Source organism: Pseudophryne corroboree, chromosome 1, assembly GCF_028390025.1.
Source record: "Pseudophryne corroboree isolate aPseCor3 chromosome 1, aPseCor3.hap2, whole genome shotgun sequence".
NCBI lineage: Eukaryota > Metazoa > Chordata > Amphibia > Anura > Myobatrachidae > Pseudophryne > Pseudophryne corroboree.
This window is the reverse complement of record NC_086444.1, coordinates 603222158-603294246: the sequence shown is the minus strand read 5'-3', so window position 1 is coordinate 603294246 and position 72089 is coordinate 603222158.

Sequence of the window (72089 nt, the reverse complement as noted above, 5' to 3'; positions counted from 1 at the left end):
TCGTTCTTGTACGTGCGCTACCTGCAATTACGGATTTATGAATTGTTTTTATATAGACTTTTGTATGTTGGTACCTGCATCTGTGGCAGGATTTTGTTTATTAAAATTGTTGTTGCTTGTTTTATAACTTGCTCTCTTGAAAATTATTGGAATGAGCAAAAATTCCTAATACTTGAGCTGCTGTAAAAATTATTGGTTTATTTTTAAAAAACAGTACACACTATGTTGCTTTTATTTTTTCTCCACATGTCCTGCCTCTAAGAGTCATCAGCCTGAAATTATTCGAAGCTAAGTTGTTACTTATTGTTATAACTTATTACACCTGACTGCACATACTTTTTCACCAACACTATTAGGCGCTTTTATATACTTCATTTTTTATCTTTATCCACACACTGTACTATAGCTGCCACTCATTCCATTGATGAGGTGTGTTGTATAAAAGGTTTCTAAAAAGAAAATCCTTCCTACCTTCGTGTTCTATTAGTTTTACCCAGGCGCTTTCCTTCATTATTCCTATATATATATATATATATATATATATATATATATATATGTGTGTGTGTGTATGTGTATATATATATATATATATATATATATATACATACATATATATATATATACACACACACACACACATATATATTTATATATCCACACATATACACTCTATATAAAGTTACACTGAGTGTACCTCACTCAGGCAGTTAAGCTGCTAGTGCTCCAGCTCGCCTCCACAACAAACTGCGCTGACTGCGCCTAACGGTAACGGCCCCCCGGCCTTATGTCTCTGCTACTCGCCGCCAGAGCTACTGCCGCTACTCAAGCCTCGGCCTCCTCAGACCCGCCGCGCCCAGCCAGCCCTCAGCCGCGGGAGCGTGATGACGTCATGATCACGCTCCCAGCAGGCTGAGAAGGGGAGGCGCTGATACGGAGGCGCCCAGCGGCTGCAGCGGGACCTGGGGAGCGCAATACAGTCCAGTGAGCGGCGCGGCGCGGCGGAGTGGGTACGGAGTACCCGCGGCAAAATTCTTAAGGGTACGCCGTACCCGCCCGCTTGCAGGGCTGCAGAATAGCGAACGAAAGATTCTTAGCAGTTTCTGAGTAGCTCCAGACCTACTCACAGATTGCGATCAGCTCAGGCCGTTTCGTTCCTGGTTTGACATCACACACACGCCCAGCGTTCGGCCAGCCACTCCCCCGTTTCTCCAGACACTCCTGCGTTTTTCCCTGACACGCCTGCGTTTTTCCCTGACACGCCTGCGTTTTTCCGCACACTCCCAGAAAACGGGCAGTTTCCGCCCAGAAACACCCACTTCCTGTCAATCACTTCAACGATGAAATTTTTTCGTTCGGACTTGAGTAAATTTACTAAGTTTTGTGCTAAAATACTTACTGCATGCGCACTGCGAACCATGCAAATGCGCATTTTTGCCTTAATCGCTCCGTTGCGAAAATCGGCAACGAGCGAACAACTCGGAATGACCCCCATTGTTTGTAGCAGGCGAGATCTGACACAGTGGCTCTAAAAGAAGCCTTCAGTTGCTGAGTCAGATTTCCACAGCTGGGGAGAAATAGACAACCAAGGTGATGAGGAATGGACCTATTTTTTATTTTATTTTTTTTTACAAATTCTGGGATCCTGATAAATAAAATATAAAAAAATCGGGTACTTGAATCTGCCCCATTTAGTACTGTTATCTGAATGTGAGTGTGATTAATGAAGTTTGTTTCTGTTCTGGAAAACTTGCACCATACCTCCCAGAAGTCACAATTTTGGGAAGACTGTCACTGTCAAAAGTACACTGTTGAGCTTACTGGAATGAGGTTTGTGTGTGTCACGGGTAAGGCTTACTTCATATAGCAAAACAAACGAGAAAGAGCAAGAAATTTAGCATCATATAGTTTAAAATAAATTCAATACAAACCGATATGGGCCTCATTCCAAGTTGATCGCTCGCTGCCGTTTTTTGCAGCGCAGCAATCAGGTTACTACTGCGCATGCGTATGCACCGCAATGCGCACGTGCGTCGTACGGGTACAAACAGCATTGTTGCTGTGCAGTTTGGGTCCTTCCGACCTGATCGCTAGCTGCAGTTTGTTGCAGCGCAGTGATCGGGTCGGAACTGTGTATGTGCCGGCGGCGCAGTGGCGCCGGCGCATGGCAGTCGTCATTGCCTAGCGATCGCCTCTGAGACAGAGGCGGTTGCTGGGCGGGAGGGGGCTGAATGGCAGCGTTAAGCCGCAGTTTAGGGGGCGCGGTCCGGCCAACGCAGGTGTGGCCGGACCATTGGAGGGGCGGGCTGTGGCGGCTGCGTGATGTCTCACGCAGCCGCTGCGACCAGCGGCAGCGAAGAACAACTCCCGGCCAGGCGCAGGAGCTGCGCTGGCCGGGAGTTACTCCAGAAATACAAAAGCATCGCCGCTGTGCAATGCTTTTGTATTTGTGCGGGGGAAGGGGGGGGGGGGGGGCGGCACTGACATGCGGAGCGGACTAGCCATGTGCTGGGCGTCCCCTCGCATGTCAGGGAAGATGATCGTAGCTGTGCTAAATTTGGCACAGCTACGATCAACTCGGTATGACCCCCAATGCTTCTAGCGACGAATCCATTCGCACAACCGATCGCAAGGAGAATGACAGAAAGAAGGCGTTTATGGGCGTCAACTGACCGTTTCTGGGAGTGGTAGGGAAAACGCAGGCGTGTCCAGGCATTTGCAGGGCGGGTGTCTGACGTCTATTCCGGGACCGGACAGGCTGAAGTGATCGCAAGGGCTGAGTAAGTCCAGAGCTACTCAGAAACTGCAAAAAACTTTTTCGTCCCGCTCTCCTGCACAAGCGTTTGCTCACTTGCAAAGCGAAAATACACTCCCCCATAGGCGGCGACTATCTGATCGCTGCTCTGCAAAAAATAGCTAGCGAGCGATCAACTCGGAATGAGGGCCATGGTGACATGTGAGGCCATGCAAGGCTATAATATCAAACAAACTGGGTCAGTCACAACCACAATTTCCCTTTTCAAATACATTCAACTGAGTTACATGCACACCACAGGCAAAAACAAACATACACATCAACAAATTCAGAGAAAATTATACAAATCAGCAAACAGGAGGAATAAACACATCACATGCACATTTTATATGTATTAATATTTATTTACATTTATAGTACCAGTATATTCCATTGCACTTTATTGTACACTTGTGTATGTCTGTGGTTGTGAGCACACACAGGTGTTTTCTCTTTTAGTTTCAAGTATTACATCAAAATCCATACATATATCAAAGTACTCAGTGCGACTTTAGTAAATGGGTTGGTTTTGGGTAAATGGGTTGCGAGGTATCACTCTCTGTTTGTGCCAGGCATCATGTCCAGGAGCCATGTCACTGCAAATAAACCTACATCCTTCAGACTGCCTTGTGGGCATGATGCCAGGCACGGTATGGGACCACGGGTGACCTGTACAAGGAAAAAGAGTCATGTACTGCATCAAAAACGGGATGGAGCCACGGGAAGTCCGCAAAATGTAAACAACGGAAAGTAGCAGGGGCTGGACTTGGAAACCCCAGAGAAGACCTAGAGGAAGGAAAAAATAGGATTTTAATTACCTACCGGTAAATCCTTTTCACGTTGTCCGTAGAGGATACTGGGAATGCATTTAGTACCATGGGGTATAGACGGGTCCACTAGGAGCTTTGGGCACTTTAAGGCACTTTTGATAGTGTGCACTGGCTCCTCCCTCTATGCCCCTCCTACCAGACTCAGTCTAGGAAACTGCCCGAGGAGACGGACATACATTTTTTCGCAGCGATCAGGTCGGAACTGTGCATGCGCCGGTGCCGCAGTGCACTGGCGCATGCCAGCCATCGTTGCCTAGCGATCACCTCTGAGGCAGAGGCAGTCGCTGGGCGGGAGGGGGCTGGACGGCGGCGTTAAGCTGCCGTATAGGGGGTGCGGTCTGGCCAACGCAGGCGTGGCCGGACCATTGGTGGGCGGGTCGCGGCGGCTGCGTGACATCACACGCAGCCGCTGCGGGCCGGGGAGCGATGAGTAGCTCCCGGCCAGCACGCTAAAGCTGCACTGGTCGGGAGCTACTCTTGACGTGCAAAGGCATCACCGCTCTGCGATGCCTTTGCACTTCTGCGCGGGGGGGAGCGGCACTGACATGCGGGGTGGACTAGTCCTTGGCTGGGCGTCCCCCCGCATGTCAGTGTGAATGATCGTAGCTGTGCTAAATTTAGCACAGCTACGATCAACTCGGAATGACCCCCTTTATTGGGAGCATAGAGGACGAACAGCGAGTCAGATTTTCTGTGACGAGCTGTTCTCTTTACATACACCTTCAAAGCCCTCACAACATCCAAAGACTTTGAAGTAGCAGAGGTGTCTGTCACAGCCGGAACCACAATAGGTTGGTTGATGTGAAAAGCGGACAGCACCTTAGGAAGAAATTGCTGATGAGTTCTGAGTTCATCTCTGTCCTCATGGAAAATTAAGTAGGGACTCTTGTGAGACAACGCCCCTAGCATACGTCTTGCTGAGGCCAAGGCCAGCAGTGTGACGGTCTTCCTGTAATGGTTCAAACCAGTCCGATTGGAGGAACTGCAGCACCAAATTGAGATCCCAAGGTGCCGTGGGAGGCACAAAGGGAAGCTGGATGTGCAGAACACCTTTCAAGAACGTTTTGACCTCAGGGAGAGAAGCCAATTGTTTCTGAAAGAAAATAGACAAAGCCAAAATCTGGACTTTAATAGAGCCTAGGCGTAGGCCCACATCCGCTCCTGACTGCAGAAAAAGCAGGAAAATGTCCCAGATGAAATTCCACCTCGGAATATTGTCTGATCTTACACCAAGAGACATACTTCTTCGTTATACGGTGGCAATGTTTAGACGTTACCTCAGCCTGGCTTGGATCATAGTTGGGATGACCTTGTTAGGAATCCCTCCCCTGGCTAGAAACAGCCGTTCAACTTCCATGTCGTTAAACGTAGCCGCGGTAAGTCTTGATAGACGAACGGGCCTTGTTGGAGGAAATCCTCGCGAACGGGCCCTGTTGCAGAAGATCCTCTATCAGCATCTCGAGAAGATCCGCATACCAGGCCCTTTGAGGCCAGTCTGGAGCAATGAGGATTGCTTGATTCTTTTCCCTTTTATTCTTTTTAGAATTCTTGGGACCAGAGGAAGTGGAGGAAACACGTACACCATTTGGTAGACCCATGGAGTTGTCAGGGCGTCTACCGCTATTGCTTGTGGGTCTCTCGACCTGGAACAATACCGCTTGAGCTTCTTGTTGAGTCGAGTGGCCATCATGTCGATCTGTGAATATTCCCACCGACGTGTCAACCACCAGAACACCTCCGGGTGGAGGCCCCACTCCCCCGGGTGCAGGTCATGTCTGCTAAGGAAGTCTGCTTCCCAGTTGTCTACTCCCGAAATGAAGACCACCGACAACACCACAGCGTGTTTTTCCGGCAGGGTCCACAGGTTATCCACAGGATAACAATGGGATATGATGGAGCGACAGTGGATTGGCACCAAACGATCACAAGCTTTCAGTCCTCCCAGGATGCAACGGACTCGTCCATATATCCCCGCCCACTGGCTCAGTCAAATCAGTTTTTTGTTTGGTGCGGCAGGAGCTGGACCATGGTCATAGGGCTGCAGATTCTTGGCAGCCCTAAGCTTTCTTATTTTATTTTTATAGTCTTACTAACATTTCTGAGTGATCTTTCCTAACAGCGTCTTATACGCATATTGGAAAGAGTTGCTCCAACAACTCTCTGCCGGGTTGCAACAACGCTTACCCACGGTACAAGTGCTGTCTCGACGGGTGTCTGTGTCGGATGTAACTAGCAGGTCCAGCAGACGTTACCAGGCTGTGGCCGGAGCACAGGGAGAAGATAAGGCATCGGTTCCACTTAGTAGGGGAATACGGACACAGCCGCACTGTTTTGGGTGGAGACTACCAAACAGTAGCTGGCGCGCCACCACCATGGGTGCTCCAGCACTTGGCCTTAGGGATCACAAGGCACCAGGTTTAGTATGAGGCTGCAATCCCTAAGGTTGATGTCAGCGGTGGGGAGTCAGACGCTCTCCTGGTCGCCCCTCCCCCCAGTTCATGACCAGTTTCCGCCAGTCTCCCACCATGAACTGAATACCTCACTTCCATCTCAGACGCTACCATGAGGGGTCTCGGCCGCAGCATAGGCAGCTGTGTCTGTATACACTAAAGCTACTGCAAGGAGGTCGGGTCGCAGTACAGGCATCCGGATGCCGGTGCGTCTGAATGCACAGTGCGTCTGTGTTCACTAAATGTTCCCGAAGCGACAGTGTACACTAGTAGCGTCTGGATCCACTCAGCGTTCGCTAAGGTATTGATCGATCTTGGAAGTGGGGTGAGTCTCCCTGTATCCCACTCTACTGAGTACGGGTTATACAGCACAAAATTTCTCTACTTTTGTTAGTATGAATAGTTAACTTTAGTGCCTATTGCATATGAGTCTGTGTACATTACTGTGGTTTTCTTCGAAATGCGTCTGAATACGTTAAACAACTGTATAGAACAGAGTTCAGTAATATGTACTCCTACATACTTTGAAATATGTTTGTAGTTGATAATTTGCTCATATGACTAATAATATAACATGTGACTGACTGCTAGTGTGATTGCTGACTTTATATATGTTTGTCAGTGGTTTTCTTCTGAGCCTCAATGCTGGTGCATGGGTTGGGGTCACATTGATATCACTTTAAATATAGTAAAGTGATTACAGTCACAAATTGTGTAGTACACTGTGAAAACTGATTATTTATCATGTCTAAGAGCGGCAAAGGTGACAAGGTTACATTTACAGTAACACCAACACTCATAACATGTTTGTCATGTGAAGTGGGAATACCTTCTCAGGATCTGGCACATGATGGGTTATGTACAAATTGTTTTTCATTTCAGCAGGTTGCAAGGCAGATCACTGTTCAACGGCAGGTAGATCCACCTTGGGCTACGTTTGCACAGAGCCTGTCCAGTATAGCTGAATGGATTGTCCCTACAGCTTTAATCTTGGGAGTAGGTTACACTATTAACCCATACATGCAGCTCCCTTCTTATGGTATAGCCCCTACAGCTTCTACAAGTAAACAAGCTGATAAACCAAGGGTAAATATATCATCAAATTCACAGGCTACACAAGATGATACATCAGATGATGATAACTCTATGTACTCTGCTTCAGCATATGAAGAACAGGTAGAAGGTATCAGCTCAGACGATATAGCTGAATTAATTGGAGCTATGAAGGCTATTCTGTCCTTAGAGAATTCGTCAGAGCCGGTGTTAAAAACTAAAGCACCTGTGTTTAAACATCCTAAAACAGTTAGGGTAGAATTTCCAGAAAAAGATCAGCTGACGGAAATCATGGCTTGGGTTACATCCAACAAAAAATAAAGAATTCCAAAAAAATGGGATTCCTATTACCGTTTTCCAACTGGGGGCTGTTTAACTAGAGAAGTGCCTCCTAAGGCTTTAGAATGTAAGCTCTCACGAGCAGGGCCCTCTTACCTCATGTGCTTATCCTTTCTTACTTTAATAATCTTCAACTGCACCAAATCCATCAGTCTTCTGCCACCTGATACTTATTCCAGTGTCATCTTCTGATGTAACTATGTTTATTTACCCTGTGCTTGTCCTATACTGTCATCAACTGTAAATTGCTGTTTTCCTGTTTGATTATTTATGTACTCTGTAATTGGGCGCTGCAGAACCCTTGTGGCCCCATATAAATAAAGGATAATAATAATAATAATAATAATAATAATAATAAGGTAGATACGCACGGCATTCGATTAGTGCGAAAATCTATATTACCTTTACCATCAACATCATTAAATGATATCACAGACAGAAGAGTGGATGGGTTTTTGAAAACCATATATTCTCTGTCAGGGGCAGTCATAAGGCCAGCTATGGCTTCAGATTGGATGTCAAAGGCAGTAGCTGAATGTGCTGAAGTACTGGAAAACGGGCTTTCAGCACCTACTAGGGAGCAGGAATCCCATATAGCTCGCATGAAGCAGGCTGCGGTATTCTTAGAAGAAGCGGCAATAGATATGGGTACTATTGCTTCTAAAGCATCAGCCTTAACGGTAGCTGCTTGCAGAGCAATTTGGCTACGTACATGGAAAGCTGATTCAGAATCTAAGAAGGTTCTGGAATCTTTGCCTTTTGTTGGGAATATTCTGTTTGGTAAAGAATTGACAGATATTCTGGAATCAAAAGCAGAATCCAAGAAAGTCAGGTTGCCTACCAATTATAACCCCGGGCCTAGAGGTGCGGGGTTTCGGCCTTTTCGGTGGCAAGGAAAAACAAAAGGTGAAAGTGATTCTAAGCATCCTCAATACAATAAGCTTGGTAAAACAAAAAGCAATGGGCCACCAGAGGGCCAGCTTCCAAACCAGAAAATAGGCCATCAGCCAGATGGTACGGGCCTCCGCCTGGGGGACCTCAAGGTAGGGGGCCGACTTCTTCAGTTTGCACACATATGGCAGCAGTCGACAACAGATGCTTGGGTGCAAGAAGCGGTATCTCTGAGTTATGTTTTCCCTTTCAAGAAGCAGCCTCCTCGAAGGTTCTTCTGCACCAGTCCTTCTCGTATAGAGGTGAAGGCCAGAGCCCTGCAAGAATCAGTTCAGAAATTGCTTCAGTCAGCAGTAATTGTTCCAGTACCCCCTGCACAGCGGGGACAGGGTTTTTACTCCAACCTGTTTTTGGTTCAGAAGCCAAATGGGTCATTCCGGCCAATTCTCAATCTCAAAATGTTAAACAAATACATTTGGGTACCTCGGTTCCACATGGAGACGTTACGCTCCATAGTTTTGGCCATGGAACCAAAGGATTACATGGTATCTCTGGATATACAGGATGCTTACCTGCATGTTCCTATAGCATTGTCTCATCAGTGTTACCTCAGGTTCGCTATCCTCCAGCAACATTTTCAGTTCCAGGCATTACCCTTTGGGTTAGCCACAGCCCCCAGAGTATTTACCAAGATTATGGTGGTTATGGCAGCTTATCTCCGCAAGCAGGGGATAAGAATATTTCCATACCTTGACGATCTTTTAATGCTGGCACAATCCCAGGAATTGCTCTTGTGCCATCTCCAACAGACAATAACTTGTCTACAGAAGCACGGATGACTCATAAACTGGGCAAAATCATCTCTGATTCCGTCACAACGGATGATCCACTTGGGGGCTGTATTGGATTCAAGTCTGCAGAAAATATTTTTACCTCAGAAAAAGATATCCAAGGTGCAGTTAATGGTTCAGGAGTTGTTACACAGTCAAGAATTATCAATTCACACAGCAATGCGATTGATAGGTTTGATGGTGTCAACATTCGACATGGTGGAGTATGCACAATTCCATTCAAGATCTCTGCAGCGTCTGATTCTGGCCAGATGGAATGGAGTACATCAAACGATAAACAGACAATAATACTTCCAGTAAAGGTAAAAAAGTAATTAGCCTGGTGGCTACAGACATCCCATCTAGACAAGAGGAGACCCTTTTGGATATCAGATTGGGAGATCCTGACAACAGATGCCAGTCTTCAGGGCTGGTGAGCAGTGTCCGAAAAATTATGGTTCCAGGGACAGTGGACCACAGAAGAAAGTTGCCTACCAATAAACCTGTTGGAACTTCGTGACATATACAGGGCACTGAATCAGGCAAAGGACAACCAGTCCAGATCCGATCGGACAATGCAACAACAGTAGCATACCTGAACCATCAGGGAGGAACTCGCAGCCAAAAAGCAATGAAGGAGGTAAGTGTTATGCACACCAGTGCCAGCAGGAATATACTGGTGTCTGAACGGAGAGGGATGCAAAACAAATGAACTCACAGACAGACTGGGGAATATGACATTACATACACAGAAGGTGATAGGGTAACAAAATAAACACAAAGTGAACAGAGAAGCCCAAAGGCTAAGAAACTGGGTGTCTCCCTAGTATTAGGAATGCTCAGATGGAAAGAAGCGAGATGTTGTGATTTAATACGTAGAGAACCCGAAATGCTGTTGCTAAGGGCAACAGCAAAACCCTAAAGGGTTACCAACGAGTGTGGCAGTAAACTCCTTGGTCAGAGATGGAATAATAGACACAAGGAGAGTCTCCACAATCCTAGTCCTCACTTGCAGTGCACTGGTTCAGCTTACTGCCACTAAACTGACACCTGAACACCTTGCACAGTGAGAAAGGATTTTGGCAGGCAAGTCTGAGAATACAGCCGCAAACTTGCTAGGTTCACAGAGTAGCAATAGAACCTGGTTTCCTGGATTGGAGCAAAACTCCGCGAGAGCGCATCAGCCTTGATGTTTTTTGACCCAGGGCGATATGTTATCAAAAAATTAAAGCGAGCAAAAAACAAAGCCCATCGTGCCTGCCTGGCATTGAGGCGCTTCGCTGACTCTAAATATGCCAAATTCTTATGGTCGGTGAGAATTGAGACCACAAACTTAGCCCCCTCAAGCCAGTGTCTCCACTCCTCGAGTGCATCCTTAATAGCCAACAATTCCCGGTTACCCACGTCATAATTCATCTCGGCAGGCGAAAATTTACGGGAAAAGTAAGTACAGGGATGAAGGCGATTATCAGACACCCCCATCTGAGAGAGCACTGCCCCAATACCCATCTCAGAGGCATCCACCTCCACCACAAAAGGACGCTCTGGATCTGGGTGTCGCAGCACCTTGGCCGAGACAAATGCCCTTTTGAGACGGGCAAAAGCCGCTTTGGCCTCACAAGACCAGTGAGCAACATCCGCCCCTTTCTTAGTGAGTGCCACCAAGGGCGCCACTATAGACGAAAATCCAGCGATAAATCGTCTATAAAAATTCGCAAAGCCCAGAAAACGCTGAAGCGCCTTCAAACTAGTGGGCTGCACCCAATCCAGGACTGCCTGTACCTTGGAACCCTCCATTTGGAAACCTTCTGGGGAGATAATATATCCTAGAAATGCGATTTGCTGAACTTCAAATTCGCACTTCTCCAGCTTCGCCCCAAGCCGGTGGTCTCTGAGTTTCTGGAGGACTAAGCGTACATGCTTCCGATGTTCCTCCAGGGAATGGGAGAAGATTAGGATGTCATCTAAGTATACAACTAAGAATCTATCCAAATATTCCCTGAGCACATCGTTCATGAAGTCCTGGAAGACTGCCGGGGCATTACAGAGCCCAAAAGGCATCACCAAATATTCATAATGCCCTGAGTGGGTATTAAAGGCAGTCTTCCATTCATCCCCCTCTCTTATTCGGATTAGATTGTAAGCACCGCGTAGGTCAATCTTAGAAAAAATGGTGGCAGTACGAAGCTGGTCAAACAAGACCGAAATGAGAGGCAGTGGGTATGAGTTTTTAATCGTGATACGGTTCAATTCCCTGAAGTCGATGCAGGGTCGCAACGAACCGTCCTTTTTACCCACGAAGAAGAACCCCGACCCAACTGGAGACTGTGAAGGTCTGATAAATCCCTTAGCCAAGTTCTCCTGAATGTACTCTGCCATAGCCTGAGTCTCAGGACGTGACAGGGAGTACAACCTGCTCTTGGGAAGCTTAGCATTTGGCAACAAATTAATGGCACAGTCATAGGGGCGATGGGGAGGTAGTACCTCTGCAACTCTTTTGGAGAACACGTCCGCAAAATCTGCATAACATCCTGGCAATCCTGGCAAACTTAGCTGTGAAAGCCTGACTGGAAGGCTCAAGTAACTCCTGAAACAATCAGTACCCCAACTAAGAATCTCCCCAGAGACCCAGTCAAATTGAGGATTGTGGGCCCTTAACCAGGGTAACCCCAACACCAATGGGGCAAAAGTACAGACAGTCACATAAAAGGACAATTTTTCAGAGTGTGTGGCTCCAATAAACAAAGAAATCTGGCTAGTGCAAGAGGTAATTTTACCCTGGGATAATGGTTCCCCGTTTAACCCACAAATCTCAATTTCCGATGCCAAGGGTACTAAGGGAACAGAGTGTTTCAGGGTGAATTGGCGGTCCATAAAAACCCCGTCGGCCCCACTGTCCACAAAGGCCTCAGTCTTGACAGTTTGACCGAGGATCTTCAAGGTCACCGGAATGATAAAAGTCTTCTTGGGAAATTCTGACTTCTGGCCTGACAGGATATTTCCCATCACCCTCAGGCCCTGAAGTTTTCCGGCTTTTCTGGGCATGATACTACCACATGACCTTTATTCCCACAGTACAAACATAACCCCTGCTGTTTCCTCCGCGTCTTCTCACGCGAGGAGAGGCGGGTAGCCCCAATCTGCATCGGCTCCTCTGAAAATTCCTCAGAGTCTGAGGTTCCCTTGGGAAAGAAGGAAACCTCGGTCTCCCTTTCAAGCCTGCGCTCTCTCAGTCGTCTATCCACCCGAATGGATAACTGCATGAGCTGATCCAAGCTATCAGGCAAGGGATATTGTACCAGTTGGTCTTTTAACTGGTTAGAAAGACCTCTTCGGTACTGGTGTCTGAACGGAGAGGGATGCAAAACAAATGAACTCACAGACAGACTGGGGAATATGACATTACATACACAGAAGGTGATAGGGTAACAAAATAAACACAAAGTGAACAGAGAAGCCCAAAGGCTAAGAAACTGGGTGTCTCCCTAGTATTAGGAATGCTCAGATGGAAAGAAGCGAGATGTTGTGATTTAATACGTAGAGAACCCGAAATGCTGTTGCTAAGGGCAACAGCAAAACCCTAAAGGGTTACCAACGGGTGTGGCAGTAAACTCCTTGGTCAGAGATGGAATAATAGACACAAGGAGAGTCTCCACAATCCTAGTCCTCACTTGCAGTGCACTGGTTCAGCTTACTGCCACTAAACTGACACCTGAACACCTTGCACAGTGAGAAAGGATTTTGGCAGGCAAGTCTGAGAATACAGCCGCAAACTTGCTAGGTTCACAGAGTAGCAAAAGAACCCCAGCAGGTTAAACGACTGAATCCAGTCTTACTGCTAGGTCTGGATTGGCAGAGTGTAATACCAAATCCCAAGGCCTATTTGCAGTAAGCAACAAACAAATACAAAGTTTACACAGTACTAGCTAGCTTTCAGGAACTGACTAACCAACAAAGATTCAGCAGCATCTGCCTAACCTGAGAAGAGGGTTTATATAGCAGGTGCTGTCCACGCCCCACTCAGACCTCACAGACTGTGAGCACAAAAACCAGCACCGGATCCCCTGCCGTGTACAGAGCCTGTAACCACTGCACAGCAAAAGACCCGAACCGGAGTATCAGCTACGCTCAGGTTACTCCGCTAGCACTTGTCTCCCGGTTGCCATGACGACATGGCAGCACAGAGCAGGAGACCCTAACAGTAAGTCACATACTAAAGTGGGCAGAATTCCATCTTCCAGCATTGTCCGCAGTGTTCGTTCCGGGAGTCCCAAACTGGGAAGCGGACTTTCTCAGTCGACATACCATTCAAGCAAGCGAATGGGCTCTACACCCGGAGGTTTTTCAGACTTTAGTAGACAAATGGGGGTTGCCAGAGATAGATCTCATGGCATCCCATCTGAACAACAAATTGCCCGCTTTCGGGTCAAGAGCAAGGGATCCCAGAGCGATCTTTGTGGACGCCTTGTCAGTGAAATGGGACTTTCATCTGGCGAATCTGTTTCCTCCATTCACCCTGTTACCCAGGGTAGTGAGGAAAATAAAGCAATCAAAGGGTGCCGTGATCTTAATAGCTCCGGCTTGGCCCAGAAGGCATTGGTACATAGATCTACAGAGGATGTCGATAGATGCGCCAATTCTGCTCCCTCAACATCCAGATCTACTGATGCAGGGTCCTTGTTAGCACAGGCATCTTTGACAGCGTGGCTGTTGAAACCTCTATCCTGAAGTGAAGAGGATTCTCGCAACAGGTAATTCAAACTATGGTGGTCATTCCGAGTTGATCGCTCGCTAGCTGTTTTTAGCAGCCGTGCAAACGCTATGCCGCCTCCCACTGGGAGTGTATTTTTGCTTAGCAGAAGTGCGAACGAAAGGATCGCAGAGCGGCTACAAAAATAAATTGTGCAGTTTCAGAGTAGCTCTAGACCAGTGGCGTGCGGTGAGGTCAGTGGCTGGTGAGGAACTACCATAATGTCCGCTGAATCCTGGCGATAACCCCTACCGCCGCCGAGCCAATGCCCGCTCCTGCCTCTGAGCCGATGCCTGCTGCCACCGCCAATGGCTTACAAACTCGGCCACCATCAACTGACCCAGCCCTCCGCCACTAATTTGCATCTCAGTCCGATGCCGCCAATGCCCGCTGCCTGCCTGCTCATCATAAAAAAATTTAAATTAGTGTTTGGGACTGGGAAGGGAGTGGGAGGAGGACATGAATGCAGTTTTGTTGTCCAGGGCTTCCAGTAACTTGATGTAAAAAAAAAATGCGTGAGGTCCCCCCTCCTACGTATAACCAGCCTCGGGCTCTTTGAGCCGGTCCTGGTTGTTTAAATACTGGGGAAAAAATTGGACAGGGGTTCCCCGTATTTAGACAACCAGCACCGGGCTCTTAGTCCAGTCCTGGTTCCAAAAATACGGGGGACAAAAGATGTAGGGGTCCCCCGTATTTTTAAGACCAGCACCGGGCTCCACTAGCCAGGGACATAATGCCACAGCCGCGGGACACATTTATGTAGGTCCCTGCGGCCGTGGCATTACCCCCCCAACTAGTCACCTCTAGCCGGGGTTCCCTGGAGGAGTGGGGACCCCTTAAATCAAGGGGGTCCTCCCCTCCAGGCACCCAAGGGCCAGGGGTGAAGCCCGAGGCTGTCCCCAGCACCCCTGGGCGGTGGGTGCCGGGCTGATAGCCATGTGTGTAAAAAAAGAATATTGTTTTTTGTTGTGAAGCTACAGCGGATTTGCACCAATCGGTCAAAGCTTTTCGGCCTCCCAGCCCGTCCATATATCCCCGCCTCCTGGCTCAGGCAAATAATTTTTTGTTTGCTGCGGCAGGAGCTAGACCATGGTCCGTGGGCTGCTGGTTTTTAGCAGCCCTAAGCTTTCTTATTTTATTTTTATAGTCTTACTATTTTTTCTTGAGTGATCTTTCTAAAAAGTGTCTTATATGTACCTTAGAAAGAGTCGCTCCAACAACTCTACGCCGGGTCGCGACAACACTTACCCATGAGTACAGTGCTGTTTTGGCGGGCGTCTGTGTCGGATATACTAGCAGCCGAAAAGCGATGAAGGAGGTAAGTCACACACTAAAGTGGGCAACACTTCATCATCCAGCTTTGTCCGGTGTTCCAGGAGTCCTAAACTGGGAAGCGGATTTTCTCAGTCGACGTGCCATTCAGGCAAGTGAATGGGCTCTACACCCCGGAGGTCTTCCAGACTCTAGTAGACAAGTGGGGGTTGCCAGAGATAGATCTCATGGCGTCCTGTCAGAACAACAAAGTTCTTGCATACGGGTCAAGAACAAAGGATCCCAGAGCGATCTTTGGGGATACCCTGTCGGTGAGATGGGACTTTCATCTGGCCTATGTGTTTCCTCCAATCACCCTATTACCCAGGGTGGTGAGAAAGATAAAGCAGGAAAAGGATGCCGTGATATCAATAGCTCCGGCTTGGACCAGAAGACATTGGTACACAGATCTGCAGAGAATGTCGATGGATGATCCACTCCTGCTCCCTCAACATCCAGGGTCCTTGTTATCACAGACATCTGGATTGACTGTCTTTGATGGCGTGGCTCTTGAAACCTCTATCCTGAAGTTAAGAGGATTCTCACAACAGGTAATTCAAACAATACTCAGAGCAAGGAAACCTTCCTCAGCTCGCATTTATCACCGAATATGGCAAACCTATATTCATTGGTGCAGTGAATGGAAGTCTTAGCTTTACTTCAGGCAGGAATGGATAAAGGTTTGAAGGTGGCTTCCTTGAGAGTGCAGGTGTCAGCACTGACTGTATGGTTCCAAAAGAAAATTTCCAATTTACAGGATGAGCGTACTTTTTTCCAGGGAATGCTGCGCATTCAACCTCCTTTTGTTTCTCCTACAGTGCCTTGGGACTTATATTTAGTCCTAAAGGCCTTTCAAGTTGCCCCATTTGAACCACTTAATAAAGTGGATCTTAAATTGTTGACAGCTAAAGTTCTCTTTCTATTGGCCATGGCGTCAGCTAGAAGAGGATTTAGGGGCATTGTCATGTCATTCCCCGTTTCTGTTTTTAATCCAGATAAAGCAGTTCTCAGAAATAGATCTGGGTATCTTCCTAAGGTGGTGTCTAAATTCCACCTTAATGAAGAAATTGTAGTCCCGGCTTTCCAGGTACCGGGCCTTTCTGCGGGAGATGCATCGCTGGACGTGGTCCGTGCCTTAAGGATCTATTTGGATCATACCAGTGCCATCAGACAGATACTCTCTTCATTCTCTACGGAATCCACAAGAGGGGATGGCCTGCTGATAAGCAGACACTGGCAAGATGGCTTCGGATGACGATTTCAGAAGCAAATTCTCAAGCTGATCTCCCTGTTCCGGCTAATGTCTCTACTCACTCTACTCGTAAGGTAGGTCCATCATGGGCAGCACAACATGGTGCTTCAGCAGAACAGATATGTAATGCAGCTACATGGTCTTCCATTAACACATTCATTAGACATTATGCCATGGATACCTTTGCCTCTCACAACGCTGAATTCGGGTGAAGGATTCCCCTGTCCAATCAGGAGCGTCCCCACCACTAAATTGTTTTGGGAAATCCCAATGTTATCTGTGGATAACCTGTGGACCTGCTGGAGAAATATACGTTATGGTAAGAACTTACCATTGATAACGGTATTTCTCCTAAGTCCATAGGTTCCACAGGGATTCCACCCTGAAGCACCTGATTTGAGGATCCTTTTACTCACTAACCTCTTCCTTCTTGTATGGAAGGGTGTGCATGTGTATTCTTCTCGCCTGATTAGGGCTATCTATGATGCTCCTGCCTTGAGCTTTGGGAGTACAACTGATTTGCCTGAACCAGAGGCGGGGATATATGGCTGGGTCCATTGCATGCTGGGAGGCCGAAAAGCTTTGATCGATTGGTGCACAAATCCCAATGTTATCTGTGGAACCTGTGAACTTAGGAGAAATACCGTTATCAATGGTAAATTCTTACCATAACGTATATTTTGGCGACAGACAGATCCTTTGGTGCATGTGAAGATGCGATCCGGACCATTTGTCCAATGGATCTAGCTGGAATGGCCTCGCATGAAACCTTCCGTACTGAAGCGCCACCATTTTACCCAGAAGGCGAATGCACAGATGCACCGAGATCCTGGTTGGCATATAAGTACCCCAGGACACTGGTCCTGTATGCTATAAAAACACAGGGGTGCTGCTGTTAAAATAATATTACAATGGCCCTGTATGCTGTAATAATTCAGGGGTGCAGTTGTTAAAATAAATGCACACTGGTCCTGTATGTTATGAAAATACAGGAGTGCTGGCCCTGTGTTGTATGCTGTAAAAATTCAGCGCTGCAGTTGTTAAAATAAAAGCACACTGGTCCTGTATGTTATGAAAATACAGGGGTGCTGGCCCTGTGTTGTATGCTGTAAAAATTTAGGGCTGCAGTTGTTAAAATAAAAGCACACGGGCCCTTTATGCTGTAAAAATTCAGGACTTCAGTTGTTAGCACACTGGTCCTATATACTGTAAAAATACAGGGGTGCTGGCCCAGTCTTGTATGCTGTAAAAATTCACGAGTGTTTCTGTTGATATAAATGCACACTGGTCCTGTATGCTGTGAAAATACAGGGATGCTTCTGTTGTTAAAGTAAAAGCACACTGATCCTGTATGCTGTAAAAATACAGGGGTGCTGCTATTAAAATAATATTACACTGGCCGCCCTCTATGCTGTAATAATTCAGGGGTGCATTTGTTAGAATTATAGCACACTGGCCCTAAATGCAGTAAAAATTCAGGGTTTCAGTTGTTAAAATAAAAGCACACTGGTCCTGTATGCTGTAAAAATACAGGGGTGCTGGGCCTATCTTGTATGCTGTAAAAATTCCGGGGTGCCAGTGTTAAAATAAAGGCACACTGGCCCTGTGTGCTGTAATAATTCAGGGGTGCAGTTGTTAAAATAAAAGCACACTGATCCTGTATGCTGTTAAAATACAGGGGTGCTGGCCCTGTCATGTATGCTGTAAAAATTCCAGGGTGCAGTTGTTAAAATAAAAGCACACTGGCCCTGTATGCTGTAAAAATTCAGGGGTGCAGTTGTCAAAATAAATGCACACTGGTCCTATATGTTATAAAAATGCAGGGGTGCTGTTGTTAAAAATAAGAATTTACTTACCGATAATTCTATTTCTCATAGTCCGTAGTGGATGCTGGGGACTCCGAAAGGACCATGGGGAATAGCGGCTCCGCAGGAGACTGGGCACAAAGTAAAAGCTTTAGGACTAGCTGGTGTGCACTGGCTCCTCCCCCTATGACCCTCCTCCAAGCCTCAGTTAGGATACTGTGCCCGGACGAGCGTACACAATAAGGAAGGATTTTGAATCCCGGGTAAGACTCATACCAGCCACACCAATCACACCGTACAACTTGTGATCTGAACCCAGTTAACAGCATGATAACAGAAGGAGCCTCTGAAAAGATGGCTCACAACAACAATAACCCGATTTTTGTAACAATAACTATGTACAAGTAATGCAGACAATCCGCACTTGGGATGGGCGCCCAGCATCCACTACGGACTATGAGAAATAGAATTATCGGTAAGTAAATTCTTATTTTCTCTGACGTCCTAGTGGATGCTGGGGACTCCAAAAGGACCATGGGGATTATACCAAAGCTCCCAAACGGGCGGGAGAGTGCGGATGACTCTGCAGCACCGAATGAGAGAACTCCAGGTCCTCCTCAGCCAGGGTATCAAATTTGTAGAATTTAGCAAACGTGTTTGCCCCTGACCAAGTAGCTGCTCGGCAAAGTTGTAAAGCCGAGACCCCTCGGGCAGCCGCCCAAGATGAGCCCACTTTCCGTGTGGAATGGGCTTTTACAGATTTTGGCTGTGGCAGGCCTGCCACAGAATGTGCAAGCTGAATTGTACTACAAATCCAACGAGCAATCATCTGCTTAGAAGCAGGAGCACCCAGCTTGTTGGGTGCATACAGGATAAACAGCGAGTCAGATTTTCTGACTCCAGCCGTCCTGGAAACATATATTTTCAGGGCCCTGACTACGTCCAGCAACTTGGAATCCTCCAAGTCCCTAGTAGCCGCAGGCACCACAATAGGTTGGTTTAAGTGAAATGCTGAAACCACCTTAGGGAGAAATTGAGAACGAGTCCTCAATTCTGCCCTGTCCGTATGAAAAATTAGGTAAGGGCTTTTATAGGATAAAGCCGCCAATTCTGATACACGCCTGGCTGAAGCCAGGGCTAACAGCATTACCACTTTCCATGTGAGATATTTCAAGTCCACAGTGGTGAGTGGTTCAAACCAATGTGATTTTAGGAATCCCAACACTACATTGAGATCCCAAGGTGCCACTGGAGGCACAAAAGGAGGCTGTATATGCAGTACTCCCTTGACAAACGTCTGAACTTCAGGAACAGAAGCTAGTTCTTTTTGGAAGAATATCGACAGGGCCGAAATTTGAACCTTAATGGACCCTAATTTGAGGCCCATAGACAGTCCTGTTTGCAGGAAATGCAGGAATCGACCCAGTTGAAATTCCTCCGTAGGGGCCTTCCTGGCCTCGCACCACGCAACATATTTACGCCAAATACGGTGATAATGTTGTACGGTTACATCCTTCCTGGCTTTGATCAGGGTAGGGATGACTTCATCCGGAATGCCTTTTTCCTTCAGGATCCGGCGTTCAACCGCCATGCCGTCAAACGCAGCCGCGGTAAGTCTTGGAACAGACATGGTCCCTGCTGGAGCAGGTCCTGTCTTAGAGGTAGAGGCCACGGGTCTTCCGTGAGCATCTCTTGAATTTCCGGGTACCAAGTCCTTCTTGGCCAATCCGGAGCCACGAGTATAGTCTTTACTCCTCTCCTTCTTATGATTCTCAGTACTTTTGGTATGAGAGGAAGAGGAGGGAACACATACACTGACCGGTACACCCACGGTGTTACCAGAGCGTCCACAGCTATTGCCTGAGGGTCCCTTGACCTGGAGCAATATCTGTCCAGTTTTTTGTTGAGGCGAGACGCCATCATGTCCACCTTTGGTTTTTCCCAACGGTTTACAATCATGTGGAAGACTTCTGGGTGAAGTCCCCACTCCCCCGGGTGAAGATCGTGTCTGCTGAGGAAGTCTGCTTCCCAGTTGTCCACTCCCGGAATGAACACTGCTGACAGTGCTATCACATGATTTTCCGCCCAGCGAAGAATCCTTGCCACTTCCGTCATTGCCCTCCTGCTTCTTGTGCCGCCCTGTCTGTTTACGTGGGCGACTGCCGTGATGTTGTCCAACTGGATCAATACTGGCTGACCCTGAAGCAGAGGCCTTGCCTGACTTAGGGCATTGTAAATGGCCCTTAGTTCCAGGATATTTATGTGAAGTGACGTTTCCATGCTTGACCACAAGCTCCCCAGCCTCTCAGGCTGGCATCCGTGGTCACCAGGACCCAATCCTGAATGCCGAATCTGCGGCCCTCTAGGAGATGAGCACTCTGTAACCACCACAGGAGAGACACCCTTGTCCTTGGAGACAGGGTTATCCGCTGATGCATTTGAAGATGCGATCCGGACCATTTGTCTAGCAGATCCAACTGAAAAGTTCTTGCGTGGAATCTGCCGAATGGAATCGCTTCGTAAGAAGCCACCATCTTTCCCAGGACCCTTGTGCACTGATGCACTGACACCTGGCCTGGTCTTAGGAGTTTCCTGACTAGGTCGGATAACTCCCTGGCTTTCTCTTCCGGGAGAAACACCTTTTTCTGTACTGTGTCCAGAATCATCCCTAGGAACAGCAGACGTGTCGTCGGAATCAGCTGCGATTTTGGAATATTTAGAATCCATCCGTGCTGTCGTAGTACTATTTGAGATAGTGCTACTCCGACCTCTAACTGTTCTCTGGACCGTGCCCTTATCAGGAGATCGTCCAAGTAAGGGATAATTAAGACGCCTTTTCTTCGAAGAAGAATCATCATTTCGGCCATTACCTTGGTAAAGACCCGGGGTGCCGTGGACAATCCAAACGGCAGCGTCTGAAACTGATAGTGACAGTTCTGTACCACAAACCTGAGGTACCCTTGGTGAGAAGGGCAAATTGGGACATGGAGGTAAGCATCCTTGATGTCCAGAGACACCATGTAGTCCCCTTCTTCCAGGTTCGCTATCACTGCTCTGAGTGACTCCATCTTGAACTTGAACCTTTTTATGTAAGTGTTCAAGGCTTTCAGATTTAAAATGGGTCTCACCGAGCCGTCCGGCTTCGGTACCACAAACAGCGTGGAGTAATACCCCTTTCCCTGTTGTAGGAGGGGTACCTTGATTATCACTTGCTGGGAATACAGCTTGTGAATGGCTTCCAATACCGCCTCCCTGTCGGGGGTAGACGTTGGTAAAGCAGACTTCAGGAACCGGCGAGGGGGAGACGTCTCGAATTCCAATTTGTACCCCTGAGATACTACCTGCAGGATCCAGGGGTCCACTTGCGAGTGAGCCCACTGCGCGCTGAAATTCTTGAGACGGGCCCCCACCGTGCCTGAGTCCGCTTGTAAGGCCCCAGCGTCATGCTGAGGACTTGGCAGAAGCGGGGGAGGGCTTCTGTTCGTGGGAAGAAGCTGTCTGTTGCAGTCTTTTTCCCCTTCCTCTGCCCCGGGGCAGATATGAGTGGCCTTTTGCCCGCTTGCCCTTATGGGGACGAAAGGACTGAGCCTGAAAAGACGGTATCTTTTTCTGCTGCGAGGTGACTTGGGGTAAAAAGGTGGATTTCCCAGCCGTTGCCGTGGCCACCAGGTCCGATAGACCGCCCCCAAATAACTCCTCCCCTTTATACGGCAATACTTCCATATGCCGTTTGGAATCCGCATCCCCTGACCACTGTCGCGTCCATAATCCTCTTCTGGCAGAAATGGACATCGCACTTACTCTTGATGCCAGAGTGCAAATGTCTCTCTGTGCATCTCGCATATATAGGAATGCATCCTTTAAATGCTCTATAGTCAATAATATATTGTCCCTGTCCAGGGTATCAATATTTTCAGTCAGGGAATCCGACCAAGCCACCCCAGCACTGCACATCCAGGCTGAGGCGATTGCTGGTCGCAGTATAACACCAGTATGAGTGTATATACTTTTAAGGATATTTTCCAGCCTCCTATCTGCTGGCTCCTTAAGGGCGGCCGTTTCTGGAGACGTAACGCCACTTGTTTTGATAAGCGTGTGAGCGCCTTATCCACCCTAGGGGGTGTTTCCCAACGAGCCCTAACCTCTGGTGGGAAGGGATATAGTGCCAATAATTTTTTAGAAATTAGCAGTTTTTTGTCGGGGGTAACCCACGCTTCATCACACACTTCATTCAATTCATCTGATTCAGGAAAAACTACGGGTAGTTTTTTCACACCCCACATAATACCCCTTTTTGTGGTACTTGCAGTATCAGAGATGTGCAAAACCTCCTTCATTGCCGTGATCATGTAACGTGTGGCCCTACTGGAAAATACGTTTGTTTCTTCACCGTCGACACTGGAGTCAGTGTCTGTGTCCGTGTCGACCCACTGAGGTAACGGGCGTTTAATAGCCCCTGACGGTGTTTGAGACGCCTGGACAGGCACTAACTGAGCTGCCGGCTGTCTCATGTCGTCAACAGTTTTCTGTAACGTGCCGACACTGTCACGTAATTCCTTAATTACGGCCATCCATTCAGGTGTCGACTCCCTAGGGGGTGACATCACCATTATAGGCAATTGCTCCGCCTCCACATCATTTTCCTCCTCATACATGTCGACACACACGTACCGACACCCAGCACACACACAGGGAATGCTCTGATAGAGGACAGGACCCACTTAGCCCCTTGGGGAGACAGAGGGAGAGTTTGCCAGCACACACCAGAGCGCTATATATGTATAGGGACAACCTTACAATAAGTGTCTATCCCTTATAGCTGCTTATATCTGTTATTTTGCCAAATAAGTGCCCCCCTCTCTTTTTTACCCTGTTTCTGTAGTTGCAGGATGCAGGGGAGATTCTGGGAGCCTTCCTACCAGCGGAGCTGTGTGGGAAAAATGGCGCTGTGTGCTGAGGAGATAGGCCCCGCCCCCTTCACGGCGGGCTCTTCTCCCGCTTTTTTCTGGAAAACTGGCAGGGGTTAAATACATCCATATAGCCCAGGAGCTATATGTGATGTATTTTTTGCCAAATAAGGTAAATTCATTGCTTCCCAGGGCGCCCCCCCCCAGCGCCCTGCACCCTCAGTGACCGAAGTGTGAAGTGTGCTGAGAGCAATGGCGCACAGCTGCAGTGCTGTGCGCTACCTTATGAAGACAGGAAAGTCTTCTGCCGCCGATTTATGGACCTCTTCTTGCTTCAGCATCTGTAAGGGGGCCGGCGGCGCGGCTCCGGGACCCATCCATGGCTGGGCCTGTGATCGTCCCTCTGGAGCTAATGTCCAGTAGCCTAAGAAGCCCAATCCACTCTGCACGCAGGTGAGTTCGCTTCTTCTCCCCTTAGTCCCTCGATGCAGTGAGCCTGTTGCCAGCAGGTCTCACTGAAAATAAAAAACCTATTTAAACTTTTACTCTAAGCAGCTCAGGAGAGCCACCTAGATTGCACCCTTCTCGTTCGGGCACAAAATCTTAACTGAGGCTTGGAGGAGGGTCATAGGGGGAGGAGCCAGTGCACACCAGCTAGTCCTAAAGCTTTTACTTTGTGCCCAGTCTCCTGCGGAGCCGCTATTCCCCATGGTCCTTTCGGAGTCCCCAGCATCCACTAGGACGTTAGAGAAATAATATTACAATGACCCTGTATGCTGTAATAATTCAGGGGTGCAGTTGTTAAAATAAAAGCATACTGGTCCTGTATGCTGTGAAAACACAGGGGTGCTGGCCATGTCTTGTATGTTGTAAAAATTCAGGGCTGCAGTTGTTAAAATAAAAGTACACTGGCCATGTATGCTGTAAAAATTCAGGGCTTCAGTTATTAGCACACTGGTCCTGTATACTGTAAAAACCGTGTCCTAAGGCGAGCTCAGGGAGGACAGAAACCTCCCGTGGAGGAATTTCCATAGCCTTCTCCAAAGAAAGGAACACTCTCTGAGACTCTGTGTCCAGTATCATTCCCAGGAAGGAGAGCCTCTGCGTCGGTTTCAGGTGAGATTTTGGTAAGTTCAGAATCCACCCGTGATCCAGGAGTAGTTTGGTTGAGAGGCCAATGTTGTCCAACAACCGCTCCCTGGATGGTGCCTTTTTCAGAAGTTCGTCCAGGTACGGAATTATGTTCACTCCCTGTTTGTGGAGTAGAAACATCATCTCTGCCATCGCCTTGGTGGACAGACCAAATGGCAGGGCCTGGAACTGGTAGTGACAGTCCTGCAGTGTAAACTGTAGCTAAGCCTGATGAGGCGGCCAGATCGTAATGTGAAGGTATGCATCCTTGATATCCAGAGACACTAGGAATTCCTCTCTTCCAGACCTGAGATCACCACTCTCAGAGACTCCATCTTGAATTTGAATACTCGTAAGTACGGGTTCAATGACTTGAGGATAAAAATTGGTCTTACCGAACCGTCTGGTTTTGGTACTACAAACAAGTTGGAATAATGGGGGTAATTCTGAATTGATTGCAGCAGGAACTTTGTTAGCAGTTGGGCAAAACCATGTGCACTGCAGGGGAGGCAGATATAACATGCGCAAAGAGAGTTAGATTTGGGTGGGTTATTTTGTTTCTGTGCAGGGTAAATACTGGCTGCTTTATTTTTACACTGCAATTTAGATTGCAGATTGAACACACCACACCCAAATCTAACTCTCTCTGTACGTTATATCTGCCTCCCCTGCAGTGCACATGGTTTTGCCCAACTGCTAACAAAGTTCCTGCTGCGATCAACTCAGAATTACCCCCAATATCCCTTGTTTTGTAGATGAGGTGGAACTGGAACAATGACCTGAGTCTGTACCAGTTTTTGAATAGCGTCCTGTAAGGTTGTACTTGCTTCCTGTGAAACTGGTATGCCTGATTTGAAGAATCTGTGAGGTGGGAGCTCCTGAAACTCCAGTCTGTAGCCCTGGGAAATAAGATCTATGACCCAGGGATCCTGGCATGATGTTGTCCAGATGTGACTGCAAAATTTTAGTCGGGCTACCACCTGCCAGTCCTCCAGGCATCGCGGCCCACCGTCATGTTGCAGGCTTTGAGGAAGCAGAGCTTTAGCTCTGCTCCTGTGAACCAGCAGTTGCTGGTTTTCGTGGTTTACCTCTAGCGCCTCTGGTGGCTGTAGAAGAACCTCTGGTTTTGCCCTTAAACTTGGCTATTCCGAAAGGACTGTAGATTAGGTCCTGAGTAGGCCTTCCTGGCTGGGGGAGCTGCAGAAGGAAGATACGTGGACTTACCCACAGTAGCTTTGGAGATCCATTTGTCTAGTTCATCTCCAAATAAGGCCTCTCCTGTGAAGGGTAGGCCTTCCACACCTTTCTTGGAGTCCGTGTCAGCAGTCCACTGGTGTAGCCATAAGTCTCTGCATGCTGACACTGCCATAGCAGTGGTGCGTGCATTAAGCAATCCTATTTCTTTTATGGCTTCCACCATAAAATTAGCAGAGTCCTGTATATGTTACAGGAGTAAAATAATCTCCCCCCTGAGGCAAGGTACCTAACCCCTCAATTAGGTTACCCGACCATTTGGCGATGGCCTTAGTAATCCACCCACATGCTATAGTGGGTCTCTGTGCCACCCCAGCAGCTGTATACAAAGATTTGAGTGTATTCTCAGTTCTACGATCAGTCGTGTCTTTTAGGGTGGCTGCAACCGCGACAGGCAATACAATTTTCCATGACAGCCTAGATACTGATGCATCCACTATCGGTGGATTTTCCCATTTTTTCCTATCCTCAGGAGGAAAGGGAAAAGATGATATCAACCTTTTAGGGATTTGAAATTTCCTTTCAGGATTAACCCACGGTTTTTCAAACAGAGTATTTAGTTCCTTTGACACAGGAAAAGTGGCTGAGGATTTATTTTTTTATATTAAAATAAGATTCCTCAGTCTCCTCTGTTACATTATCAGGGATATGTAGAACTTCTCTGATAGCTTCTATGAGAGCCTCTATTCCCTGTGACAGAGTAGCCTCCACCACCTCTGAGTCCACCTGCTCCTCCTCCATGTTTGACCCTTCATCATCAGAGTCAGACTGCAGGATATGGGCCAAAGGACATTTTTGCGGACAAATGGTAGGGGACTGAGATGCTGGTTTCGGTACTGAGTCTGTGTTCATAAAGTGATTGATTTTCTTAAGTTTTACGTCTCTTTCTCATTGCGGGAGAATTTAGAAGAAATATTGGAAATCATTCCCCTAATGGAATCCAGCTAAGCTGGCTCTGCCCCGCTAGCCTGGGAAGGTGCACTGCACTGAGTACACTGTAGTGAACCCCCTGGAGAAGAGGAACATTGTGCCTTGCATGAAACACACTCTTTGTCTAACATACTGTAACAGTGACAGCACACACACACAGGAAAAAGTTAAATGCACAAATAACCCACAAAGAGCCCTTCAAGAGAGACACAGAGATAGCCTGGAGCCAGCACACAGCGCCCTTACTGCTAATGCCAAGCCTAGCCGGGTCGCAAACTAAGTACCCAGATTGGGGACATAGTACAATAGTAAGCGCTCCCTCCCTGCTATGACCCCCTGGTACCGCTGAGGTAATCTGGAGTCTCTCTGGAGGAGCTGCTCGTCCCTGTCAGCCAGCGTCTGTGTCCACTGCAGAGGGAAAATGGCGCTGGTGAGCTGCTGGATCCGCTCATAGTGAAGCCCCACCCCTTCAATGGCACGCAGTCTTCCCGCTTTTTTATACTGAGGTAATTTAAGTGCTTAAAATGGAGTCAGTCGCCTTTTAAATCTGTAATGCCAGTCTGGGTACTGTGTACACCCGTAGTGTACTTAGACTCAGTTCTCTCCCTCAGAAGCGGTGTGTCCGCACTGTGTACTCAGTCTGGAGACCCCGCCGCCCCCATAGAAGCCGTGTGTCTCCGTACCCTCATGCCGACATAATGGCCGGCGACCCGCTGACCGGGACGCAGGCTTAGTACTCACCACTCTTCTGTCTTCTGGCTCTGTTAGGGGTGGCGGCATGCTGCGGGAATGTACACTCGCTGCGGTGGGGCTTGCGAATAGTTATCTCAGGAGCTAGTGTCCTGTCAGCGGGGAATGAGACCAATAAACCTTCAAGAGGTTTGCCCCCCCCCTCTAAGTCCCACGAAGCAGGCAGGCTGGTGCCAACCAGTCCTGCCTGATGTCGAAGTTGGTAAAAGAAGACAATACAAACTACACACAGATTGGCGCTTCTCGGTGGTAGCGTAAGGACGCAATTGACGTATATGGATGCACCATGCTTCTTTACCAAACATCATGCATAGAGTCGCACGGCGTGCATGTTGCAGCGTGGTGGGTGTATATACGGTAAAAGGCACAATCACTGAGAAATGCCATAAAGATGCACACAAACACATATTCATACAACACATAAATTGCACACAGACAAAACATGTCCAACACCAGACTTGTATTATACTGTATTTATATAATAGAGTGTAAAACCAGATATATATGTATTATTGGGATGGAACAAGTTAATTATATCATGCTTAGTGTCAAAATGGTCAGGAGAATGTGTGGATTAATTTGATAGCTATGGGTAAATTGTAGCACATTGCAACGATTAGTTATGACCAAATGTATGAATATAAAGTCACATTCTAAGAGAACAAAGGACTTCCCGAGATCCCAGTGGTTAATCCCTGTATCTGCATCTTCAAACTGGACATTGCTTACATATGAACTGACCAATAACACACAATGAATGAGAAACCTCCCTCTCCTGGGCCAATGGAAGGAGACAGAAACCAACAACCTGTTAACTCCCACTGACTGATATATGCTGTTTTCTAAGGCATAGTTAGTTAGTTGTGAGGAAGGCATGGAGATGACTGTCCAAATATGCAAAGGGTGATGTATGCAGGCTGCAACTGTTTCTTATGTAACTAACAATCTGTAACCCTATCTTATATTTATATATGTTATACTGAATGAAATACTGTACATATGTTATTTTGTATGCATAACTTTTAATATCAAATACATATATATATATATATATATATATATATCTCTGAGCGTTGGACCTCAGTATACCTGTGTGAGTGCTTGCTTTCTCTTAAGGGACATAGTGCTGCAACTTTCAGTGCACTATTAGCGTATATGGTAATAAGATGTGCCTTGCGTCCGCAGTATATATATTAACGCTGGCACTGTAAATGTTTATTTAAACTAATGGAACATCACACTGAAAATAACAAACATAAAAAAATGCAGAAAACTCTTCAGGAGCTTCTAGCGATGTGACAGGCTCCTCCGGGCACATTTTCTAAACTGAGTCTGGTAGGAGGGGCATAGAGGGAGGAGCCAGCGCACACACTATCAGATTCTTAAAGTGCCCAAGGCTCCTAGTGGACCCATCTATACCCTATGGTACTAAATGGATTCCCAGTATCCTCTAGGACATAAGAGAAAAGGAAGAGACGAAAGATGAACTGCTGGTAGTAGTGGGCACAATTCACTGAGGAATGGGAGAGAGAGAGAGAGAGAGAGGGAGTAAGCAGCAGCCAGCTACACAGTCACAGAGAGGCCCACAGAAACAGCAGTTCCAGTGATCCAGCAGCAGAGTGCCATGCACGGGGCCATATTAACAACAGGGCAGATGGAGCGCCAGCTCCAGACCTCCACATATAAATAGGTCCATCATCACGACATGATGATAACCAGCTGCCTAGATGGCCACAGAGTCTGCCATAACGCATAAGTCTTAAAATAGTTTTTTCTAGCTTTCTCACAAAGTATGGCATTTTTCCATTTTATATATTTAGGGAGACATTTGGGGTTGATAGTGTAGGGGGTGTACATAGTCACATGTAGGTGTGTTATTAACAGAGGAGGCCCGTGTCCATCCTCTTCCATCTGGGCCCCCTCCTCTGTTGCCCGGCGCCCATCAGCGCAGTAGAACCTCTCTCTTCTTCTTCTTCCTCTCATTTCTGTTTTACCTTCCACTTTTTCTTTCACTCTTTTTCCTCTCCTCCTTTCCCCTTTCTTGGTTCCTAACTTCTCAAATATTTCTAATTTATGTTAAATTCACATTGTAATTACTCTGTTTAACCATATCGTGATGAACATGATTCGTCCTTTATACTGCTGCCTTTGCCGTATTTTCTGTATGGTTGTGTATGAAAATTACTTTTTCAAAATGTGCACTGCACACACTGCACACATTTTAGTTACTGGTCCTTCTCAATATATACAGTACCTTTGAATATTTTCAGGTCCCGTCCCATATGGCCCTTAATTCAGCCCTGGCCTTACAGAGACAGCCCCCGATGGTGGTACACATACCTCCCAACTTTTCTCTGCAGGAAAGAGGGACTGTTGCATATACCTAAGGTGCACACCCAAACTTAGTGGGCGTGGAATTGCGGCAAGGGAGTAATTGCATACACATGTATCAATGAAAAATAGGAAGCATGGTAAATAAAAATCCATAAATAGTCCAGCCAAAAACAAATTCAGTAACCTGCACATCTAATATACTGTATATGCAAAAACTATCAAACTTTTTTTTTTCTTCACACAGGGATAACAGGCCAAACAATACAGCTTTAACACCATCATAGGCGTGCGCAAAGGGGGGTGCCTGGTGCGCACAGACACCCCCTAATGTCCGGCACCCCCTCACACACACCACTCCGGCCGCGTCCGCTTAGGGACTACCAAGTCTCAAGTGCCCGCCGGCACCTGTCATCGCAAGCAAAGTGGATCACAGTGCTACCTCCTCTCTGCACCCGCGGCACGGATCACAGCAGGAGCAGTTGTCACACTGTTGGGGGTGGTGGCAGGGATGCGCTGCAGCAGAATTCGAGCTGACTGAGAGGAGCCAGGCCAGGCACATCTACTCACCAACTGGGGACAGTCTGCGAGTCCGAGAGGATCCATGGGCAGCAGCAAGGACGCAGGTGTAATCCCTGTGATGGAGGACGGAGAGCTGGATGCGGACAGCCTGATCAGCCGCCTACAGGAGGGTGAGTGTTCCGGGGCCAGCAGGGGAGCTGGCGGACTGTCCCTGACAATGAGGACAGGGATTGTGAGACAGCCATGCCTGGATCGAGGCAAGAGGTTTAAGATGAGTAGTGACAACGCAGCTGGGGGAGGCCCACAAGAAGGGGGCGTGGCTGATAAGCAATGGGGGAAAGACAGGAGCACACTTAGGTCAAGGAGGTGTGAGGGCCACATGATGGGGGTGACAGAGGCCACACTTAGTGCAGGGGGGGTGAGTTCCATGGGTTGGGGCTGACCAGGGCCACACTGAGTGATGGGATGTGTAGGGCCCACATGTTGGGTTGATGGGGGCCACACTGGTGCATAGGGTGTTGTATGGGGGCCACAGGAGGTGATAGGGTTCACATTGTGTAAAGGGGTGTGTGTGCGTGTGGGCCACAGCCTGTGTGTAATGAAGGCGACATGCTGGGGGTGACAGAGGCCACAGGCTGGGGGTGACGGGGCCCACATTGTGTAAAAGGGGGGGTATGAGGCCCACTATCTAGGGTCTGATGGCTCCTAGGGAACACTGGGGGGGGGGGGGACACTGAGGATCAATGGGGACACTGTCTCCTCTCTCTTTCTCTTCTTTTTTCTTTGCCTCACTCATCATTTTTCCCTTTCTCCTCTTGCTGCCTCTCTCCCCTCTGTCCCCTCTCTTCTCTCTCTCTCTTTCTCTCCTTCTCCTTGACTCTCTCATATTTCTGCCTCTCTCTCCTCTCTGCTTCTCTCCTTTCTGCACTCTCTCTTTCCTCTCTGTGCCTCCCTCATCTCTCTCTCTCTCTGCCCCCTCTCTTCTCTCTCTCATCGTTCTGCCTCTCTTTCATATTTCTGCCTCACTTCTGTCTCTCCTCTCTGCTCTCCCTCTCTCTCATCTCTTTGCCTCTCTCATCCCTCTCTCCTCTCTATCTCTTATCTCCTCTCTGTCTCTTATCTTCTCTCTCTGTCTTTATCTCCACTCTCTCTTCTTTCTGCCTCTCTCATCTTTTTGACTCTCCTCTCTCTTTGCCTCTCTCTACTTCACCTCTTTCTGTCTCTCTCTTAAGTACCTGACTCGTTCTCATCTCACTGCCACCCCCGCCCCCTCTCTGCCGCTCTCTGATCTCACTCTCTTCTCTCTCTGTCCCCTCTATCTCTCCCCCCTCTCTCTGCCTCTCTTGCTCTCTCTCTCTTTCTTCTTAAATGTCTGGCGCTAGTACTATGTATTGAGGAAGGGAGCCCCATATCATAGTATTGTTTAAGGCCCCATGAGGTCTAAATCTACCCCTGCCGCACTGGGTGCACTGATGATGAAAACAATTGTGCCATTGTGTATGTGGCACTACTACTATGGCCATTGTGTAAAGGGCACAACCACTGTGTGGGCATTGTGTAAGGGGCAAAACCACTGTGTGGACATTGTGTAAGGGGCACAACCACTGTGTAAGAGGCACAACTACTGTGAGCACTGTGTATTGGCCACAACTGCAGTGGGCATTGTGTAAGGGGCACTACTACTATGGGCATTGTGTAAAGGGCACAATCACTGTGTGGGCATTCTGTAAGGGGCAAAAACACTGTATGGGCATTGTGTAAGGGGCACAACCACTGTGTGGTCATTGTGTAAGGGGCACAACTACTGTGAGTACTGTGTGAGGACCACAACTGCAGTTGGCATTGTGTAAAAGGCACTACTACTGTGGGCATTGTATGTAAGCGGCACTAGACACAAAATGAAGGAAGGTGCTACATATACAGTGATTTGCGTCTATCTCTGAATCAGGTCCAGTGTTCATTGGCTAAGTCTCATTTATTTTGCCAGATGTGCATGCAATTTGTTTTAAACAAATAAAAATAAAATATTTTTTCTCAAAGAATTCTATTTCTTATTTTTTAACAATAAACTCACTCATAATATATAATCACAGGGCAAAGTCGGAAAGGGAAGTCCAAAGCCTCCCGTCCACCCCAAAGGTAGCATGACCAGGTTAGTACATTTGCAGATTTGTGATGTGCTTATTCCCCCCAAAAAAGTGTATATCCAGCTGGCTACATTTCTTTAAAAGGGCCATCTGGCAGACGACCAGCACCACCACCGTCCCCACCACTGGCTTCTTCAGAGAGGAGTCCTGAGGAACAACAAGTGGAAGGGCCACACACACCTCCTTGTGGGCAGCCACTTGGTGAGTATCTACAAAGAAGATTGAAAAGGTTCAGAATTAAAATGCTCAGACAAATATTTTTTAATGAGCCTTTCTGCAAACTTGCACTTAAAATAGCAATTTGCATAGTGGAGTTGTTTATCTTAGGGGCAAAGCATCCAATAATGTTTTGCAAGTAGTCTTTCACAAAAAATACTTTTATTAAGCTACACGTTTGGGATGCTCAACTGCACAAGTGTATGACTGTTGGATGTTAAATGATCCGTCATACTTCATCCTGAATCCATTTGTGTCAAAATCATCAAAAAAATGCTGTATATTACAATATCATTTTTTGGGGGTGGTGTTTTTGTGGCTTGCCTTGTCTTTCATTAAAAAAAAATTGTGAAAACCAGACAACACAATTGGTAATGCTGCTTTGTGTTCTGTTGTATTTCCAGTCCACCATACTAGCCTCATACTAACCTCATGTTTTTTTTAGCCTCAAACACGGATGAGCCACGATCCCCAAGATATAACCCATTACAAACTGATGATGAGGGGACATTCACTTTGCATCTGTATTCTGCCACACCACCACAGGTCCAAACTCCAAACCATCCAGCCCTGACTTACAGGAGCCAGGAAGAGAATCAGGGTTGAAACTGCCACTGACTTCCTCATGGCTTTATTCCATCAGCATCATGTGGCAATGTTAGAGACAGAAATGAAGCATTTGTCACAAATTTGTCAAAAGTTGCGAAAACTCGACAGTACTCTTACGCAAATTAATGCTAATTTCTCTATCGTCCTAGTGGATGCTGGGGATCCTGAAAGGACCATGGGGAATAGCGGCTCCGCAGGAGACAGGGCACAAAAAGTAAAGCTTTAGGATCAGGTGGTGTGCACTGGCTCCTCCCCCTATGACCCTCCTCCAAGCCTCAGTTAGGTTTTTGTGCCCGGCCGAGAAGGGTGCAATCTAGGTGGCTCTCCTAAAGAGCTGCTTAGAAAAGTTTAGCTTAGGTTTTTTATTTTACAGTGAGTCCTGCTGGCAACAGGATCACTGCATCGAGGGACTTAGGGGAGAAGAAGTGAACTCACCTGCGTGCAGGATGGATTGGCTTCTTTGGCTACTGGACATTAGCTCCAGAGGGACGATCACAGGTACAGCCTGGATGGTCACCGGAGCCTCGCCGCCGGCCCCCTTGCAGATGCTGAAAAGAGAAGAAGGTCCAGAATCGGCGGCAGAAGACTCCTCAGTCTTCTTAAGGTAGCGCACAGCACTGCAGCTGTGCGCCATTGCTCTCAGCACACTTCACACGGCAGTCACTGAGGGTGCAGGGCGCTGGGGGGGGGGCGCCCTGGGCAGCAATGAAAATCCTTTTTTTGGCAAAAAATACCTCACATATAGCCTCCGGGGCTATATGGAGATATTTAACCCCTGCCAGAATCCATTTTTAAGCGGGAGACGAGCCCGCCGAAAAGGGGGCGGGGCCTATCTCCTCAGCACACAGCGCCATTTCCTCACACAGTTCCGCTGGTCAGGAAGGCTCCCAGGCTCTCCCCTGCACTGCACTACAGAAACAGGGTTAAATCAAGAGAGGGGGGGCAAAATTTGGCGAAATTGTGATTTTATAAAAGCAGCTATAAGGGAGCACTTATTATAAGGCTATCCCTGTAAAATATAGCGGTTTGGTGTGTGCTGGCAAACTCTCCCTCTGTCTCCCCAAGGGGCTAGTGGGGTCCTGTCCTCTATCAGAGCATTCCCTGTGTGTGTGTGCTATATGTCGGTACGTGTGTGTCAACATGTATGAGGACGATGTTGGTGAGGAGGCGGAGCAAATTGCCTGTAATGGTGATGTCACTCTCTAGGGAGTCGACACCGGAATTGATGGCTTATTTATGGAATTACGTGATAATGTCAACACGCTGCAAGGTCGGTTGGCGACATGAGACGGCTGGCAAACAAATTAGTACCTGTCCAGGCGTCTCAAACACCGTCAGGGGCGTTAAAACGTCCTTTTACCTCAGTCGGTCGACAGACACGGACACTGATTTCAGTGTCGACGGTGAAGAAACAAACGTATTTCCCTTTAGGGCCACACGTTACTTGTTAAGGGCAATGAAGGAGGTGTTACATATTTCTGATACTACAAGTACCACAAAAGAGGGTATTATGTGGGATGTGAAAAAACTACCTGTAGTTTTTCCTGAATCAGATAAATTAAATGAAGTGTGTGATGATGCGTGGGTTCCCCCCGATAGAAAATTATTGGCGGTATACCCTTTCCCGCCAGAAGTTAGGGCGCGGTGGGAAACACCCCTTAGGGTGGATAAGGCGCTCACACGCTTATCAAAACAAGTGGCGGTACCGTCTATAGATAGGGCCGTCCTCAAGGAGCCAGCTGACAGGAGGCTGGAAAATATCATAAAAAGTATATACACACATACTGGTGTTATACTGCGACCAGCGATCGCCTCAGCCTGGATGTGCAGAGCTGGGGTGGCTTGGTCGGATTCCCTGACTAAAAATATTGATACCCTTGACAGGGACAGTATTTTATTGACTATAGAGCATTTAAAGGATGCATTTCTATATATACGAGATGCACAGAGGGATATTTGCACTCTGGCATCAAGAGTAAGTGCGATGTCCATATCTGCCAGAAGATGTTTATGGACACGACAGTGGTCAGGTGATGCAGATTCCAAACGGCACAAAGGTGTATTGCCGTATAAAGGAAGAGGAGTTATTTGGGGTCGGTCCATCGGACCTGGTGGCCACGGCAACTGCTGGAAAATCCACCGTTTTTACCCTAAGTCACATCTCTGCAGAAAAAGACACCGTCTTTTCAGCCTCAGTCCTTACGTCCCTATAAGAGTCATATCTGCCCAGGGATAGAGGAAAGGGAAGAAGACTGCAGCAGGCAGCCCATTCCCAGGAACAGAAGCCTTCCACCGCTTCTGCCAAGCTCTCAGCATGACGCTGGGACCGTACAGGACCCCTGGATCCTACAAGTAGTATCCCAGGGGTACAGATTGGAATGTCGAGACGTTTCCCCCTCGCAGGCTCCTGAAGTCTGCTTTACCAAGGTCTCCCTCCGACAAGGAGGCAGTATGGGAAACAATTCACAAGCTGTATTCCCAGCAGGTGATAATCAAATTACCCCTCCTACAACAAGGAAAGGGGTATTATTCCACACTATATTGTGGTACTGAAGCCAGAAGGCTAGGTGAGACCTATTCTAAATCTAAAAAATTTGAACACTTACAAAGGTTCAAATCAAGATGGAGTCACTCAGAGCAGTGATAACGAACCAGGAAGAAGGGGACTATATAGTGTCCCGGGACATCAGGGATGCTTACCTCCATGTCCCAAATTTGCCCTTCTCACTAAGGGTACTTCAGGTTCGTGGTACAGAACTGTCACTATCAGTTTCAGACGCTGCCGTTTGGATTGTCCACGGCACCCCGGGTCTTTACCAAGGTAATGGCCGAAATGATGATTCTTCTTCGAAGAAAAGGCGTCTTAATTATCCCTTACTTGGACGATCTCCTGATAAGGGCAAAGTCCAGGGAACAGTTGGAGGTCGGAGTAGCACTATCTCGGATACTGCTACAACAGCACGGGTGGATTCTAAATATTCCAAAATCGCAGCTGATCCCGACGACACGTCTGCTGTGCCTAGGGATGATTCTGGACACAGTCCAGAAAAAGGTGTTTCTCCCGGAAGAGAAAGCCAGGGAGTTATCCGAGCTAGTCAGGAACCTCCTAAAACCAGGAAAAGTGTCAGTGCATCATTGCACAAGGGTCCTGGTAAAAATGGTGGCTTCCTACGAAGCAATTCCATTCGGCAGATTTCACGCAAGAACTTTTCAGTGGGATCTGCTGGACAAATGGTCCGGATCGCATCTTCAGATGCATCAGCGGATAACCCTATATCCAAGGACAAGGGTGTCTCTCCTGTGGTGGTTACAGAGTGCTCATCTTCTAGAGGGCCGCAGATTCGGCATTCAGGATTGGATGCTGGTGACCACGGAGGCCAGCCCGAGAGGCTGGGGAGCAGTCACACAAGGAAAAAATTTCCAGGGAGTGTGATCAAGTCTGGAGACTTTTCTCCACATAAATATACTGGAGCTAAGGGTAATTTTATAATGCTCTAAGCTTAGCAAGACCTCTGCTTCAAGGTCAGCCGGTATTGATCCAGTGGGAAAAACATCACGGCAGTCGCCCACGTAAACAGACAGGGCGGCACAAGAAGCAGGAGGGCAATGGCAAAAACTGCAAGGACTTTTCGCTGGGCGGAAAATCATGTGATAGCACTGTCAGCAGTGTTTCATTCCGGGAATGGAAACTGGGAAGCAGACTTCCTCAGCAGGCACGACCTCCACCCGGGAGAGTGGAAACTTCATCGGGAAGTTTTTCCACATGATTGTGAACCGTTGGGAAATACCAAAGGTGGACATGATGGCGTCCCGTCTGAACAAAAAACGGGACAGGTATTGCGCCAGGTCAAGAGACCCTCAGGCAATAGCTGTGGACGTTCTGGTAACACCGTGGGTGTACCAGTCGGTGTATGTGTTCCCTCCTCTGCTTCTCATACCTAAGGTACTGAGAATTATAAGACGTAGAGGAGTAAGAACTATACTCATGGCTCCGGATTGGCCAAGAAGGACTTGGTACCCGGAACTTCAAGAGATGCTCACAGAGGACTTATGGCCTCTGCCGCTAAGAAGGGACTTGCTTCAGCAAGTACCATGTCTGTTCCAAGACTTACCGCAGCTGCGTTTGACGGCATGGCGGTGGAACGCCGGATCCTAAGGGAAAAAGGCATTCCGGAAGAGGTCATTCCTACCCTGGTCAAAGCCAGGAAGGAGGTGAACGCACAACATTATCACCACATGTGGCGAAAATATGTTGCGTGGTGTGAGGCCAGGAAGGCCCCACGAAGAAATTTCAACTCGGTCGATTCCTGCATTTCCTGCAAACAGGAGTGTCTATGGGCCTCAAATTGGGGTCCATTAAGGTTCAAATTTCGGCCCTGTCGATTTTCTTCCAGAAAGAATTGGCTTCAGTTCCTGAAGTCCAGAAGTTTGTCAAGGGAGTATTGCATATACAACCCCCTTTTGTGCCTCCAGTGGCACTGTGGGATCTCAACGTAGTTCTGGGATTCCTCAAATCACATTGGTTTAAAACCAGTCAAATCTGTGGATTTGAAGCATCTCACATGAAAAGTGACCATGCTCTTGGCCCTGGCCTGGGCCAGGCGAGTGTCAAATTGGTGGTTTTTTTCTCAAAAAAGCCCATATCTGTTTGTCCATTCGGACAGGGCAGAGCTGCGGACTCGTCCCCAGTTCTCTCCCTAAGGTGGTGTCAGTGTTTCACCTGAACCAGCTTATTGTGGTGCCTTGCGCCTACTAGGGACTTGGAGGACTCCAAGTTGCTAGATGTTGTCAGGGCCCTGAAAATATAGGTTCCAGAACGGCTGGAGTCAGGAAAACTGACTTGCTGTTATCCTGTATGCACCCAACAAACTGGGTGCTCTTGCTTCTAAGCAGACTATTGCTAGTTGGATGTGTAATACAATTCAGCTTGCACATTCTGTGGCAGGCCTGCCACAGCCAAAATATGTAAATGCCCATTCCACAAGGAAGGTGGGCTCATCTTGGGCGGCTGCCCGAGGGGTCTCGGCTTTACAACTTTGCCGAGCGGCTACTTAGTCAGGGGCAAACACGTTTGTAAAATCCTACAAATTTGATACCCTGGCTAAGGAGGACCTGGAGTTCTCTCATTCGGTGCTGCAGAGTCATCCGCACTCTCCCGCCCGTTTGGGAGCTTTGGTATAATCCCCATGGTCCTTTCAGGAACCCCAGCATCCACTAGGACGATAGAGAAAATAAGAATTTACTTACCGATAATTCTATTTCTCGGAGTCCGTAGTGGATGCTGGGCGCCCTTCCCAAGTGCGGATTATCTGCAATACTTGTACATAGTTACAAAAATCGGGTTATTATTGTTGTGAGCCATCTTTTCAGAGGCTCCGCTGTTATCATACTGTTAACTGGGTTCAGATCACAGGTTGTACAGTGTGATTGGTGTGGCTGGTATGAGTCTTACCCGGGATTCAAAATCCTTCCTTATTGTGTACGCTCGTCCGGGCACAGTATCCTAACTGAGGCTTGGAGGAGGGTCATAGGAGGAGGAGCCAGTGCACACCACCTGATCCTAAAGCTTTACTTTTTGTGCCCTGTCTCCTGCGGAGCCGCTATTCCCCATGGTCCTTTCAGGAACCCCAGCATCCACTACGGACTCCGAGAAATAGAATTATCGGTAAGTAAATTCTTATTTTCATGCTGTTAAATTAAATTGTCATGCAACTCAACACCAATTTGGCCCAGAGGTTTTCTGTAATAACCAGAATGTTAGAGGCACAAACGCAGTAAAATGTGGCCTTTCAAGAAAATGTTATTTGTCTCTTTGAAGGCAAAAACAATTTACTAAGGGAGATTAATGCACATTTTTCAATCTTAGCACAACAAAATATTGGTGGCCTTCCTGAGGCATTAAGTTGGCCCAGTAATAGTAGTGCTCACCCCTTACGTGCACCAACACCACCCAGGCAAGGGGCCCGTACTAGAGGTGGTGGTACTGGCAGGGGCGGATTGGGAACAAAAAGTGGCCCTGGAAAATTTGTACTAGTGGCCCCACTTGGGCAGCACCAGAGGTGTAAGGTCTAGCCATGGGCCATGGCAGCAGCACCCTCCCCCCAAGACTTTCCAGATAGTGGGCATGTCCAGCATCAAGGGGGAAGTTAAAAGGAAATAAAATTACATGTTATGAGCACATTATATGATACACCTTCAGAATTTAGGAAACTATATCATTCTTTAGAAAGATATATTTTCTTGCTTATTACACCAACCGTATCCCAATCACTATTCACTCATTCTTATATGTCAGCCAAGCAGGCAGACAGAGCATACACTAGATCATCTGCAATCACAGGCTAAGTGGCAAAGTCATTTTCATATATGCAAATTGTTTGGCATCTTATTCATTATGTCTATAAATAGGACCACATGTCCTCAAACAAAACAGGCCCCCGTGGGTGCGTCGCCCCACCAGGAATCTTCCCTGTAGGCCCTATGGCCAATCCGCCTCTGGGTACTGGTCCTTGCCACTTCTCATCCTCCCCTAGCCGTCCACCTAAAAGGAGATGTTGAGTCATTATTTAACATTAGCCACAAAAAAAACTTTTGTTTGCTATACAACTTCTTTAGCAATCATTTCTTTGCTTAAACAGAAGCAGTGTTTATTTTCTAAAATATAGAGAATGCCAATCGCACAGGATGCTGTCTATATCAATTTTTCAGAAAATGAGAAACAACTATTGTTTTTGAATGTACACTAATACACTTATTATAACTCAGGTTGTGCTATCACATGACAAATAATGAACATGTAACAAAGAAGAAAGAAAGCATTTGTCAGGGACCTGACAAAGCAGACACTGCGAAGCACGCACCAGCTTCCATGCTGTGTGTGGGTGCCACCAGTGTACCTTTTCTCATCATTCAGTCTGATTGTACTAACTCACTATGTGATATTGCGCAACCTGTCTCCACCCTTATTCGGGACACATTAGCACATTAGGTGGGACACTCATTCATTACAGCATAGATCCTAAATATAATAATCAGCTGTATATAGAGTATACAGCCAACTGAGTGTCCTATATATGATATTGCCCTATTATACTGCCACCTATATGTATGAACGTGAATTGCAGCTAAGTGATCCAGTAATAGGATAGTCTGCTTGATATTCATCCCCTCATACTGGTCTTACTGTAACAATACTGTGTTGCAACATTGGATCTTGAAACAATGTACTATGATGAACAGTAATGTACAGGTATAAAAGGAAGTGATACTTACCAAATATAATACAGGAATACGTCTGAGCTCTGTTAATAAAGGCTCATTATATTACTGTATATATTACTGTCTAGTAAGAGTGACGTACAACTCAAAGGGGAATTACATTGCAATATCATTGGCAGACTAGTACCACAATCTGATTTAGGAGTGGAATAATATATTTTATTCTAGAAAGGAGACTGAATTAATAAGGCCCAACAAGACACAATAACATCCAAGTTTATTGATGCATTTATACAGAACAGTGACTATATATGCATTGGCATTCTCACATACAACACATTTTATTATCACAATTTTCTTACTTTTTCACCTACTTCTTTTCCTTAGTATTTCACAGTTATTTTAGACAATTTTAACAAATCAATAAAAGTTAATTTTTATCTTCAGGTGCACCACACCAACACAAATGCTTTCTTTCTTCTTTGTTACGTAGTTTATGAATTGCTTTCAAAATGTTTGTGTAAAAATTGTTCTGGTGTTCACAAACCAATGTTTCAACAATGCTGCATACAAACCATTGTTTGAAATGTGAATGTGATTCTACTTTTGTTTGCCTGTGTATTGGACAAATCAGAAATCATTTAAATTCTTTGTATTGGTCCTTTACATGTATTTGTATGCTGGAATAAGCATTCTTGGTTGTTTTGTTCAGCTGGTCACATTCCTATGTTTTATTGTATTAATGTACATGCATAAATTCCACTTTAATGTGATTGAAGCAACATTATTTTTTTATCTACACCAAATAAAACCTGGTGAAACTCTTTTTTGGATTTGAGTGCAATTTTTTGGTGAGTTTGAAGCCTTTTCACATGCAGTTACTTTATGGGAAACATTATGCACATGAAAAGAAGTGTAAATTGTTTTTGTGTACTTTGGGTTACAAATATATAAATACACTGGGCGGGATGTATTAAAGGGAAAATGTGGTAAAACCTCAATTTTCTGGGATATAGTGCGGGTTGGATATAGTGTGGGTCGTATACAGTGCGAGTCGGATACAGTGCAGGTTACAGTGTGGGTTGGATAGAGTGCCAGTCAGATACAGTACGGGTCGGATACAGTGCGGGTTACAGTGTGGGTTGTCCGCAACCTTACCCTAACCTCCCCTATACTGCTAACCAGTCACAACATACTTAAATTCAGGATGCCGACAAATGGATTCCGGTGTCAGCATTGTGATTGATGTTGGGATCCCGACGTCAGTATTCTGACCAGTGTAGGGATTCTGGCATTTGTATTCTGACTTCCGGAATCCTGAATACCAGTATGCTGGCCGCAGTGGTGTCACAAGGTGGGTACGTGGAATGTGGTCCGCCGAGGGGTGACACCAAAGTGCCAGCTCCTGCTCAGTGACAGGAGCTGGGTGCTGCACTGTAACATTATGTGCAGCAAACCAGCTCCTGTCACCCTGTAGTAGCAAGAACTGCAGGCATGCCAGTATCCAAGTGCGCTATAGGTTAGTGACGCCTCTGGCTGACCGGATCCCAAATAGGAGTATTCAAGAGTATTGTAGCAAGTGGTTACAAAAATCAAAGCGCAAATTTCAAATTACAATACATCTCCAGCTTTAACATCAAGTAGCTTAATCTACTAAATATAGTATATGAAAAACAATGCAGTAAATTAAGTAGAAAAATCAGTGCAAAATGCAAAACAAATAATCATTTGTACTCTCACCTCATGGCTGGCTCAACTATTAGGGCTGTAACACACGCTCCGTTTTTTTCCCGGATGTCAAAAAGCCGCACAAACTTTGTCCGGCTTTTTGCTATCCGGAAGGGTCTTTCACACACAACGGCTTTGAGCCGTGTGTAATGCTGTGCGCATGCGCAGCAGCAGCGGCAGCGGCTAAAAAAAAGTTGTGTGTGAAAGCTCCCCTTCACACACACAGTCCACTGCATACAAAGACGGCACAGCCCCGGCACGGTAGCCGGACCTTCCAGTGGATATTTCCGGCTGCAACCCAGCAGCTGGGCCAGGGCCGTGCTGTGTGAAAGGACCTTACACCTTATACTGTTAATTACAATACCGGCACGGGAAAAAGCCCGGCAAAAGCCGGCGAGTGTGTTACAGCCCTTAGGCAGCTTTAGGCGGCGGCCTATGGGCGCCGGCCACTGGAGGGCACCACTGAATTCATCTAGCAAAAAACTGAATGATGTTTCTGTATGCAATCAGTAATTAACTTACAGATGGGGGGATGGAACACAATAAGGAGCATACAAATATATGTATGTCTGTGCGTATATATTATATGTATGTATACACATACAGTTTAAGGGATGTAGTTGGCATCCCGGTGGACGGGATGCCAGCGTTCAGAATACTGGCGCCAGATTCCTGACACCTGTCAGAATGCCGATGCCAGAATCCCAACAGCCAGCATCCTGAATGTTAGTATGCCAGGGAGGGTTAGAGTTAGACTACAGGGAGGGTGAGTTAGGGTAAGGTTAATAGATTTGACTTAAATTCGTTGAACATTGAGGAAGAAGGATGCCAGAAATTATGGCCTCTCAGAAAGCTGGCATGTGACAGCCCGAAGAGTGAGTCTGAGCTTGACCTCAGTGTGGTCACTTAGCATTCCTGGCGCTATAGAACCAGCTCCCCTTTCTCTCACAATATATACATGCAGTAGCTGCACAGTAAGTGAAGAGCCCCAGCCTTCGTCTTTGCTCATCAGGAGAATGTCACCTAGCAACAGCTGGTGGGTTAGGTGGTCAAGCCTTCTGATGGCGCAGAAAAGGCAAAGTGAAAGGAACTTTCACTTACCTTTCCCATAACTCTATGGTGCTGGTCTGACGCGCGCCACAGTGTGCACACACACAGGTTATGTGCGCAATGGATCCCGCCCCCTAGCTCTATTTTTACCTCAGTGCTGCAGGGATGGAGGATTCTGTGTCTGTCTCTGCCACAGACACCCTCCATTTGTCCCCATCTCTCAGCAACATGTCTAAACAGTCTAAAAAGAGACTGTTGGATAATAATGAGGACTAGGTGATTTATCGCGCCCTACAGGCGCTCTTCACACCATCCTGAGGGGCTACGCTCCCTTAACCCTTGCACACCCTTGTGGCGTGCAATATTTGTATTATATGGAGTATTACCTCCAATCATAATTGTGTGAGTGGTTAAATATTGCACGGACAAAGGGCGTGCAATGGTTAAGGGGTTGTAGCCCTTTGCAACGGTGTAAACAGCGCACGCAGGGCCTGATGAATCACCTAGTAGGTGCTGTCGTTGGGGGAGTGGCGGGTGTGGGGAAGACGCAAATGGGGGAGGGGTCTGGGGGTGCCGCTGGTGGGGGAGGGGTGGTTGCGGAGGTGGGGGAGGGGTGGGTGCATGGGTGCCGCGAGTGGGGGTCCAGAGCCACCGCGGGTGGGAGGGTGCTGCGGGTGGGGGAGAGGCGGGTGTGGTGGTGCGGTGGTTGGGGGAGGGGTGGGTGCTGCGGGTGGGGGAGGGGATCCGGAGCCGCCACAGGTGGTATGGGGGTGCCGCGCAGGGATGCGCTCAATAAACTACAGCTCCCATCAGGCCTTAGCGCCGGAATGCTTCGGCGCTAAGGACTGCTGGGAGCTGTAGTTTATTTAATGCGTCTACGTCCCTGTAATGCGGCACGTTGGGACACCGGCGCTAACAATAGTGACTGGCTGGCAGAACTGACTGACTCGCTGAATCAAAGTAAAAGGTGAGAGTGCTGTGCAGTGTCAGTGACACTGCACACCCACTGCACTGCACAGCACTGTCGCCTTTTACATTGATTCAGTGTCCAGACATTACCCTCCACGATATCACCCACTCTATCCGTTACATTAGCCATCTCGGGGCTTCCAGGCCGGCAGCCCAGGTGCTGTGTTGCGGAGTCAGGGCCTCTGGGGATCTGAGCGCAGCTGTGGCGGGGAGGCACTTCTGTGACATCACTCGCAGAGGAGGCTGCGGGCAGTGCCAGATTAAGGTCCTCATGGGCCTGGAGCTGAAATGTCTGTGGGGCCTATTGTGTGCCGCCGCAGGGTGTGTGACCAGAATGGTGGGCTGTGGCTACTGATATATTTTATATATGTGTCTATGTGTGTGTTTTTGTGTGTTTTAAAAATAGAAATACTTTGGCATTTAAATGCCCAATTATATCTCTACCAAATCAATTACTGAAACAAGACATACACAGATAACATAGAAATTCCAAAAATTTAAATCAGATAAAACAAATGTGAACACACCCTTCTTTAAAAAGGTTGGCTGTCATCCTTAATAGTCCAGAATATAAATATAGAAAAAACAAATGAGGACAATATGCCAAATAGTGAAGTACAGTATATAACTGAAATGTTGTGTACATTCTTACATAGTAGTCCACTTTTGTTTTATATATTTTGTTTTATATATGTGTGTGTTTATTTCCTTGGTACAACAAAAAGAACAGGAGAACACACATAGGGGCTGATTCATAAGTAGTCACGGCTGCTTCTTTTGGCAGTTGCGCATCTGCGGCTTTATGCAAATGCTGCTCCAAAGCCCTTCCCATGTGTACAAGTGTACGTCCAGATATGCAAGGACTGAGATGCCAACTTTCATCATCTATAGACACAGTACTTAGAGCCACCATTGGTCACACCATTGAAACATGCACTAGCCCTATGGCAGGTGCAGATTTCCCATCTGAGTATGGCCTCCAATGTAAATGATTAAGTGCCTGTGTAGGAAAACACTTTATCAACACGCCCACTACACACCCATAACATGACCATGAAAGATACCATTGTTCTGTGCATTAATAGCCACCTCCCAATCACTGCACAGAAATGCCCATCACTTTTCCAAGTCATTTCTGATACTGTGCATGTCAACCACAACAGCGTAATACACGTGCTGTACCAGTTTTTAGTAAATTACATCTTATACCATTATATCAGCAGTGTCGTAACTAGACATTTTAGGGCTGTGTGCAAGCAACGGCATCGGTGCCCCCCACCCCGCTTATATAAAACGGGCAATGCGCGCCGTAGGCGCGCATCAAAAACATAGAGGCATGGCTTCATGGGGAAGGTGTGTGGCCACAAAATAATAGCAATTCATATTACGGTGCACAGTAGTCTCCATTATTCAAATTATGCCGCACAGTAGTGCCATTACACTAGGTAGAGCACCTTTTACACATTACAGCAGACAGATTCCCCTTTTTACACATTACGGCAGACAAAGTACCCTTTTTACACATTACGGCAGACAGAGTCACCTTTTTACACATTACGGCAGACAGAGTCACCTTTTTACACATTACGGCAGACAGCGTCCCCTTTTTTTTACACATTACAGCGGGCAGATTCCCCTTTTTACACTTTACGTCAGACAGAGTCCCCTTTATGCACATTACGGCAGACAGAGTTAACCTTTTACACATTAAGGTAGACAGAGTCCCCTTTATTCACATTACGGCAGAGTCCCCTTTATACACATTACGGCAGACAGAGTCCCCTTTATACACATTACGGCAGACAGCATCCCCTTTTTACACTTTACGTCAGACAGAGTCCCCTTTATACAAATTACGGCAGACAGAGTTAACCTTTTACACATTACGGCAGACAGAGTCCCCTTTATACACATTACGGCAGAGTCCCCTTTATACACATTACGGCAGACAGAGTCCCCTTTATACACATTACGGCAGACAGAGTCCCCTTTATACAAATTACGGCAGACAGAGTCCCCTTTATACACATTACGGCAGACAGAGTCCCCTTTATACATATTACGGCAGACAGAGTCCCCTTTATACACATTACGGCAGACAGAGTCCCCTTTATACACATTACGGCAGACAGAGTCCCCTTTATACATATTACGGCAGACAGAGTCCCCTTTATACACATTACGGCAGACAGAGTCCTCTTTTCACACATTATGGCAGACAGCGTCCCCCTTTTTACACATTACGGCAGAGTCCACCTTTTCATCATGATGAAAATGCCTTAATAAACGGGCACTGAAATGTTGACACAATTAAGCTGTCTTAGTGCTTTCTTAAACACTGTGCCGCACCTACAGTATGCCCCATAAATATATATATATATATATATATATATATATATAATTTATTGTTTACAGTGCACACATACATAGATATAGATACTAGTATTAACATGTGTGTGTGTGTGTGTGTGTGTGTGTGTGTGTGTGTATGTATATATATATATATATATATATATATACAGGTTGAGTATCCCATATCCAAATATTCCGAAATACGGACTTTTTTGATTGAGAGTGAGATAGTGAATCCTTTGTTTTTTGATGGCTCAATGTACACAAACTTTGTTTAATGCACAAAGTTATTAAACATATTGTATTAAATGACCTTCAGGCTGTGTGTATAAGGTGTATATGAAACAAATGAATTGTGTGAATGTAGACACACTTTGTTTAATGCACAAAGTTATAAAAAATATTGGCTAAAATTACCTTCAGGCTGTGTGTATAAGGTGTATATGTAACATAAATGCATTCTGTGCTTAGATTTAGGTCCCATCACCATGATATCTCATTATGGTATGCAATTATTCCAAAATACGGAAAAATCCCATATCCAAAATACCTCTGGTCCCAAGCATTTTGGATAAGGGATACTCAACCTGTATATATATATAATTATTTAAAACCTGGAAGATTGCCGCCTCGTCCTTTTATGTTTATCCCTGCTGTTGTATACACCCCGGTGGCTGCTGAAAGATTATATGAACCAGGAGTGCCATTATCAGTAAGGATATATATATATATATATATATACATATATATATATATACAAACATATATATATATATACATATATAGAAACAAAAAGTACAGCACTCACCAAAATAAGCTCAATTATCCTCACAACATCTCTGGATAAATGAATAAACGATGGGGGTTTAGTTAGTGAATTGGCCAATGCACGGAAGCCTGCATACCGCTCCACGGTACCCCACCTTCATGCAGGTCCTACACTATCACCAAATCATCTAAATTAAAACCTGGCAACTGTATCTCATAATATAACTGCAAAAATGCCCACTTGGTGTAAGGTATACCTGCCATGAACTGCATGGCTTTTAAAGGTAGACTAGTCACCTGACACTGGCTAATCATTTACTAAAGGGCAGCTGACACAGGTTTAAGATAATTGGGGTGCATGAACAGAGTTTGTGGCCACAGTTAATGAGTTAACCAGGGGTTAACCCTAAAATATACCAGCATATAGAAAACCACAGCACTCGCCACCCCAGAAGTGGGGTGCAGTATCCGCACTCGCCACTAATAGGGTGAACTCTGTTCATGCACCCCAATTATCTTAAACCTGTGTCAGCTGCCCTTTAGTAAATGATTAGCCAGTGTCAGGTGACTAGTCTACCTTTTAAAAGCCATGCAGTTCATGGCAGGTATACCTTACACCAAGTGGGCATTTTTGCAGTTATATTATGAGATACAGTTGCCAGGTTTTAATTTAGATGATTTGGTGATAGTGTAGGACCTGCATGAAGGTGGGGTACCGTGGAGCGGTATGCAGGCTTCCGTGCATTGGCCAATTCACTAACTAAACCCCCATCGTTTATTCATTTATCCAGAGATGTTGTGAGGATAATTGAGCTTATTTTGGTGAGTGCTGTACTTTTTGTTTCTATATTTTTGAGTAGGTGGCCATGGGCTACATGCACCCTACCCTATTAGTGGCGAGTGCGGATACTGCACCCCACTTCTGGGGTGGCGAGTGCTGTGGTTTTCTATATGCTGGTATATATATATATATATATATATAATTTGTATAGTCATATGTTAGTTAGTGCTTTTTATATCAGCAGCTACGGGCTGCCAGTCAGCAGGAGTGACACCTTACCACATGAAGATCACTCACTCTCCCGAGCTCAGGCCACCTTCAGGGAGCTGCATTCTCAGTTGTTATGCTGGTGCTTCTTAGGGCTCAGTGATGTCTCATGCTGCCTTGCCTGAATATGCAGTGCAGCGTGGTCAGGGCTAGTGAAGCCTTTGATTGTGCGGCAATAAGTTCACAGTGGCGGCGGCGCCGCGGCAGAGTCCGATCTGCCGGTGCAGTGAAAGGAAGTCGCATACGGGTCGGGGTCATAGCGGGGGTCGGGGTCACAGCAAGGGCTGAGGCGGCTGGCGGGGTCTTGGTCATGTGGCAGGCTGTGCTGCTGTAGCAGGAAAAATGTTTTCCTGTGTACAGCAGTAGCACACAGCAGTTCTTGTGGGCCTATTTTGATGGGGTGGCCTGGAGCTGCAGCTCCATCCGCTCCATTGTTAATCCGGCCCTGGCTGCGGGGCTTAGAGAGTATGCGATGCAGGGAGGGCTATGAAAGCTTCTGCTGTGCCACTTTCATACACATCTATGCCAGTGGCCGCAGCAGCTTTTGTTCCACCTGTGCCGCGGCTAGGGAGTGAGGATTGTTGATACCAGAGGGGGCAGGCGGACTGGCTGTAGGACATAGGATGCTGCAGTAAAAGGATTTATTTTTTCCCTATCTACAGTACAGAGACTTGCTGCAGATGCAGTGGCATACGCTCCAGCTGTACCTTTTTGGCAGGTACAGTACCATTTTTTTATGGTCGGTACCAATTTTTGGCTCTCCAAACTTCCATTGAAAGTATAGGAAAAGGGGCGTGGCCATGCCTCTTTACCCGTGGCTACGCCCCCTTTTCGGATTTGTAGCGATTTTAATGTGTAAATTGTTGGAAGGTATGTTGCTGCAGATGCAGTGGGCCTATTTTGGGGTGTGGACCTGGAGCTGCAGTTTCATCAGCCCCATTGTTAATCCTGCTCTGGGAAGGAACACACAGCAGCCAAAGGGCAGAGCCTCCCATTGGATGTAACCTGTGTGGGAGGGTGTTTCTCGCCCAATCAGCTGTGTACTGGGTGTGATAGACCTGCTGCTAACCCAATGAGAGCTCCTAGCCACGCCCAGCGTTATACACACAGGCACAGAGTCACAGATCTGGGCTATTATATAGGAGATAATTCCTCCTCTGAGGAAGTTATATTTAAAAGAAGAAACTTTTTTTTTTTTTGTCCTTGTCAGCTCTGAAGAGAGCAAGGACAGTTCAGAGACTGAAGGAGTTCCCCTAGTTGTCAGTTGCACTCTCTTCCTGCATTTTCTCACAATAAGGTGAGGAAAAGTACATCTAAAAAGAAACATTTGGATAATGTTTCTCATAGAACTCATGGAAAAACATCTTATTTCCTGGTATTGCCCATAGCTGGAATACCTCCATGGTGCGTACCAAACCACCATCTCCAGGCCACAGCCGGCATAAATATTCTGCCTCTAACCATCAGTACTCGCTGACCTGCTCCCACAAGGGGACCAATATACAGCATTCTGTACCTCACTCTCACAAGTACAGTGAATCTGACTTTCCCTCTGTGGATTGGGAATCTGAGGAGGTCACTTGGTAGTCTGCATCCTCTAAAAGAGGTGAGTATAGTGATCTGCAGATGGCCAAATAAACTATATACCTCTCATTGGGCACTACATGAATACTTAGAGGTTTATCAGTTTGCGCAATTAGAATTTAGAACTGCTCTCATAAAAAGGTTGAAAAGGTTCTATGTAACCCCTGCCTTCTTTTCCCCGGAGGTGGATCCGGCACTTAGTTCACTTGTTGGGGATAGGACCCACAGCAGTGGTGGGCTGGACAGGGTGCCATCAGCCCCCCCCCCCCCCCCTCCCTGGGCCTGTACATTTCTACAAGAGTGGGACAGCTGGAGACTCGTCCCAGCATGCATAAGCTTGATGGTTCAAGCAGTTACACAGTGCCATGGTCTTGCCGCGTCCTATGATCTGCCCCTAGCTTACTGCAGTAGCTCAGCTCCCTGCAGCATCATGACATCCATGCAATGGGGAGGAGCCGGGAGCCTTCCAGCTGTCCGTGAAGTGCTGAGACTCCAGAAGCCAGTCAACCCTGTGCAGTGGGGTAGAGAGGTCTGTGCAGAGGGGAGGAGACAGGGGTAAACAGCGAGAAATGCAAACAAAGATGAAGAGGAGTGGAACAGATTAGTGGAATTAGACAAGTGAAAGAAATAGTAGTAAGAGGAGGAAAAACAAAAGAAAGAGAAAGAGCTGAGAAGTCCTGACGTAAGCAGATGAGGAGGAGGCGGAGGAGGGGGAGAAAGGGTTGTAATTTGAGATAGAGGCACTGTGTTTTGGATACGTTTGGACTCAGGAGGGAATAATGGGAGTGGCAGTTTGTGACCAAGGGGTCTATTTACTAAGCCTTGGATGGATATAAATTGGATGGAGATAAAGTACCAGCCAATCAGCTCCTACGTGCCATGTTACAGGCTGTGTTTGAAAAAAATGACAGTTAGGAGCTAATTGGCTAGTACATTAACTCCATCCACTTTATCTCCATTCAAGGCTTAGTAAATAAACCCCAATGTAACTAAGGTACATTTGTTTATGAATAAGTAAGCAGGTACCATGCTACGTGAAAGGTACATACAGCGCCGTAACTAGGTGTGTGCAGAAGGGGCATTGCCCACAGCGCACACCTAGTTAGAGCGCAGATTTCCACCAGAGCAAGTTGTCAGAAAACGGCTCCCGCCACCCGCCGGAGATCGGATCTGTAACGCGATCCGATCCACGGCAGTGAAATGCCCGGCATTGCCCTTCCCTCCCCACTGACAGCCCGGCCCCGCCGTCATGCTCTTTGCAGCCGCAAAGGAGGATATGGGAAAGGGACAGGTCATGAGAAGGAGATGGAAGAGTGATCACTAAAAATGGCACATGTATTTTATTTGGGTCATTTTGATGATTCTGTCAAAGTCAGAAAAATATCCCTATACACATTGCCATATTTGCACCTCACCCTGGTACGCGCTGCGCATGCGTGCGCTTTCCCGTGAAGGCGCATACCCGCTACTGTGTGCACTCGCTCGCACTCGGTATGCGTATTTACGGTAAAAAGTATGTAGTCGTAGCGTGCGACTCATTCGTTACACATTTTTATAAATAATGTATTTTATAGATCATGGTCCCTTTGATAGATTCTGAAAGTTTGGTTAATATAGAATGTCCCTGAACGGAGGGATCCCTCTTTGTATTGTGCGAAGGGTCTAACAGGAGTCATACAGTGGTGTTTGGTACCCATCGGAAGAGTATTTAAATAGCAATATTCCGGTGTTGGTTTGGAGCGGATTAATCGCTCGTGCGAATAGTTATGGACATAAGAAGTTATGTCCATTTATTATTATTTGTTCTTACTTAGTCATGCACCTGAACAGTGGAGACAGGTATCAGTGGGTCTCAAATGGCTCTTTGACCTCAGAGATCCCCCAAACAATAGTTTGCATGTTGGGAGGGCCTCATAACTTTACATGCATAAGGTAAGCACCGGAATAGTAATTGAAGATCAATTGTACTCCAAATCAGTATCTTTCCCGCAGACGGAGTACAATAGTCTTTAATTACACTGAGCTTTGAGACTCAATGAGGAGGGCCAACACCTGTGTTTTCGAATGGATTAGGGTTTGTATCCAGGAGAATGAGGGCTGAGATGTCATTGTCTCAACTGAAAGTGGACATCATGAATATAGAACAAAACCCAGACAGGATTCTGTTTTGTATTCGTCAAACAATAGCTCTCCAGAAGACAGGAATGTGTTGGTCATCACCCATTGTGTTGCATAAACAAGGCCACTGATACAACACAGCCCACCTGTATGAATCAACCTATGACCTTTGTTATAATGCGAAGCCGAATTCCTGCGTCCAATGGACAATGAGATTGTAGGGACCATTGGATTGCATTGTGTGAGTAGCATAAAAGACGGGCCTGTGGCATCCAGCTGGCACTTCTCACTCTTCAACGGTTCTCATTGCTGAAAATCGGGTGCTGGATGTCCAGGCGCATGCGATCGTTTACCCTTGTGCGTAAGTTTCTCTCCGTAATCATTGTCTTTCTGTGAGCCATTTCTCTCATATATATATCTCTCTCTCTCTCTCTCTCTCTTCTCCTTCTCTCGTATCTCCCATTGACTAGTATTGTATTGTATTAGATCAGCATAGTATTGTATTGTATTTCTTGTATAGTTATTTGGTTAGGAAGTCTCTGTTATATTGTAGTGTATCATTTGTACTGTTATCCCCTTTTACAAGTATATTAGATATAATACAGTTAATAGGCTTTGGACCCTAAACCAGTATCTGTGTATTTCCTATAGTGTTAAGTGTTCACTTGAGCGTCGGTGACGCTCAAGCAGCTTTGTAGTTAGTCAGGTTACACAAGGTTGCACTTACACCCTGTATTCACATTAAGGTATTCTGTGTATTTCATTGGTATAAGGTTTAGACATAAAGGTATAGCGTTGTGAGCGTCAGCGCCGCTGGTGATCTCCTCGTGGTCTCGAGCGTCCGCTACGCCATAGCGAATCATTACTCTAGTCATAGCCCTTAACGTGCTGTCCTGTGATCGCTGGGCCGTGAGCGAACGTGACGCTTGAGCGTCTCGCCTACGGCGGAGCGATCGTTACGCAACCAGCGTACCCGTACGGTACTTCTTAAATAAACAGCGTACAGTGTTCTTAGACTTCATAAAGGGTTGTTTATACGACAAAGGAATTTAGCATTGTCAATTGGGGGACTCGTCCTGTCCTTCTCATATCTGCACTAGGTAGATCAGCAGACATTATCCCCCAGCAAAGGGTGGGAGGTTGTCTCGCAGTGCTGACGGGATAAGCGTCTGCTTCGCTTAGATAAAGAGTGCTGAAGGAATCCGGGAACCGGAAGTAAGAACAAAACGCTTGTGTCTTTTAAAACTGTTTTATTTCTCTTCTGTCTTGCGTATACACGCACGCATACATATATATCTGCATTTCTTTTTTCAAATTTCGTATATCACTATTCCTGTTTGCCAATTTTTATAGTTGATAGAAAGTGCTAAAAGAGATTTGCTGTTATTTCATAGTAGAGGTAATAGTTAAAATATAGACCAACACACGGCTTGTCTGGGAGACAAGGCAGTCAGTGTGGTGTGCGGTAGATGATCAGGGATCATCTACATTGATAAAAATAGAAATTGTGTTACGGTGGATCTTTGTTTTGCGTACACGTGTCCCTAACAAAAGACTTGCGTACGCAATCCAGAGGCAGACGCACGCAGCGTACATTACGCAACGTAGCGTCCGGTTACGCCCACGTAGCTCAAGTCACGAAAAGTTGAATTAGCGCAAAGCGATAATTAGCGCAAAGGCGATAAGTAACGCACAGCGGTAAATAACGCAAATCTATTTTTGGAAAAATCTGAAATTTAGTTTAACAGATCCTGCTCCAAATTGGTAACACTGCTGGGCTGAAGAAAAATTTCTGCGCAGAAATAGATATAGAAACAAAGTGTACATGTGTTGAGTGAGTGTGTTTTTATCACATAAGTTTATATAACTTAGAGGTTGAACCAAAAGGAAAGTCGGGTACTCGTCAAAGGACATACGTGTAAGTGACATATACGGTGGCTAGGGAGGCATCCCTGGTTAAATAAATATTTGAGCATTAGAGTATAGCGGACCATAAGGTAACAGACCAGGAGGTCATAAGGTAACAGACCAGGAGGTCATAAGGTAACAGACCAGGAGGTCATTAACATAACAGACCAGGAGGTCATAAGGTAACAGGTAAAATAGACAAAGAGGTCCGCTATAAAGGTACAAGAGGCACAACGCCTGGGGTGTTGGTGCAGAACCCATATAGGCCATACAAGCTCATGCTGAAGGAATCGCGGCCGGAAACATCGATTCCATTAATCTCTCAGTACATAACAGGTAGTGCTTATGTACTGAACGATTGGACCGCACGTAATTGTGTGCAGTAGTTAGTAATCTGACCTAATACCATTAGAGTAAAGTGGTCACAAACGCTATTTGTACATTCTGACGTGATTTGTGTAATTTTTTATTTTTAAAGGGAAGTTCGCTGGTCACTCAGGAACTATCTAACAACCCCACCTTTACTGGAAAGAGTAAGTGTCCTGCGGGTAACCCTCATATGTTCCAGTAAACACAGGTTCACAGGGGCCCTGAGTTGGGTACAGCAGCTCTGGTTACAGTGATTGCAGTACTGGCCAACGTGGGCGAGAAGTGAGTGGGGTACTTGGTAAACCGCCACCGCCAGCCTGCCCAGGACATCTTGGTTTGTTTGTAAGGGTTCGCTGAAAACCTTGATATAAAGATCAAAGGAGTAGTAAGCAACACCTGCAGATTATGGGGGCCAGTTGTTCAGGTAGGGGGCGATCAACCTCGGTTCGGGTTGATTTAGGGAACCGGCCAGTCGGGTCGGCACGATATGTGATGTGTGAGAAATATGGAAATCACGCTGAAGTTTTATGTGATGAATGGGAGAGAATGACTGTACATGATGGGGAGAAGTTCCCAAATATAGGCAGCTTTAGCCCAAAAGTGTTACAAAATTTAAGGAGGAGGATATGTCTCATTGAACCAACAAAGAGACGAAGTAAACATTATGATTATTTGCAGTTATGGCAACAGGAAGGTGAATTACAAAGAGATTCAATTGACTTTTCTGACTCTTATCTTGAGAAGAGAGACATGGCATCAGGGAGGATTGTGGTTGCGGAGAAAAGCACAAGGTTGAACAATAAAAACGCTCTTAGCAACTGTAGTATAGATCATAAGAATAAGTGTAATAAATGTAACAATGATTATTGTAATGTTGTTGAATGTACAACTATTAACCTATGCAAGTTGCACCCCATGTCAAACTTTCCCCAGGAATACAAGCAAGAAAGTGAGCCCAGAACAATGTCGGCACCTCTTCCAGAAGCCATCCTACAAGACATCCAGGTGGACACGATCAAATCGGTAAAGGCAATAATCAAACCCCCTAACGGAGGGTCAGGTGAGGTCGTATCCACAGGTACGTACAATGTTTTATATCACGCACAAACAAATGTACCCCATATTGTAAGACCAAAACAAGGTGATGTAGCTGAGTTCGATCCGGTCAGGGTGATTGCAGTCCCCAATGGGAAGACTGGCGATCAGGGAACCATTCCCGTCAAGGACAGTGCAATGCGCCATCCCTGGTCCCGGACAGAATTGAGATCAATCATATCTGATTACCCAGATCCTAGGAAAGATCTAACTGTATGATCAAAGATTCACAGAAGGTATATCAACTCCCTAGACAACGACATAATCATGGTATCCAAGGAATCAGGTAGGTACAGGGAAAGCGGTTGATGGTGATGAGCATCCAAGCGTTTGAGGAGGCATCAAATCAGCCAAGACCCCAGTTCACTGACACTTGGAGAAAGCCAAGGATCTGTTACCATTGTAGAAGAGAAGGGCATTATGCCAACAACTGTAATAACCCACATAAAGTTAGACCCCCTAGACCAAGAAATGAGCAAAATTACAACACACACCATTATAATCAGAGATCAGATAGGAGGAATTTTGAGCCACACCCATGATAGGTAGTCAAGAAAGATGAGCATACGACGGATGGTAAGCCTGAGGTAACGGTTAACAAAGTGGGAGGTCATTCACTGAAGACACAGGAATGACCAGGTGAAAAGTTGTAAATGTATTTGTGAAAAATGTTTTTTTTTTTTCTCTCTCTCTCTATCCCCATCTCTGACGAGTAGTGGTAAGAATTCACACATTGCATATCCACTTGGTCCTTGCAGAAGTCTACCAAACCCCAGCATGACCTCCGCCACAATGTATTTCTGGCCAGATACAGACAGTGGAGTAATGCAGGTGCTGGTGGGGAGGGACTGCTCAAGGAGACCATTAGACACATAGATATGACAGCCTAATAAGTCTGACAATGTTTTTCTAATGCTAACAATGTTTTCTTAATGTTGACAATGTTTAAAAAAATGTTTTGTTTCTCTTTTCTTATTGATGGTTATTGTCGAGTTATGTAATGTATATATGCACATGAATTGTTCTCTATCTCTTTTGTTTTTTTTGTGTTTTCTCTCTCTTCTCACTCATGTTTCCATGGTTTAAAGATGCTATGTCACCCCTCAGTTGGACCAATGGTAATGCCAGATTTTTGCTCCTTACAGAAAGATCGTCGGTTAGGAAGGGAATATTGCATCACCAGAATGTTCGTTTGGAAGACTGAGAGACAGCACCTTTGAGAGGACAGCAGAACAAGAAGAACAACAAGACGAGAGAACTTATTATCGTAACAAGTTCTCTCCCCCTCAAACTGTTTTCTTATACCCCCTTTACAAATTTCTCCTTTTCTCCTCCTGTAAGATGGACTTGCCCCAAGAGACTGTGATATGGATTTTCCCGTTAACCATGATGTTGACCAGAGCAGTCTGTTTCGGTGAGAGTACCAGTGAGGTCGAGAAAGGATCCAGAAAGGTCCTGATGACTGAGACGGAGGTGTAAATTTCCAATAGCAACCCAATCACCAAGCAAAGGCGAGTACCGGGCACGATCTAACAACCATGTTATCTGTAAACATTTTCTTTGAAGGATTGTTAGTTAAAAAGAAAACTGTATCTGTAGGCTCTGTAACTATAATGCCAATCCAGTTTTAATATCCATATGGACCGGCATCCATTGAGTGACTATCACTCCTTAGTGGGTAACGTATTAAACCAAACAGATTGTTGGGTATGCTCTCAAGTACCTCAGGGTCATAGCAAATCAGGGCTAGTACCATTTCCTTTAACGTTAGGGGAGGTACTTGAGCTAAGTGGTGGGAGACCGGTGGACCGGAGGTTTAACATCTCCAGCCCTCCTAGTTTGAAGCTCCACCAATACCATGTGGATAGGTCCCTCTTATGTTTCAACATCTCCAATCCCCGAAAGCCGGGAAATTGGGAAGTGTCATGGAGCAACTTAACCATGACCTTTTCACACAGAGCAGATAGAATGCCTACAGATACAGAGCTTGTACGCCACATAGCCAGTAGAGGAAAATCTTTCCGGTATCGATATACCTTAGGAAATAGGATTACTAGAGTTGGAGAAGTGTCACCAGGATACTGTGCACATATCGTACAAACCGATACGTGCATTAAGCAGATGGAAGAATTAGGGTCAGGAGAGTTCACCTGGAAGGTGTGTAATATGGTAATGTCCTTCTCTGTCCCATATGTTCTCCCCGATGATGCATATTTCATATGCGGGAGAAAGGCGTACAAGTGGCTTGCCCCAAACTCTGAAGGATTGTGTTATATTGGAAAAGTATTGCCTGAAGTGATGACTGTTACACATGACAAAATGAAGGACATACACCGTGGTGCCCAAGCTCCTTATACTCACACTCATTACGAGCACCGAGTTAAAAGACAACTGTCAGAAAGGTTAGAGCATCCGGCCTCTGATCTTATCCATGAATCCACCGGGATTCAGGTTCTGGTAGCGTTAGATTTCACTCGTACCGCTCGAGGAGTGATGAATTATAGATACATTTCCGCACTCGCCAATTTGTTAGATAATATCACTGAAATGTATGATGACACGTTTAGATACACTGGAAGAGAACTTCAAGCTTACAAAACAGAACTAGTTCAGCATAGGATGGTTCTTAATTATCTTACAGCAGTAACAGGCGGATATTGTGTTACATTGGCAACACAGTACGGTATAAAGTGTTGCACGTATATCACAAATAGCACCGAGGATCCGGTAGAGGTCATAGACCAAAAGATGGACGATATTCTCCAATTAAAGTGGGAATTTCGCCGAAAACACAATCTCACCCTTGCTGCTGTAGGTAATGAGCTGACTGGTTGGGTGTCATGGTTGAACCCGCGAAATTGGTTCTCCGGTTTAGGAGACTGGGCTCAAGGAGTCATAATGGATGTTGGAAAGTTCCTCCTATGTATCTTAGGTGTTGTTATATCTATTGGATTGATATTTAGATGCGGGCAGGCTTTAATGAGGTGCAAACAAAGTACAAAAGTGATGAGTTTGAGGAGTGAGGAAACTGTAATTAACCTGGATTTGATTTATGACCCAATGATAGAAACCATGATGTGATGAAAATGCGATTATACGGTCCGTTTCTTTCACCTGTTTTTCTGCTTTTCTCCAAGATACAAAGACCCCCTTGGACGAGGAAGTTGACGAGACGCTATACAGACAACAGACAAGCACCAAAGATGAAGTTTTGACCACTTGAGAAATGGACATTTGATGAACTTTGCCATGGATCCCCAGTTTCCCTAGTATTCTTAAACTCACGCTAGCCCAACATTTTTGTAAATCTGATGGCACTGACAAAGCTATTTGCTCATGCCCAAGGAGCAATACAGCGCAAAGAAGACGACTCTCAACAGATACCGAACAAAACTTCAACAACAGATGTACATTTCCCTGACATAGAATACCACCGCATTTACCGTAATTATGTCTTTTCTTCATTTCTACAACCCTCAGGTAATGACACACATAGTCGATAGGGAATACAGGCACAGATATCAGCAACCACATACTTCCCCCATTCATGTATCATCAACTAAAATGTGCTCCCCATTTTGTTCAAAAGCCGAAAAGAGCTCGGTAAAGTTTGACAGCCCAACCACAGACCTGTACCACGGGATAAGAAGGAATTCAAATGTATACTTCGCAATACCTCGAAGCTTGATTTACAACACGTACGGCACGATGATACATGACCCCCCCCCCAAACATGGACTCATACACACATGCTTCTGCTATCTCACTAGGTCATACCCTTTTCACACCTACTCCTCTCTTCTTCCTTACCCAACCATGGAAATGAATTAACCCCTGACTTATATTTTTCTCCTTTTGAAATGCTTTAGAAGGTGGCAGTTATTATTGACTGCCAAAGGGTGGACTGTCAAAGTCAGAAAAATATCCCTATACACATTGCCATATTTGCACCTCACCCTGGTACGCACTGCGCATGCGTGCGCTTTCCCGTGAAGGCGCATACCCGCTACTGTGTGCACTCGCTCGCACTCGGTATGCGTATTTACGGTAAAAAGTATGTAGTCATAGCGTGCGACTCATTCGTTACACATTTTTATAAATAATGTATTTTATAGATCATGGTCCCTTTGATAGATTCTGAAAGTTTGGTTAATATAGAATGTCCCTGAACGGAGGGATCCCTCTTTGTATTGTGCGAAGGGTCTAACAGGAGTCATACAGTGGTGTTTGGTACCCATCGGAAGAGTATTTAAATAGCAATATTCCGGTGTTGGTTTGGAGCGGATTAATCGCTCGTGCGAATAGTTATGGACATAAGAAGTTATGTCCATTTATTATTATTTGTTCTTACTTAGTCATGCACCTGAACAGTGGAGACAGGTATCAGTGGGTCTCAAATGGCTCTTTGACCTCAGAGATCCCCCAAACAATAGTTTGCATGTTGGGAGGGCCTCATAACTTTACATGCATAAGGTAAGCACCGGAATAGTAATTGAAGATCAATTGTACTCCAAATCAGTATCTTTCCCGCAGACGGAGTACAATAGTCTTTAATTACACTGAGCTTTGAGACTCAATGAGGAGGGCCAACACCTGTGTTTTCGAATGGATTAGGGTTTGTATCCAGGAGAATGAGGGCTGAGATGTCATTGTCTCAACTGAAAGTGGACATCATGAATATAGAACAAAACCCAGACAGGATTCTGTTTTGTATTCGTCAAACAATAGCTCTCCAGAAGACAGGAATGTGTTGGTCATCACCCATTGTGTTGCATAAACAAGGCCACTGATACAACACAGCCCACCTGTATGAATCAACCTATGACCTTTGTTATAATGCGAAGCCGAATTCCTGCGTCCAATGGACAATGAGATTGTAGGGACCATTGGATTGCATTGTGTGAGTAGCATAAAAGACGGGCCTGTGGCATCCAGCTGGCACTTCTCACTCTTCAACGGTTCTCATTGCTGAAAATCGGGTGCTGGATGTCCAGGCGCATGCGATCGTTTACCCTTGTGCGTAAGTTTCTCTCCGTAATCATTGTCTTTCTGTGAGCCATTTCTCTCATATATATATCTCTCTCTCTCTCTTCTCCTTCTCTCGTATCTCCCATTGACTAGTATTGTATTGTATTAGATCAGCATAGTATTGTATTGTATTTCTTGTATAGTTATTTGGTTAGGAAGTCTCTGTTATATTGTAGTGTATCATTTGTACTGTTATCCCCTTTTACAAGTATATTAGATATAATACAGTTAATAGGCTTTGGACCCTAAACCAGTATCTGTGTATTTCCTATAGTGTTAAGTGTTCACTTGAGCGTCGGTGACGCTCAAGCAGCTTTGTAGTTAGTCAGGTTACACAAGGTTGCACTTACACCCTGTATTCACATTAAGGTATTCTGTGTATTTCATTGGTATAAGGTTTAGACATAAAGGTATAGCGTTGTGAGCGTCAGCGCCGCTGGTGATCTCCTCGTGGTCTCGAGCGTCCGCTACGCCATAGCGAATCATTACTCTAGTCATAGCCCTTAACGTGCTGTCCTGTGATCGCTGGGCCGTGAGCGAACGTGACGCTTGAGCGTCTCGCCTACGGCGGAGCGATCGTTACGCAACCAGCGTACCCGTACGGTACTTCTTAAATAAACAGCGTACAGTGTTCTTAGACTTCATAAAGGGTTGTTTATACGACAAAGGAATTTAGCATTGTCAATTCCTATGCTATCAGTAACTAGATTCCTTTCTGTGTTGTATAGAGTTCAAGGAATGCTTTTATTTTAATAGTGGTCACTAAAGTCTTATATGTATTATATTTATAGCTTTTTTTACGTAACAATTTTTTCATATAGGTCATTGCCTGTTTAAGTCACACCCACATTATATAAACCACACTGAGTGCACTGCGCCAGGGCCACATGCTTGTGTTTGCCCTCCAGGCTGAAAGTTGCCAACAAGCCCCTGACTCAGACTGACACTATAGATAAGCTTCTCAGAAAAATACAGCTTAAGGTTTCGGATGCAGCAAGACCCCTCTTTTTTGTCCTAGACAAGGCCAAAATGGAAGTTGACTTTAGCAGTTCCTTAGACTCCTTAGTGGCCTCCAAGAATGCTCTCCTTTAGGCCATAAGCAGAGCCACTTTAATGAATGGCCAAATCTTTGATTTCGTATCAAACACCCATAGAATCCGCTGGCTTGCAGGAGCAGGTTTAACTAACCTAGCTCCTACGCCTGTAGATGTCCCTAACCTGATAGATGCAGACTTGTTCGGTGTAGAGTTCATCAATGCAGTTAAGATCCAGTGCAAAGCCAGGAAATCCTTTTTGGCCGGATAGTATTAGCAGACAAAACCAAGAAAGGTTGGACTGGCCATCTCTTCGCAGTGTGAAAGCAAGATGGCTCCTACAGACCCATTTTCAATGTCAAGGCCCTAAATCTATTCATATAAAAGCGAACATTCAATACAAGTCTATCGGAATCACAGAAGGTTTCTGAGATTCTTCTGGAGAGACACACTTTACCAGTGGAAGCTATGGTCTTTGGACTTTCCAACGCCCCGTACACATTTGATGAAAGTGGTCGTGACACACCATCATCAGAAGGGGATCCATTGCCTCATCTGTCTGGACGATCTACTAGTAGTTCACCCAGAACGAGAGATGTTACTCTCACAATGGGATCTTATACCCATCCTTCTCAACCTAGGTTTCTCCATAAACCACCTCAAATCTGTCCTAGTACCATGTCAGGCAATAGTCTTTTTGGGGTTCCTCATAGACTCTGTTTCATTCTCGATAGCAGTCCTGTCATAAAAATGGCCAGAGATACAGGGGGTCATTCTGATCTGATCGCTCGCTAGCTGTTGTTTGCAGTCCTGCGTTCGCATAGTCACCGCCCACTGAGGAGTGTATTTTAGCTGTGCAAGTGTGCGATCGCATGTGCAGCTGAGCTGTACAAAAAAACTTTGTGCAATTTCTGAGTTGCCCAGGACTTACTCAGCCGCTGCGAACACTTCAGCCTGTCCAGGCCCGGAATTGACGTCAGACACCCGTCCTACAAATGCTTGGACACGCCTGAAATGGTCAGTTGCCACCCACAAACGCCTTCTTCCTGTCAATCTCCTTGCGATCGGCTGTGTGAATGGATTCTTCGTAAAACCCATCGCACAGCAATGATCCGCTTTGTACCCACGCATCGTGCCTGCGCATTGCGGTGCATATGCATGCGTAGTTCTGACCTGATCGCAGTGCTGCAAAAAATGCTAGCGAGCGATCAGGTCTGAATAACCCCCACAAACACTTGTTGCTCATTCCCTCTGACACCAGCTCTCGATGAGAGACTTGGCCAAGCTCATAGGGAAAATGAGAGCCCTGGGTGGGGTTTCTTTAAGTAACTCTTTTATGCAGGCATTCTCAGTTCCTCCTGGGGTCCTTCCTCAGAAGGGGTCTTTCTTGGTCCACAAGAATCTGGCTGATCTCTCCTGTTCGCAGAGAGATAGAGACCTCGACAACTCTTCCTTTGCCTCATCACAGACATCTACTAGACCCTCCACCAAACATTATAATCTCCTCAGATGCTTCCCATAGGTTGGGGAGCCTTCACAGAAGACATAGCATTCAGAGGAACATGGTCCTTCCAGAAATCCAAGTGCCAAATAAACCTCCTGGAGTTAAGGGCGGCCAAACTAGTCTTGCAATTTCTAATCCCTTCCAGCTCCTAGGAGATTATATACAGATTTGTCTAGACAACAGAACAGCTGTTTCTTATCTAAACAGAATGGGAGGGACCAGGTTTCTCCTTCAATGTCGAGAAGCAATAGAGATTTGGAATTGGGTTGTCCAGGGGAACATCCTCCTATCTGCTGTTTACATACCTGGAGAGTTAAATGAGCTAGCTGACTCCTTATCCCGAAGATGCATCACTCTAGACAATTAAGCCTCAGGTCAGAGGTTTTCCAAAACATTGTGAGAACATTTGGCCTTCCAGGGCTGGACATGTTTGCAACCCCATACAATGCTCAAGTTCCAACTTTTGGCTCCAGAGATTTCACACAGGGAGCCTTCAGCATGAATGCCATGTCCTTCCCATGGACAGATCTTCCCCTTCTGTTTGCCTTCCCCCCCAGCCATACTGTTGAAAGTCCTTCACAAGGTCAGACTAGATAGCGTTTCTCGCCGCTTCCTAGTTTACCCAGTTTGGCCCTCCAGGATTTGGTTTTCCTTGATCAACCAAATACTCAAGGGGCCCAAGATTCCTCTAGGCTTATCCAGAGACTGCTTTCTGCGAACTCCAGACCTTCTTCAGGAGCTCCCACAGTCCATGTGGATGGCGATATCACTCACTTGCTAACCAACTCTAACCTGTTAGTCACTTCAACTGCTTTCTAACTTGTCAGCTGCTTCGATTCATGCCTCTCTGAGACCCAGAACAAGAGTCAGATACCATGCCATCATTAATGATTATAGTACTTGGATAGTTACATAATCGCACCCAGCATCATCTACTACTCTCAACCTAGCAATAGATTTCTTAGCTACCAAGTTTGAAGCAGGCATAGCTTCGGTTGCCATACATTCTTATGGTTCTGCCTTAGCTTTATTGGTCCCAGGCCTGACTGAGAATAAACTTTACCTCTGCCTGCTTAAAGGAGCCTTCATGTCTAGACCATGTTGTCCACGTTACTCTAACACATGGGGTACTCTTAAGGTTTTCTAGCTCCCATAAATTCCAACTCTAATGTTTTCTGGTTGTCTAGAAAGTTAGCATCCCTTTTAGCCTTAGCCTTCACCGCAAGTGGTGCCGAACTCAGCCTAATGGCGTGGTGACATCTCCTAACTTTTCATCATCTTCCATAAACACTTCCAGCCTTCTAGACCTTCCACTATGCAAGGATGGATAGTCACTGCTATGAAGCTCTCCGGAATAGGTACCTCCCTTTTTACGTGTCATTCAATTGTGGCGCTGCCGGCCCTTTTGCTGTAGCCAAAGGTTTGCCACTACAGTCTATAATGCATGCTGCCCACTGGTCTTCTAGCTGTACCTTTGTTAAGCACTACTGGTGACCCACCGAACCTCAGAGGATTGAGTTTATTAGAGCAAACACCACATATGTGCTGTTGCTAGGTGGTAAGACTCCCAACAAACAAACAAACAAGCAAACAAACAAACAAACAAACAAACAGTAGTTTGTAGGAATCTATGACCTGCAAACTTTCTTTGTTCTAGGGAATAGGATTGCCACCTGGCAACAGCTCCCTCCCAACCCACCTTTTACCTTGCTACTAGGTCTGCTGTTTTCTCTAACTGGGGGCAAAACTAATCCTGAGTTAGGTTCCATATCAAAGCAATCCAAAGGGTCAGAAGAGACAACTGGCACAGCCACCTAAGGAATCAAAATGATTCCAGTTCTTCCAGTTTCATCTCCACTCCATTTGTCTGAGTTGACCAGTTAGCCCTAGTTCTGAGACTTCCTTAGTTATTACAGACTTTCTGACTTCCAAGTTCTTCCCAGTTTCTCTGACGTCCTAAGTGGATGCTGGGACTCCGTAAGGACCATGGGGATTAGCGGCTCCGCAGGAGACTGGGCACAACTAAAGAAAGCTTTAGGACTACCTGGTGTGCACTGGCTCCTCCCACTAAGACCTTCCTCCAGACCTCAGTTAGATTCTTGTGCCCGGCTGAGCTGGATGCACACTAGGGGCTCTCCTGAGCTCCTAGAGAGAAAGTATATTTTAGGTTTTTTATTTTACAGTGAGATCTGCTGGCAACAGACTCACTGCAGCGAGGGACTAAGGGGAGAAGAAGCGAACCTACCTAACTGGTGGTAGCTTGGGCTTCTTAGGCTACTGGACACCATTAGCTCCAGAGGGATCGACCGCATGGAACCGGCCATTGATGTTCGGTCCCGGAGCCGCGCCGCCGGCCCCCTTACAGAGCCAGAAGCAAGAAGTGTTCCGGAAAATCGGCGGCAGAAGACTTCAGTCTTCACCAAGGTAGCGCACAGCACTGCAGCTGTGCGCCATTGCTCCTCATGCACACCTCACACTCCGGTCACTGATGGGTGCAGGGCGCTGGGGGGGGGGGGGGGGGGGGGGCGCCCTGAGCAGCAATATAAACACCTTGCCTGGCAAAATCATCACAATATATAGCCCCAGAGGCTATATATGTGATAAATACCCCTGCCAGAATCCAATAAAAAGCCGGAGAAAAGTCAGCGAAAAAGGGGCGGAGCTATCTCCCTCAGCACACTGGCGCCATTTTCTCTTCACAGTGCAGCTGGAAGACAGCTCCCCAGGCTCTCCCCTGTAGTTTTCAGGCTCAAAGGGTTAAAAAGAGAGGGGGGGCACAAAATTTAGGCGCAAATATTGTTTATACAAGCAGCTATTGGGGGAAAAATCACTCAGTTATAGTGTTAATCCCTGCATTATATAGCGCTCTGGTGTGTGCTGGCATACTCTCTCTCTGTCTCCCCAAAGGACTTTGGGGGGTCCTGTCCTCAGTCAGAGCATTCCCTGTGTGTGTGCTGTGTGTCGGTACGGCTGTGTCGACATGTGGGATGAGGAAGGTTACGTGGAGGTGGAGCAGAGGCCGATAAATGGGATGTCGCCCCCTGTGGGGCCGACACCAGAGTGGATGGATAGGTGGAAGGTATTAACCGACAATGTCAACTCCTTACATAGAAGGCTGGATGACGTAAAACAGCTGTGGGACAGCCGGCTTCTTAGCCCGCACCTGCCCAGGTGTCTCAAAGGCCATCAGTGGCTCAAAAAAGCGCCCGTTACCTCAGATGGCAGACACAGATGTCGACACGGAGTCTGACTCCAGTGTCGACGAGGTTGAGACATATACACAATCCACTAGGAACATCCGTTACATGATCTCGGCAATTAAAAATGTGTTACGCATTTCTGACATGAACCCAAGTACCACATAAAAGGGGTTTTATTTTTGGGGAGAAAAAGCAGCCAGTGTTTTGTTCCCCCATCAGATGAATGAATGAAGTGTGTAAAGTAGCGTGGGTTCCCCCGATAAGAAACTGGTAATTTCTAAAAAGTTACTGATGGCGTACCCTTTCCCGCCAGAGGATAGGTCACGTTGGGAGATATCCCTTAGGGTGGATAAGGTGCTCACACGTTTGTCAAAAAAGGTGGCACTGCCGTCTTAGGATACGGCCACCTTGAAGGAGCCTGCTGATAAAAAGCAGGAGGCTATCCTGAAGTCTGTATATACACACTCAGGTTATATACTGAGACCTGCAATTGCCTCAGCATAAATAGTGCTGCTGCAGCGTGGTCTGATACCCAGTCAGATAATATTAATACTCTAAGACAGGGATAATAGTTTGCTAACATAGAGCATATTAAAGACGTCGTCTTAGATATAAAGGATGCACAGAGGGATATTTGCCGGCTGGCATCCAGAATTAATGCAATGTCCATTCTGCCAGGAGGGTATTAGAAACCCGGCAGTGGACAGGTGATGCTGCCTATAAAAGGCACATGGACATTCTGCCTTATAAGGGTGAGGAATTGTTTGGGGATGGTCTCTGGGACCTCGTATCCACAGCAACAGCTGGGAAGAAATTTTTTTACCTCAGGTTTCCTCACAGCCTAAGAAAGCACTGTATTTTCAGGTACAGTCCTTTCGACTTCAGAAAAGCAAGCGGGTCAAAGGCGCTTCCTTTCTGCACAGAGACAAGGGAAGAAGGAAAAAGCTGCACCAGCAGCCAGTTCCCAGGATCAAAAATCTTCCCCCGCTTCCTCTGAGTCCACCGCATGACGTTGGGGCTCCACAGGTGGAGACAGGTGCGGTAGGGGCGCGTCTCGGGAACTTCAGGGACCAGTGGGCTTGCCCACAGGTGGATCCCTAGGTTCTGCAAATAGTATCACAGGGATACAGGCTGGAGTTCGAGGCGACTCCCCCTCGCCGTTACCTCACATCAGCCTTGCCTGCTGCCCTCGAAGAAAGGTAGTACTGGCGGCAATTCACAAGCTGTACTTCCAGCAGGTGAAATCAAGGTACCCCTCCTTCAACAAGGCCGGGGTTACTATTCCAAAATGTTGTGGTACCGAAACCAGATGGTTCGGTGAGACCCATTCTAAAATTGAAAGCCTTGAACACTTATATACGAAGGTTCAAGTTCAAAATGGAATCGCTCAGGGCGATTATTGCAAGCCTGGAGAATTTATCACTGGACATCAAGGATGCTTACCTGCATGTCCCTATTTACCCTCTTCACCAGGAGTACCTCAAAATTGTGGTACAGGATTGTCATTACCAATTCCAGACGTTGCCGTTGGTCTGTCCCCGGCACCGAGGTATTTACCAAGTTAATGGCCGAAATAATTATCCCGTACTTGGACGATCTCCTTATAAAGGCGAGGTCCAGGGAGCAGTTGTTCGGCGGAGTAGCACTATCTCGGGAAGTGCTACAACAGCACGGCTGGATTCTGAATATTCCAAAGTCGCAGCTGGTTCCTACGACGCGTCTACTGTTCCTGGGTATGGTTCTGGACACAGAACAGGATAAAAAGGGTTTCTCCCGGAGGAGAAGTCCAAGGAGTTGTCGTCTCTAGACAGAGACCTCCTAATACGTATACAGGTGTCGGTGCATCAATGCACGCGAGCCCTGGGAAGTATGGTAGCTTCTTACGAAGAAATTCCATTCGCCAGGTCCCATGCAAGGATTTTCCAGTGGGATCTGTTGGACAAGTGGTCCGGGTCGCATCTTCAGATGCATCGGCGGATAACCCTGTCTCCAAGGGCCAGGGTGTCGCTGTTGTGGTGGCTGCAGAGTGCTCATCTTCTAGGGGGCCGCAGATTCGGCATACAGGACTGGGTCCTGGTGACCACGGATGCCAGCCTTCGAGGCTGGGGGGCAGTCACACAGGGAAGAAACTTCCAAGGCTATGGAAAAGTCAGGAGACTTCCCTACACATAAATATTCTGGAACTAAGGGCCATTTACAATGCCCTAAGTCAGGCTAGACCCCTGCTTCAACACCGGCCGGTGCTGATCCAGTCAGACAACATCACGGCGGTCGCTCATGTAAACCGACAGGGCGGCACAAGAAGCAGGATGGCGATGGCAGAAGCCACAAGGATTCTCCGATGGGCGGAAAATCATGTGTTAGCACTGTCAGCAGTGTTCATTCCCGGAGTGGACAACTGAGAAGCAGACTTTCTCAGAAGACACGACCTCCACCCGGGAGAGTGGGGACTTCATCCAGAAGTTTTCCAAATGATTGTACACCGTTGGGAAAGGCCACAGGTGGACATGATGGCGTCCCGCCTCAACAAAAAGCTACAAAGATATTGCGCCAGGTCAAGGGACCCTCAGGCGATAGCTGTGGACGCTCTGGTAACACCGTGGGTGTACCAGTCGGTGTATGTGTTCCCTTCTCTGCCTCTCTTACCCAGGGTAATGAGAATAATAAGAAGGAGAGGAGTAAGAACTATACTCATTGTTCCGGGTTGGCCAAGAAGAGCTTGGTAACCAGAACTCCAAGAAATGATCTCAGAGGACCCATGGCCTCTGCCGCTCAGACAGGACCTGCTGCAGCAGGGGGCCTGTCTGTTCCAAGACGTACCGCGGCTGCGCTTGACGGCATGGCGGTTGAACGCCGGATCCTGAAGGAAAAGAGCATTCCGGAGGAAGTTATCCCTACGCTATTTAAAGCTAGGAAAGAAGTGAACGCAAACCATTATCACCGCATATGGTTGAAATATGTTGCGTGCTGTGAGGCCAGGAAGGCCCCAAAGGAGGATTTTCAGCTAGGTCGATTTCTGCACTTCCTACAGTCAGAGGTGACTATGGGCCTAAAATTGGGTTCCATGAAGGTCCAGATTTCGGCTCTATCGATTTTCTTCCAAAATAGAACTGGCTTCACTGCCTGAAGTTCGGACTTTTGTTAAGGGAGTGCTGCATAGTCAGCCCCCGTTTGTGCCTCAAGTGGCACCGTGGGATCTCAACGTGGTGTTGGATTTCCTGAAGTCGCATTGGGTTGAGCCACTTAAATCCGTGGAGCTACAATACCTCACGTGGAAAGTGGTCATGCTGTGGGCCGTGGCGTCGGCCAGGCGTGTATCAGAATTGGCGGCTTTGTCATACAAAAGCCCTTATCTGTATTTTATATGGATAAGGCAGAATTGAGGACTCGTTCCCAATTCCTTCCTAAGGTGGTATCAGTGGCGTGCGGTGAGCCCAGTGGCTGGTGAGGCACTGCAGCCATAATGTCTGCTGTGTCCCGCCAATGCCCGCCACCGCACCCAAGCCAATGCCTGCTACCACCGCTGTCCCTGGCTCAGTGGGAGACAAAGAAAGGCAGTGGGCGATTCCAGGGAGAAGCAGTGGGTGACAGCAGTGGGTGATGCTAGGGAGAGGGTGACAGGGTGAGGGTGTTGCCAGTGAGAGGGTGATAGCAGTGGGTGACGCCAGGGAAAGGATGACAGCAGTTTGTAACAGAGAGAGGGTGACAGCAGTGGGTGACGCCAGGGAGAGGATGATGCCAGGGAGCTGGTGACAGGAAGAGGGTCACAGGGAGCGAGTGACAGCAGTCTGTGCCAGCTGTGGGTCACAGGGAGAGGGTGACAGGAAAAGGTTGATGCCAGGGAGTTGGTGACAGGAAGAGGGGGAGAGGGTGACTGGACTTGGTGCCAGCTGTTGGTGACGGAGGGAGGGTGACGCCAGGTAGAGGGTGACATCAGTCGGTGCCAGCTGTGGACAACAAGGAGAGGTTGACAGGAAGAGGTTGACGCCAGGTAGAGGGTGATAGTGAGAGGGTAGAGCAGTCTGTGCCAGCTGTGGGTAATGGAGAGAGGGTGACGACAGGGAGAGGGTGACAGCCGTCAGTGCCAGCTGTGGGTGACGGGAAGATGGTGACGCCAGGGAGAGGGTGGCAGGGAGAGAGTGACAGCAGTCGGGGCCAGCTGTGGCTGACAGGGAGAGTGTGACAGGGAGAGGGTGACAGGGAGAGGGTGACAGCCATCAGTGCCAGCTGTGGGTGACGGGAAGATGGTGACGCCAGGGAGAGGGTGGCAGGGAGAGAGTGACAGCAGTCGGGGCCAGCTGTGGCTGACAGGGAGAGTGTGACAGGGAGATGGTGACAGCAGTCAGTGCCAGCTGTGGGTGATGTCGAGAGGGCGACGCCAGGGAGAGGGTGACAGTGAGAGGGTACCAGCAGTCGGTGCCAGCTGTGGGTTACAGCAGTCGGTGACAGTGAGAGGGTGACAGGAAGAGGGTGACGCCTGGGAGAGCACATTACTGTCCCACTCTACCAGCAGTATAGAATACAACATAAGAAGTACAGCCCTGAGCCTTGGGTCCCTGATAATGCATGGGTGAGCTCAGCCCATTACAAACTAAAGTACCCGCTACTCTCCACCGCCGCACATCGGTGTGCGCAGCACATTTTATTAGGGGGTGCACCATCGTAGAGGCATGTCTAGTGCCACCTACCTACTGGGCATGTCTAGCAACACCTACCTATCGGGTGTGTCTAGCACCGCCTACTGGCATTCTTTTCTATTCAATATGCACCTTACCTATATGGTGGCTTCTCATAACGGGGAACATCTGAAGAAATGTCCTTCCTCTGCAGACGGCGTCTTCAGTCGGTAATCACTATTCATGTAGGAGATCACATGATCCGGAAGATGCCTGTTTGTGTAGGAATATAACCAATGTCATCATCATACAACAGAGCTTCAGAGAAAGGGGCAGGATAGGAGGAATAGTAGTGTGGCTCAGGGAGGAAAGATAGGAGGAGAAGTGTGGGGCAAAGGGGCAGGATAGTAGGAGTAGTGGTGCAGAGCAGGGCGGCAGAATGAGAGCAGTGGTACATAGCAGGGGGGTAGGATGGGAGCAGTGGTGCATAGCAGGGGGGTAGGATGGGAGTAGTGGTGCATAGCAGGGGGGTAGGATGGGAGTAGTGGTGCGGAGCAGGAGGGCAGGATGGGAGTAGTGGTGCATAGCAGGTGGTAGGATGGGAGTAGTGGTGCAGAGCAGGGAGGGTAGGATGGGAGTAGTGATGCATAGCAGGGGGCAGGATGGGAGTAGTGGTGCAGAGCAGGGGGAGCAGGATGGGAGTAGTGGTGCATAGCAGGGGGGTAGGATGGGAGTAGTGGTGCATAGCAGGGGGGTAGGATGGCAGTAGTGGTGCGGAGCAGGGGGGCAGGATGGGAGTAGTAGTGCATAGCAGGGGGGTAGGATGGCAGTAGTGGTGCGGAGCAGGGGGGCAGGATGGGAGTAGTGGTGTGGGGCAGGATGGGAGTAACGGTGCTGAGCTGGGGGGGGTGTTGGGCAGGATGGGAGTAGTGGTGTTGGGCAGGATGGGAGTAACGGTGCTGAGCTGGGGGGGTGTTGGGCAGGATGGGAGTAGTGGTGTGGGGCAGGATGGGAGTAACGGTGCTGAGCTGGGGGGGTGTTGGGCAGGATGGGAGTAGTGGTGTGGGGCAGGATGGGAGTAACGGTGCTGAGCTGGGGGGGGGGGGGGGGACCAGGATGGGAGCAGTGCTGGGAATGAGTGGGCAGATAAGCATCAATGTCACCTCACCTGTAGCTCTCGATACCGGGCGCGACCTCTCCCTGCTATTTAAGTGTGTCGTTTTTCATAATTCTACATCCACATGTGCGGCCGCTGATTAGCTCCCCGCCCTCCCATCCCCCGGTAACGCAGTCCGGCCAGATACAGAGGGGAGATAGGAGCCGCCACTGCGATACAACCGCCCCACCACCACCACCGCGCGCACGCCGCCCGGACTCCCCGTCTGCCTGGTGTGAGGCTCC